This window comes from Solanum dulcamara, chromosome 4 (assembly GCF_947179165.1).
Source record: "Solanum dulcamara chromosome 4, daSolDulc1.2, whole genome shotgun sequence".
In the NCBI taxonomy this organism is placed as follows: domain Eukaryota; kingdom Viridiplantae; phylum Streptophyta; class Magnoliopsida; order Solanales; family Solanaceae; genus Solanum; species Solanum dulcamara.
In genome coordinates, this window is record NC_077240.1 from 12,007,779 (window position 1) to 12,067,318 (window position 59,540).

Sequence of the window (59,540 nt, forward strand, 5' to 3'; positions counted from 1 at the left end):
CATGACTTATATAAGTTGTTTTCAACCTTATAAGGGTTTCTAAACCCATTCCTTAGACTTTTTACGCATTCAAGCAGAAGAAATTAGGGCTAAGAAAAGGAAAAAGAGCTACGCTCTCTTTCAAGATTCTTCAATAAAGTAAGTTTTTCTTCATAGATTTCAAGTCTTCCAACCCTAATTGCTTTATCTATTCATGAATCTCTAATAGAAATCTTAAATCTTCACCATAGGGTTTCCAAGAAAACAAATCCAAAAATTTCAAGAAAGGGTCTCTTGATTATTCTCCCTCGAGTTCAATTGTTCTTCGATTTTCAGGTATGTAAGTCTAATCATAATGTGGATTGAGTTCGTACACATGCCCTACATCTTTATTAATTCGAGTTGAGTTGAGTTTCGAGGTTCCATGAATTGAGTTCTTGAGTTATTTATGATTCATATCGTGTTCTTATATATATTACAATATTTCTTAATAAGTTTCTTGAATTGAGTCTTGTTGAAAGTATGGATTCATGTTTGCATTCACATGAACCCTAGTTGAGATTTTATTTTTATTTTATACATTGATGGAGTTTTTAAAGAATGTTTTGTGAACGTTTTTGCATTAATTATTTTCTGCACTATTTTGAGTTTAAAGAATGACTATTTTCATTTATGATTGAGAAAGAGTTTGAGCATAAGTTGAGTTTGAGAAGTCTCTTAATATTATTATTTTGAGTATGAGTTTGAAAAATTCCTTAATTATTATCTTGAGCATGAGTATTTTAAGTGTAAACGAGTTGAGCATTATTACATCAAAACATCTATTTTGAGATTGAGTTGAGAAGTTAAATTATATAATTCTTTTAAATGCATTCACTGAATTGAGATTATTCCTATTTTAAAGAGAAGAGATGAGTTGAGTTTTGAGCTAAGTCAAAAAAAAGGAGACTAAATGATCTATTTTGAGCATCAATATGGGGTGAGCCCATAAACTACGTAGCCAGTGTAGTACTAAGCCTTTTTAAGTCCCAAAACGATGGACTTTGAGTAATTTTGAATTTATTGAGTTTGCGTCCTTTACCCTGAAAAAGTAATGGGTGGTTGTGGCAACGACAGCAGTTCGTTGTATCGTCACTAGCTCATAAATGGTGGTTGTCGGTGAGAGAACCTCCCAAGAAGTAAATTATTATATTTTATACACTGAGTTGCATTGTTATCCTTTAAAATATTATTTCTTATTATATTTCATTATTATTTGAATTGAGTTATTTCTAGAGTTGAGTTATTGAGTTGAGTATTCTGAGAAAGTCTATTTACATACTCGTACATTTCATGTACTGACGTCATTCGACCTGTATCGTTTTGTGATGTAGATACAGGTGATAAAGATCCTTTACCATCGCATCATTGAAGAACAGTTCTACCCATCTTTTAGTGAGACCTCTTTACATTCAAAGGCATTCTCGGGTCTTTATCCTTTCAGCTATTTACTATTAGTTTGAGGTAGCCTTGGGCCTATCCCGGTATTTATTTCAGAGTTAGTTCTAAAGGCTTTATAGACTAGTAGATAGTATCCAGTTTACTTCCTCGAGTATGTTTTTAAACATTGAGTTAAGTCCTATATATTTTACGCATTCGATTTTCATAACGTCAAAGAGTGGTAAGTGCATGCTTTATTATGTCCATCTGAGCTTCTTTATGAGTTTAAGTTTTCCGCTGAGTGAGTCAGTCAGACCAAGTGGTTCGCTTGAAACTAGAAATGATTTTCGAGTGCCGGTCACGTCAGGATGTAGGCTCGGGTGTGATAGTTCTATAGTTAGACGATATATATTGTATAGGATGAAATGTTGGCCAGTCAAGAACTCTCATGTTTAAAACATCAAAATTGCAAAAATGAGAATATTGATATAAATGTGTGGGGTTATTAGGAGAGATGAAATTTAAAATAAATATTCAGGTCAAGGCGGAAGTGACATCAATAGAAGACAAACGTGAAAAGTGAGGGTGAGGTGGTTTGGACACGTGAAAAAGAGATGCATAAACGTCCTCATGAGAATATGTGAGATGCTGACTATGGATGATTTTTTGAGAGGTGCATGCAGGTCGAAAAAGCATTAGGAAAAATGATTAGACACAATATGATGCAGCTTTAACTTACGAAGAACACGACCTTAGATATGATATTATGGATGACACAAATTAGGATAAAAGATTAGTAGGTAGTTAAATGTTGTCTCACTTATCCTTCTATAATAGTAATCGTAGAATTACTCTTATAGTTTCTTGTTCTTTAATTTCTACTACTATGTGTTGTTTCTTGCATTTCGGTCAGTATTATTTTGTTGTAACATTAGGTATTTTTTTCCGTAATGCTTTGTCGTGCTATTTTTAGTATTTTGTCGTGGCTTATTCACTTTTCTTTTTTCTCATAATTGGTTTGTTATGTTTTCCTTGAACCGAGAGTCTATCGGAAACGACGTCTCTACCTCCAGAGATAGAGATAAAATATTTATACACATTATCCTTTCCAAACTCTATTTATGAAATTACATTAGATATATTATTATATATTGTCTCGTATTATGCCTTAAAACACCTCACTCAAGTGGAATTATAGTTCAATCTCTTTATACATGTTATTTTTCGCTTTTGTGTGAAAGAAATCTCTTTCTACAAGTCGCTATTTCAATTCCCTCAAAACACTCAATAATATATAGGCCGAATAAATCATAACCCCGCCTAGACTTGTTGACTTTTATTTGGTGTACATCTAAACTTTGTGTTGGCTTAATTATTCCCCTCAACTTGGTAGTTTGATAGTCGCGGCCACCCCTGAATGCTGACAACTCATGAATGTGTAATACACGCGCTACCACATGATTTTTTTTGTCTATGTGTTTTTTTTTAGAATAAAGTATATATTTTTACCTTTTTAAGTTCATTAATTATTTAATCATCTTTTTCAAGACCAATTTTGTATTAAGAAAATTGAAACAATGATATTTTGACTATATTTTTTTTATTTGGCTAAAGATCATATTTTAATCAAGATCAGAAAAAAAATACACAGTTCGAAAAAATAATTGTTGAATCTAAAGAAGAATAAAATTTCAACAAAATATTTTATTTATTTGGCCCAAAAAAGGAACAAGGCACAATTGAAATAAATAAACTTTGCACGAAGAAAATACACAATTGTTTTTGGTAGAAAATATGTTTCAATTTCTTTATTTTGGCTAAACCTTCTCTTAATATGGATAAAATAAATAAAGTTCCAACGGAATTTTGTAAATTTGCGTCTTGAAAAATAAAAGAAATATAGATCAACAAATAAGCATTACATCTGAAAAAGAATTAAAATACATTCAGAATAAAATATGCAATGTATATTAAGAAAACGTATAGAGAAATACGATTGAAACAAGTAAATCATTATACTGATTATATAACATTTAATAGTTGAAAATACGCACTTGGAAGCTGGCTTTTTCAACTTTTCTTTCCTCTCACACGACTAAAAGAGAGTGCATTCACGTTCTTTATCACATCAACATTCGGGGGGAGGGGGGGGGGGCGACTATCAAATTATCAAGTTAAGGGGGGTAATTAAGCCAACACAAAATTTAGGTGTACACTAAATAAAAGTCGACAAATTTAGGGGGGGTTGATATATTCTGCCATAATATATATACGGAAAAGGGCCCAAATTACCTTTCAACTATTTGAAATAGAGCATATATACCCTTAAACTATTTTTGACTCAAAAATATCCTTCACTTTATACTATTGTCTCAAAAAATACCCTTTACGTCACACTATTGACTCACTTCTACCCCTCCGTTTGACGGAATGAAATGTGACATCCCATGTTTATTAATTTACGCCACATAGGATCTCTAAATAAGCACCCCACCATACCCCATTAATTAAAAGACCCAAACCCATCCATTAAAAGACCTAAGCCCATCCGGCTGCCAAACTAAAGTTTTCATCTAGTAGACATAGCTAACAAAGGGTGATAGGTTTAATTTTCCTAAATGATAATTAAGCAAATGTGCAACCTGATCAAGCAGGTATTTCTAGGAAGAAGATGGGTGTGGTCAGGCCTGGAGTGAGTTGTCGAGCAACATAATCGCACGTTCAACGTGATTAGTAGATGCTTGAAAAGTTTCTGAAGTGTTCTTTCTAAAGTCAGACCAACAAGGAGGGGTGTCTGACTGCCGCAAATTATTACAGGAGTTGCTTAAAAACTGCTTCAAATTAATTGTGGCAGCCATAGCAATGAGAGTCTAGAAAATCGTAACTATGGGAGTTAAGGATGAGTTTGGTTCTTTTAATGGATGAGTTTGAGTCTTTTAATTGATCGGGTGTGGTGGGGTGCTTATGTGGAGATCCTATGTGGCGTAAATTAATACACCTGAGATGCCACATTTTATTCCGTTAAATAGAGGGGTAGAAGTGAGCTAACAGTATGACGTGAAGAGTATTTTTGAGCTAATAATATGACGTGAAGGGTATTTTTGAGCCAGAATATAGTTTAAGGGTATATGTGCTCTATTTTGAATAGTTGAAGATAGTTTTGACCCATTTCCGATATATATAAAATGAGATAAGAAACTATAAAGTGAAAAATATATGAAAAAATAATGTAAATTTAAAAATGTCAACTAACTAAATTCTTTCGAAAAAAACACAATTGAATTATTAAAATTTCCAATCTCTTTTCAAAAGCTAAATTAGGCTTTTCTCCCAATGGGATTGTCATTTCATCTAATTATGATATAAGACTACTTTTTGGTACTAAATAATTCCACTTTGTTGGAGAAAATTTCGCCTTTTGATTCCAAAACTCTCCTCTTCCTCTCTCCCCTGTCCCCACAGTCGAGTGTTTTGACTTGCAGAAGAGCAAATCATCCCCCACGTAAATGAATCACGCCACCCACCCCCTATCTCTCTCTCTATATTTATATTTTTTATATATATTTGTATATACTGAAAGATTGGTTGTCCGATTGATTCTTTTATGATTATACTCTTTTCTTGTCTTACAGCAAAGAAACGTTGAAGACTACAGACACCACATAACTCTCTCTCTCTTTTCCTCTTTTTGGCTCAGATTCGATCAACCCAGCAAGTAATTTCCAGTTACTCCTTTTTTTGTTGCTTTTCTTGCACTTTCACTAGCACAAAGACTGTCATTTTCATGTTTGTGGACGTATATTGCAGTTCTGTCAATTTGGGTATTAGGGTTTTTAACGTTTTGTAGATGTATCTTTGCTGCTACAGTGTGGGTCTTGGTGGGTTCTATTTTGGGTCAAGTAAAAAGATTGATTATGGTTTCATTGTGAAACTGGGTGACAAGTGCGAGCAAGTAAAAGGGTTGTTTCTTTTTTTTTTTTTTTTTTGGAGTTTTTGCTGATTGTTGATGCGTGTAAGTTTCCGAGAACAAGGGGTTGCTGTTCTGTGTTTTTTAAGATAGTTTGTTGACTATGCTTGAATCTGTAATAATTCTGTCCAATTGACCAGCCCAGGGGGGGAAAAATACCAAACTTTGCCCTATTGGAGTAATTGTTTCTTTGGATTCTTCTTGTTTACGGGGCAGGCAAGGTTGGGGGGCTGTGTCATGGGTACTTGAGATTTGATGCTAAGTAGGGAGCTCAATTATTGCCAATTTAATGATTTATTGTTTTTTTTCCTTTTCTCTAGCCAATATTAATGATTTATTACTCTTTTTTGTTGCTTGTCCAATTTAATTATGTACTATCATATTGCTATTGTAGGTGGCTAGAGTTGTAGATTCTGAGTTGATTTGTGGAAATTGGTTGGTTAATCAATGAGAATGTTGAGTTATGAAGTGTAGACCTGAAAGATGGGGTGTGTTCTGGGTCGAGAGGTCTCATCAGGTTTAGTACACAACGGCAGGGAGGAGAAAAGGGAGGGTGTGAATTATGAGAAGAAGAGTCAGAGCATTAGTGCTGAATCCACTGAAACTTTAGAGGTCAAGGGGGCTGGAAATGTAACTGTTGACAGTGAAGTTGTTGAATCCAATGAAGGTGATGTAACTAAGAAGGATGACAAGGCGGAGCATGATGAAAAACCTAGGAAAGAAAAGAGAAGGTCAAAGCCCGATCCAAGATTAAGTAATCCACCTAAGCATAAACATGGGGAGCAGGTCGCTGCTGGATGGCCTTCCTGGCTCTCTGCTCATGTTGGAGAAGCAATTGATGGTTGGCTCCCACGACGTGCGGACACTTTTGAGAAAATTGATAAGGTAACTTTTAAGATTTCTTTTTGTTTTCCTTGAAACATTTCAAGGTCTCCTGAATTAGACTTCTGCCTTTTATGGTTAACAATCTGTCTATGTTCTTCTTAATAGATTGGCCAAGGGACATACAGTAATGTCTACAAAGCGAGAGACACTGTTACTGGTAAAATTGTTGCTCTAAAGAAAGTGCGTTTTGACAATCTAGAACCTGAGAGTGTGAGATTCATGGCTAGAGAAATTATCATTTTGCGACGACTAGATCATCCTAATGTCATCAAATTGGAAGGTTTGGTTACCTCACGAATGTCTTGTAGTTTATACCTGGTCTTTGAGTACATGGAGCATGATTTGGCTGGACTTGCTGCAAGTCCAGAGATCAAGTTTACGGAAGCACAGGTTAGGGTGCTGAGTGGTAGTAGTTCTGCTTTGGGGAATGAGGGATGTGAGTTGGATAATATTCATCTCAGCTGTAGAATTAGTGTTTGCTGATTATTTTTCTTTTATTGCAGGTTAAATGCTACATGCATCAGCTATTGTCTGGCCTTGAGCATTGTCACAATCGTCATGTGCTTCATCGTGATATTAAGGGGTCAAATCTTCTTCTTGACAATTCTGGCATTCTCAGAATTGCTGATTTTGGACTGGCTACTATATTCGATCCTCGTCATAAGCATCAAATGACTAGTCGAGTGGTTACTCTCTGGTATAGACCACCAGAGCTGCTTCTAGGTGCTACTGATTATGGTGTAGGTATTGATTTATGGAGTGCAGGTTGCATCTTAGCTGAGTTATTGGCTGGAAAACCTGTTATGCCTGGTCGGACTGAGGTAATCCCCTTAATTTATTATAAATTGCTGTAGTTTGCAAGGGTTTCTTAAGCAACTTATTGCTATTTACAAGGCCCATTGTATCAACATGCAAAATTCAGCAGAGTCTCCTAGGATAATCTATTTGCTCATGGAAAGTGAACTCTCTATAATTGTCAGTTTAAAGAACGAACTCTATATAATTGGTTACTATCTTTGGAACGATGGTCTCAATGATAAGAGTATCTAAGTTCCGTCCCATGAATGATTAGGTCGAGTGCATTTTCAGCAGGGTCGGTGGGATAATCTATTTGCTCATGGAAAGTGAACTCTCTATAATTATCAGTTTCGAAAACAAACTCTTACTATCTTTGGAACCATGGTCTCAATGATAAGAGTATCTAAGTTCCGTCCCATGAATGATTAGGCCGAGTGCATATTCAGCAGAGTCGGTGGGATAATCTATTTGCTCATGGAAAGTGAACTCTCTATAATTATCAGTTTCGAAAACGAACTCTCTATAATTGGTTACTATCTTTGGAACGATGGTCTCAATGATAAGAGTATCTAAGTTCCGTCCCATGAATGATTAGGCCGAGTGCATAATATTTCTACTAGTATTGCTAATTTTGGAAGTTGAATAAAAGTAATTAATTCTGTGAGGAACCATGGTTTTTACTTGCTCTTATTGGATGACAACCTAATAACATTTATAAGGATGATATTTGCATACATAGCACATCTTTAAAATGGTAAAAAAACTGTGGACAGTTCGTGTTTAGCTTTAATTTGATACTGTTTCTTGTCGGTAGCTTTAGACTGTCTCTTGTATTTTAAAAAAAAATCAGGAATACTATATCTGGTGGATCATTTAGTTAGCATTTAGTTTGATACTTCAAAGCCACGAACTTTAGAATTTCTGTGACAACTAATTGATTAGTATAGAATTAGTATACTTCAAGTATACTAATTGACTTTAAGCTTGTATGGAATGTGTTGATACACAGGACTGTTTTTATTTCCTTGCATGAGTTATTAACGATAATTTTTTCTGTCACTAAGGTAGAACAATTGCATAAGATATATAAACTTTGTGGCTCGCCATCAGAGGAGTACTGGAAGAAGTCCAAGTTGCCGAATGCAACACTTTTCAAGCCTCGAGATCCCTACAGACGATGCATTAGGGAGAATTTTAAAGATTTTCCTCAGTCTTCACTTCCCCTGATTGATACATTACTTGCAATTGATCCTGCAGAACGCAAAACGGCAACTGATGCACTACTAAGTGAAGTGAGTAGTTTCTGTTTCCAAATTGTCTTATTCTAATTAGTTGTCTTGTTCTCCTTTCACTGCCACCTATCTTTTGAAGACAGAACTTTTAGTTTATTTTTTTAATTATAATATCTTGGGGTCATTAACCCCGTTTGCTGGGAGAGATTAGTATGTTTAAGAGCCTTATCATGTGATAGATACCAAAATAGAGGTACTTGCTATGATTTCTCGATTTGTGGAAGAAATTTCCATAAGTTTTACCTCGTATAGCTGTACCCAAGTTATGCTTTCTGTGAGATATAAACTAGTTTAGATGGGTTTGGGTTCTATCACTGTGCTTTTTACGTTAGGAGGCTTTGTAGCTTGAATTTATTGGTGTAAACGACAAATTGTCAATAGCCTCACATTTGTTATTACAAAATTCCTGCTATATAATTTTGGTTTGGTAATAAGACTACTCTCAGTTCTGTAGTCGTTCGGTACTTTTAGTACAGCCCTTGGCAGATTTATTTGCTACTTGTGATGTTTTAAGTTTGGGTTATCTGGTGAAAACTTTTAGCAAGTGATCAGTAGTTTGGAACTCTTTAGTGATTAATCTGCTGTTGGCTTATTTTTATCACTTATTTTTGAGTTCAGGTTCGGTGGTGAAAGTAAATAAGGGTAATAAATGTCTGCAGTGAGTAATTAACACTTCGCTTATGCAGTCTATTGGCTGGCTATTCAAAGAGAAGAACAATCGTCAATACTCCCTTTATCAAAAAATGTTTTCACTCTTTACCTGCAAAGATCCTTAGCTTAGTGAACCACTGACATTTTAAAATGTATTCTAACCTTGAGATATGAGGTAAATTTTAATTTATACTACTGCTCATTTAGTTTTTGAATATCTAGATTTAGTGTTAAAAGATAATTATTGTCGTCAAGTGTGTAGCCTGTTTAGTCAAAGCTTCTTTGAAGCTAAAAGCACTTGAATCATAATACACACTAGTCTGTTTTGGAGATTTGAGGTGTTTTGGAATAGTTAGTAAAAATCACTCTCAGGCTGGAGCTTAGTTGAGGTTTAAAATTACCATCAGGTTGGAGCTTCGTTAGGGGTCAAGGGAAAAAATGGAACTTAGTTTTAATAAGATGGGTAATATTACACCAAACGTCTTAACATAAATCAAATTGCTCAATTTCAAGTTGTATAGTGGAAAATTTGACCCTTTACCAAAAATTAGATTATATTTTTGATCAAATAAATGTATTTCATTTATAAACATGGGCCAAAACTTGGTTGTATACAAAGGTTATACCAAAAGGTAAAGAATCTACAAAAAGAAATGATTCTCTACAAATTCTATCTGATCTTCTATACAATTGGGAACTCTATGGGTGAACCAAAAGAAAATAAGAGATCGGAGGCTACTTTTCAACTGAGAAAAGCTCGACTCTACCCCTTCAAAAGCTCTCCTATTTTTCTCTCCACACCATCCACATTAATGCTAGTGGAACCACATTCCGTGCTCTACGTCTTCTTCTTCTTCCGCTCTTTCAACTGAACATCTATTCTTTCACAGTTCTTGGCATAACCCAAGAAGTACCAAATCACCTAAACATATCCCACCATAACCTCATGGATAGACCACAATGAAGAAGATGATCTACATCCTCTCCCCCCTCCTTACACATATAACACTAACTGACACAAGCAACCTTATGCTTTCTAAGATTTTTCGCCATCAAGATTACCCTTCTAGTAGCTAGACAAGTGAAAAAGTGCACCTTCCTCGGCACCTTAGGTATCCAAATGGCGTTACAAGGGAAAGCTACCTCTTCCCTAGTCAACATTTTCTCATAAAAAGACGTAACGGAGAATTGATAAGCTGGAGTTGCTAGAAAGTTGATAGCACCATCAAGAGAATCTAGAAGATGATACCTGCAACCATGTTTTGGAGTATCTGGAACGAAAGGAATAGAAGCTGCTTTGATGGAATATCAACTACCTACCAATCTTTAAAAACTAATTGCCTCATGTTTTTGTATAGTTGGGTTTATTTATCCCCTCTAGATTCCCCTGATTCATTTCTGAACTTTTTTAGCTCCCTGTCTCTTAACTAACAATGTAAAAGAGAGCTGACCTTTTGCTACTTTGCTTTTGTAACTATTGTGTATCTACTTGATGCCTGCAATAGAACTAATTACTTCATAAAAAAGGCTTAACAGAGAACCCCACCGTAAAGCAATAGGAGTATCAACCTCTATATCTTGCTTATGGAGTAGAGCCAACAATCTTTGTAACTCAGTCACCTCCCAATCGTTGAAGTCCCTCTTAAATCTCAAGTCCGAAAAAGTCACACCACCTTGTGACCCTCTAATTTGTTGTACTGTCAATTCCCTTTGGCAAGATATTCTATGTAAGCTAGAGAAGTCATCTTTCAATAAAATATTCTCGCACCACTTACGTCCCCAAAATTTAACCTTGCTCCCATCTCCTACCTTGAATGAGATATTTGCTCCGATATCATCCCGTCTCTTCATGATATTCCTTCACAAACTACACCCAAAAGGCACAGTCACATCTCTAGTTCTCAACTCCCTTTTTAATGCCCCATATTTATCAACTATCACCCCTCTCCAAACAACATTTACCCCCACTCCAAATCTCAACCAGTTACTAGGCAATGCAACACCTATAAGTCTTTAATACCAAGCCCTCCCCATTTTTTTTTTGGAGATGTGATAGTCTCCTACCTAACCAAGTGAAACTTCCTTGCCCCATCCATGGTGTCCTGAAGAAAATTTCTTTGGACTTTTCCAACTTTTCCATGACCAAAGCTGGAGATGAAACAAAGACAAGTAGGTAGGAATACTCGATAAAGTGCTCTTGATAAGCACTTCCTTTCTGCCTTGGGACAAATATTTCCTCTGTCACCCTGCTAATCTATTCTCAACCCTCCCAATAACGGGATTCCACACCCGACGATCCTTGTTCGAAGCACCTAGCAGTAATTCAAGATAAGTAGTTGGGAGAGCCCCAACCCTGCTATTCAAAACCTGTGTAAGCGATCCAATGTTGACCACTTCCTCGACAAGTATAGTTTCACACTTACATTGATTTTAAGGCCTGACACCATCCGTAACCAAGTGAACACTTGACCTTGATAATCCAATTGGGACGCATCTGCATCATAAAAAAACAAGGTATCATATGCAAACAAGTGAGAAACTGAGACTGTCCCAACACCTGCACCCGCTGCAATAAAACCTTTTAAGAATTCTCCCATAACAACTCTATCTATCATCTTATCTATCGCTTCCATTACTAAAATGAACAACATCAGAGATAGAGAGTCCCCTTATGTAAGTCCCTTCAAACTCCCAAAGAAGCGACACATATTGCCATTCACCAACTGTGAATATCTCACTGAAGAGATGCAAAATGTTACCTATCTTTTCCATTTAACCCCCAAACCCATCTGTAACATGATGGAGTCAAGGAAGCTCCAATTCACATGATCATAGGCCTTCTCCTCGAAGCTCCAATATCTAGCTTGCACAACACACTTGACACTCCTTGCTTTCTCCCCTAATCCACATTATTTTTCACCAAAGCTGCGTCCAAAATCTGTCTACCCTCCACAAACGCATTTTGCAAATTAGAAACAATCTCATCCATCACATTCTAAGTTAAAAGAAAGCACCTTAGAGATGATCTTCTAGATGCTTCCTACTAGACTAATGAGTCTGTAGTCTTTCATGCTCGAGGCTCCCTCCCGCTTAGGAATGATGACCACAAATGACACATTCAAACTCTTTTCAACTTCACCTCTTTCCTGAAACTCAACAATAGTATCCCACACATCCATTCTAACCGTGTTCCAGCAATGTTGGAAAAAAGTCAAAGAAAAACCATCGAGACGTGGAGCTTTATCACCCGTACAACTCTCGACCACCCTTTTCATGTTCTCCTCTTCGAATGCCCTCTCTAGCCACTCACCCTTCTCCCCACCGATATGAGTGAGCCCTAAAATTCTCCACATTAGGCCTCCACTCCGCTTCCTCTTTGAACAAACTCGTGTAATAATAGATAAGTATAATAGATATCCCAAAAAATGAATAGAAATAACGGACATTGCTTTGTTTTATACCTAAATTGTTAAAAATCTTAAATGTATATTTTTATTTTATGATTACATTATAATTAAGTAAAAAATAATCTTAATGGATGTTTTTCGTGACTAATACTCCCTCCGTTTCAATTTGTTTGACCTATTTTGACTTGGCACGGAGTTTTAGAAAATAAAGAGAACTTTTAAATCTTGTGGTTTTAAATTAAAGATATGTCAGATGTACCAAAATGCCCTTTAATTTTATGATCTTAAACATACCATTTGGAAAGTTAAAATTAAAAAGTTGTTATAAAGGGGAAAGGGTCATTTTTTTTTGAAACGAACTAAAAAGGAAAGTAGGTCAAACAAATTGAATTAAAGGGAGTATTTAAAATCATTTCTCTGTTTAAATAATACTAATTGTAAAATGAACCTTGATACTTTTTTTTTCCTGGGATTTGACACTAACGCTTTTTTCCCTTTTTTGGGAAGATTGGTCAAAGTCAAAACACAATTTCTTTATTGAATATTGAAGATAGCACTTCTCAAATGAATTGGCTAACACAGATTGTTACTCTCCGAAATTACTTCTGTGTAAAGCTATTTTGACAAAAAAGTGCTTCTCAAAATTATCCATCAATGGAAGCTTGGGCCAAATGAGCTCTTAGCTCCAAATTGACCCCTAATATGCAAAAAGAGCCAAACAAATTTGGATGAAGGAGTGCAATTGAACTGTGTTTGATAATCCTTAATGTTCACAGATGAAGCAAAAGTTATTAATTGTTTCAGTTTCCTTGACATAGAGGAGCGGGAAAAGTAAGGCATCAAATAGTTTTGCTTGAAGGAAGAAAGGAAATAATAGTTATGAGCTATTTAACTACTTTTCCCACTGTCATGCATTTTTGGTGCAGCACTGCCTCATCTTTTTTCTGGTCTTCTTGTATAGCATGTGTTATTGTGATATGCTGTGTCTTTTCTTAACCTGAACATATCATTTTAAGTAACGTGTTTCCTTGTATTCTTATTTGCCTTCTTCTATGGTTAATAAAGTTCAATTTATGCAGTTTTTCAATACAGAGCCATATGCTTGTGATCCCTCTAGTCTTCCAAAGTATCCTCCGACCAAAGAAATGGATGCCAAACGGCGGGATGATGAAGCTAGACGGTCAGCACTTTTTACTGTTGTGTAGTGTGAACCAGGATTCTGGTTGAGTTCCTCAGTTTTTTACTGTTTTATATTCCTTCTATCACGTTTGATTTCCTACTAACTTCTTCTGACAAACAGTTTACCTTGAACAAACCGGTAGCAGCATTTTTACTTGATTAATGATAATTCTTGAAAGAATTTGGTGGCGTTTGTTTGAAATTTGCAATAACTGAACTTCTGTTTTTCGAACTCAGCTTTGAGTTTTTGCAACTCTTTGTGTCTTCCATAAAGAAAAAAGGACTTCTCTTTTTGAAGATTGTGGACCTCAGTTCTTCAAATCTTCAAAAACTCAAACTAGTCTTTAGATCTTTGTGTTTTTGAAGAGTTTGAAAATCTTTAAAAATAGAAGAAATACTTATTTGCAGAAACTTTACAATAAACATCTTTTTTAATAAACAAACCCTTCTTCCAAAAACTCAAAAGCTGAGTTTGCAATATCTCAATCAAACAACACCTTAGAAATGCGAAAATTTGATATTCAACAATTTTTTAGTTCTCGAAAAGAAAATATTTAGAAGTGAAATATTATAATGACTTTACTGTGGGGACCTATCATGATTTAGAAATTCAAGTATGCAAATTTACTAATAAAATTTTTGCAGTTGTTTTTCTTTAATGTAGAATCTACAAGTGTTCTCGGGTCTTTATACTGGTCTTGGATCCTCTTTTAGACTATATTTTACATTAATATGCACATAACACTGGTCCTTCATGAGGTTCTTTTTTGTTACAAGAAATTCCTTTGCCCTTATCTCTGCTCACCTATGAGAAAAAAAGAAGAAACAAATAGAAGAACAGAAAACTCAAGTACAAGGATTTCATGTTGTTGAGATACCATTGGATAGTAAGGGAAATAAAAGCTTTCGTTGGGTGTTTGCCCCTCTGTATCTAACACTCCATTAATATGCACATAACACTGGTTCTTCATGAGGCGTTTTTTTTTTACAAGAAATTCCTTTGCCCTTATCTCTGCTCACCTTGGAGGAAAAAAAAAGAAGAAACAAATAGAAGAACAGAAAATTCAAGTACAAGGATTTCAAGTTGTTGAGGCACCATTGGATAGTAAGGGAAATAAAAGCTTCCGTTGGGTGTTTGCCCCTCTGTATCTAACATTCCATTCAAGTTCTGTTTTATGTCATTTAAGTTATGCTCAAGTGTCCATGAACTAACATCCAAACGAATATGAGGGAACGGAAAGAGAAAAACTTTGGGGTTAATTACCCAATCAAAAAGATGAAAGTCATGAAACAATTGAAAAAAGAGAGATATGATTGGTGACAAAATGTCATGATTATATGTGTTATATTTAATGCAACATAAAATGCAATGGATGATTTGTATTCATACATGTATTGTGACATAAAATGTCATAGATGATTTGGAATCAGCAATTTCAACAAGTTATAATACTCCCTTTTTGATAAGTAAGAGCCTTAGCTAAATAGCAAAACCATCACTAAGATAATGTTAGTTATGTGCAAAAGAGGTATATAAAAGTAGTTCTTAACTGTGCCTATAGTGAAGTTAGAAAGCCTGTTAAGATATCCACTTCGTGTACATTTTTGAGATAAAATCACATGGCTACTAGATACTGGCACTTGTATTTTAAATTATGCGTAATCTCAGCTTTTCCTTCAAAACACCTTTGATATCTCTCTCTCCACAAAGATCCACAAAATACAGGCAACAATTGCAATCCAAATCTCTCCTTGTTAGTCTTCTTTACAGCCCAGTACTGTAAGAGTTCTCTAACAGTCTTGGTCATAGATTCATCTAAAACATATATATAGCACTACAGTGTGAAGCAATCAGGAGGGTAAATAAAAGATAATCAGTGTCCTCATTCTCCTTTTTGCTTAAATAAAAATAATTATGTAACAGTTTCCAATGGGGGGAAGGTGAGTGCAACTTTAAAATTAGAGGGAATGCCATCCGTATTAGCAAACTAGAAGAGAGAATAGTGTTAGTGATCCTAGTAATTTAAGTAGGTATGGAGGTTTTTTGCGCTCTTTACTTTCTCTTAAAACAATATGCTATTTACAGTTTAGAAATATAAAGCCAGATATGCGTGTCTTGTGAAAAAAAGATATTTTTAGAGTACTTGACTTGCTTGTCAACTTGTCAATACTTTTCATTGTTAATTATAGTACTATGTTTGAATGCAATTGATCTTTTGAAATCTCATTCTTCTCTCATTGGTTTTAACGGTTATTCAACAATGTATTAGATCATTTTTTCCATTCCTAATTGGAAATAAGAATATAAAATATTCACTCCTCCGGGTTCTGTCTGATGCTTGTGAAATGGTGACAATCTGTTCATTCCATCTCATCATGCAGGCTAAGAGCTGCTAATAAAGCTCCGGGAGATGGTCCTAAGAGAGTACGCCATCGGGAACGGACCCGTGCAGGCCCCGCTCCAGATGCCAATGCAGAAAATCAAGCTAATATTGACGTATGCCCTTGTGACAAGTCTCCTGCTTTGTTATGGTTCTGTTATAGTTGAAGCTGCTTATTTTTATTTGTCCTTTTCTGATTTACTATGCCGCTCATTATTTCATTTCTTTAGTGTTACCAAGAAAATTCATTTTAAACAAAGTTTTTCATCAACTGCCAATAGAACAGAATCTAGCATGTAAAAGGTGGGGAGATATGAGTTGCCAGTCTAAAGTAGATCAAGAGCAGTCAGTCACATCAGTTCTCTCTGTTATGTTTCCTGGGAGACTTGTTAGAAGTCTTTGTTCCTTTTGTGCTTTGTACTTTTGCAAGTTTCAGGCTTGGCACTTTTTCAATTGCAGATACGCTTTTTTTTTTCTTTTTTCGTTTGGTATTATTTTTGGGGCCAAGATTCGGTGGTGAATAGTCCTTCACACCCCTTTATATTCTCTATTTAATGATGACTACTGCATTACTTTTATCAGTTGCTCTGTTTGATCTTTTCAACTGGTATTTTGCCAATCTGTTTACTTTGCAGCGCCGCCGCCTAATCACACATGCGAATGCAAAGAGCAAGAGTGAGAAGTTCCCTCCACCACACCAGGACGGAGGACTTGGCGTTCCCTTGGGTGCTTCACATCATATTGACCCATCCCTTGTCCCTCCTGATGTGCCATTCAGTTCGACCTCATTCACATATTCAAAAGAACCTGTCCAGAATTGGTCAGGCCCTTTAGTAGAGCCTGCCTCAGCTGGTGGAAGGCGGAAGAAGCATACTTCAGGTGATGCCAAAAAGCAATTGACAAAGAAAAGATGAGAAGCAACAGTGTTTTGGGTAGCAGCAGAGCGAGAGCTTCAGATGAGTGTTTCTATGGCCTATTCTGGAAATAAAATGAAAGTGGGGGGCTGGCCATGGCAACACTTTGAAGCATTTTGTGATTATGCATCTTCCAGAGAAGGGTTTATAGTATGCCCAGAGCGAAGCATTGTTTTCCTTTTCCTTTTCCAAATATAGAAGGATCCTTCTGGTTTTTGACTTCTCAATTTGTTGTGGTGGCGAGAAGCTCCCCAGTTACATGTATATTAGTACTACCAGAGTTAATTCTTTGTGATGGTATGTTTGACTTCTGCAGTTGTAGAAAATTTTACATCTATATTTGACCGATGTAATTGCATCTCTCCTTTACCCTACTCATCGACATTCTGTAAAATTCTGCTTGTTCACTGTTGGCTTAAAAATGGAAACTCTTATTATACAGTTCTCAGCGTGAAATGGGGGATCGATTTTATTATCCATTACAAGTATTTCTTAATATGCCCGTTTGTGCATGACATAGGGAAAATATAACACAGTGAACCTTGTAAGGTTATTTCGTCATAGAAATCATTTTCTCAGAAGTTCTGGCAATGTTGGTTAGTAGGGAGGTGAAAAGAGGAAGTTTTTTTCTCAAATGTGCAATTTTGGCTGGAAAATTTCACTTTGTGAGATTCCAAAAATGTACAAATTGTATATATGAAATGTGATTTATGTGTGTTCTCAGTATAACGGATGATCTACATGTCGAGTTCAACTTGGATCACTTTTGAGAGGCATTTCTTTAATGCAATTTACAGTAAATTGCATTTTGGAATATTATTTGTAAATAGCATTTCTGAAATGCAACTTCAAAGTCACATTTCTGAAATTTACTTTATAAAGGAAGAATAGGATAAGTGATCATTTATATATTCGAGTTCAACTTGATGTTTTTGTTGCATTACCTATGCAAGTTAAATCAGACAATCCAAATGTGAAACAGATTTCCAGAAGTCCTCATAAAAATTATTGCTAATTGTTCAAATCCACAGTTAGCTTATCCAGCTCCATATCATATATATAAGGGTCATAAGTTCACATACTCTGAACTTTTAGGGGCAAAGTAGAATTTCCAGTACTTCCAAGACCCTTCACAAAATTATCTGGCAGTTAAGTCCCACAGGGCTGAAAACTTGAAGATTTTGAGTAAACTATAGATAAACCCATCTGAAAAAATGGACACCCAATTTCTGGATAGACATAAACCCCAAGAAAACAGAGAGGAATAAACACTTGACTATGCTTGGCGCCTTTCTTCTTTCATGGCTGCCGTTTTTTACAGCCCCAACAACGCTATCCCTCTATCCATTCTCCCTCCTCGACCCTTTAACCTTCATTCACTTTTCAGCTCCACTTCAAGCGTAATAACTACCAAGAAGACCAAATGTAAGCAAAAACCCTCTTTGTTGCTTCATAACCCTTCAAAATCTCATTTTGTTCAACCCCTTTTGACCCCTCAGCAATTCAAGGACTCTAATGTGTCAGTAGATTCTGACACTAATTGTATTGATTATGCCAATTTGCTTCGTATTTCTGTTAGGTGTGGTGATGTTGAGCTCACCAAGATAATTCATCCTTCACTTCTCAAATTTGAAGAAGAGGATGTTTATTTGAAAAATGCTTTAATTGCAGCTTATATCAAATTGGGTCACTTGAATCTTGCTGAGAGAGTTTTTGATTCGCTTGGGAGCCCTGATGTTGTGTCATACACTGCAATTATATCGGCTTATGCCAAGTCGAATCGTCAAAGAGAAGCCATTGAGCTGCTTCTTGAAATGAGGGATTTAGGGATTGAACCAAATGAATTTACATATGTTGCTATTTTGACTGCTTGTATTCGTTCATTGAATCTTGCGTTGGGTTATCAAGTACATGGTCTTGTTATCAGATTGGGTTATTCGAGTTATACTTATGTTGTCAATGCACTTATGGGGTTGTATAGTAAGTGTGGTTTATGGGAGTTTGTCGTTCTTTTGTTTAATGCTATGCCACAAAGGGACATTGTTTCGTGGAACACTGTGATTGCTTGTATGGTTGAAGAGTCCATGTATGATAGAGCATTTGAAATGTATCGTGAGTTGCGGAGAAATGAATGCTTGATAGCTGATCATTTTACTCTTTCGACGCTTTTGGCTGCATCTTCTCGCTGTTTGGCGGTGAGAGAAGGCCAAGAACTTCACAAGCATGCTCTTAAGAGTGGATTACATGGTAATTTGAGTGTTAATAATGCACTTATAGGATTTTACACCAAGTGTGGAACCTTGAAGAATGTAGTGGATGTGTTTGAGAGGATGCCTGTGAAGGATGTCTTTAGTTGGACTGAAATGATTGTGGCATATATGGAATTTGGACACATTGATTTGGCGATGGAGATTTTTAACAGCATGCCTGAGAGAAATTCTGTTTCTTACAATGCTCTTTTGGCTGGATTTAGTCAAAATCATGAAGGGTTTAAGGCACTGGCGTTGTTTTGTAGCATGTTGGAGGGAGGAATGGAGTTGACTGATTTTACATTGACCAGTGTTCTTAATGCTTGTGGGTTGATGATGGAGAGGAAGATAAGCGAACAGATTCATGCGTTTATCCTCAAGCTTGATGTAAAATCAAATGATCGTATTGAGACGTCATTGGTTGATATGTGCACGCGATGTGGGAGAATGGACGATGCTGAAAAGATATTTCATCATCTGCCACTTGACCATGATAATTCAATTGCATTGACATCAATGGTATGTGCATATGCTAGAAATGGACAACCAGAAGAAGCTATTTCTCTTTTCTTGGTTAGACATTCAGAAGAATCACTACTTGTTGATGAAGTTGCATTGGCCACTATTCTTGGTGTTTGTGGAACATTAGGGATTCTGAAGTTAGGGGAACAAATCTATTGCTATGCCTGGAAACATGGTTTAGTGTCTGATACCGGTGTTGGGAATGCCATGATCAGCATGTACTCTAAGTGTGGTGAAATGCAAAGTGCAATTAAGACCTTTGAGGCTATGGCTACACACGATTTAGTATCATGGAATGGTTTGTTGACTTGCTATGTCCTTCATAGGCAGGGTGATGGGGCATTGGATACGTGGGAGAAGATGGAGAGGTTAGGAGTAGACCCTGATTCTATTACTTGTGTCCTTGTGATATCAGCTTATAGACACACTTCCAGAAATTTAGTTGATTGTTGCCAAAAGTTCTTTTCCTCAATGCAATCCTCATATAATCTAAACCCCACCTCGGAGCATTATGCAGGTTTTGTAGGTGTCTTAGGTTATTGGGGTCTGCTCGAAGAAGCAGAAAAGATAATTAGTGCAATGCCATTTGAACCAAAGGCTTCTGTTTGGCATACTTTGCTTGATGGTTGTAGGTTACACGTGAATGCTATCATTGGTAAAAGGGCCATGAAGAATATACTTTCCATTGTCCCACAGGATCCTTCTACTTTCATACTAAAGTCAAATCTTTACTCAGCATCTGGAAGATGGCAGTGTTCGGAACTTGTTAGGGCGGAGATGAGGGAGAAGGGTATCCGGAAAATACCAGGACGAAGTTGGATCATAATTGGCGACAAGGTTCATTCCTTCTTTGCTAGAGACAAATTGCATTCACAGTCCAAAGACATATACAGTGGCTTACAAATACTTATTCTGGAGTGTCTGAAGGCTGGATATGTACCTGATACAAGTCTTGTGCTTCATGAAGTGGAGGAGCATCAGAAGAAAGACTTCTTGTTCTACCACAGTGCAAAACTCTCTGTAACCTTTGGGCTTCTGATGACGAGACCTGGAAGACCTGTTCGCGTTATGAAGAATGTGCTTCTCTGTGGTGACTGCCATACATTCTTCAAATATGTTTCTGTTGTCACCAAGAGAGATATACACATAAGAGATGCTTCAGGTTTTCATCATTTTGTAAATGGTAAATGCTCGTGCAGGGATAATTGGTTCTGAGAAAAGAGATATTTTGATAATTTTTAGCTGTAGCTTTTATTGTTAATTTCAAGTTTTTGTTACTAATATTTTAAAATCTGTTGTTAGATATACAACAATAAGAATGTATTTACACCACGTAAAGAACTTTTAATCAATCAGTTTGACAAAAATACTTTTCTCTGTCTATAAAGTTTGAGAAAAGCACAAGACTTTGCATCTTCCTCTCTGATTTTCATTATATTCTTGCTTTTGAATGCTAAATCATTTTTTTTTTTGGCAAGTAAGATAATTCATTGATTATATTACCATGAGGCGCTGAAAATTTATGTACAAGTACAGCAACAAGAAATCTATTTGCTCCATTTTTTTTTAATAAGGGGTATATCTGTTCTAAATCAAAGTAGCACTAACTATAACCCTCTGCCTAATCTGAGGGCCTGTAGCAATGTAATGAACAACTAAGTATAAATAAAATTTCATCAGTTCCAAAAAAAATAAATGTATTTGCCCATATTGACAATACTTCACAACTTATAGCTCTAAAAGTGGACTTTTATTTTCATAATTGTTACAAATATTTCATCAAATAAAAGATCACTTGCCACAAATGCTTTCATCAAGCTCTCAGAAACTCCTTTACAACAAGGGTCAATTCCTTTAACTTCATGCCATCAAAATACTCACAGCCATGAAACCCTCCTTCACTAAAACAATCCACAACTTGCACCCCTTTTTCCTTCAACATCTTCGAAACCTCAATTTGTCGATCGATCAAAGGATTACCATCACAGTCAATCATCAAAATCTTCCAACCTTGTGTTTTCACTTGATCAAACAAATCTTCATTTGATAGAATCTCCACCATTGGATTACAATATGGATGATCGTGATCACTACCAATAGGCAACCCTAGCTCCCACATTATGTCACTCACATTAAGGGGCAACATCTTATCGCGAGCTAATCTTAATTCCAATTTTGTCCTTTCATTCCCGCCAAAAAGACTATGATATAAAATCAACCCTTTGATTTCTAAAGGCTTAAGGTATTCACTAACTCCAGCTACACGTAGTCCTACGTGGTACGCTATGTTGCCACCAGAACTAGTGCCCAATAGAAAACACTTTGAAAAATCGGCATATGTTTTCAACAACTCATTAGGGGTATTTTTGATCCAATGCAACGATTCCATGCAATCATCGTACGCTGCTGGGAGTCGATTTTCAGGGGCGTATCGATAATCGACCGATACAATTATTGCAGGAATTTTGGCTGCGAGTGTTGCACAAAACTTTTGTAAGATTGGTGTGTCTACCGTAATTGCCATTACAAATCCTCCACCATGAAAATATACTACAAGAGGAAGTTTATTTTCCGAGTTTAGTACCTCACGAGGGATGATAATACGAGCCATTGTGCCTTTAGTGGGGTTAATAACAAGATCTTTCATGTATACGATAGAGGAATCATTATCAATAATAGTGGTGGAAAATGGACGAGTTGGAATTTGCGAACGTGTGATAGAGCCATCAGTGTTAGGAATAATGCCCAAGTATCCATAAGGATCGACATTTGGATCAACTGGAGCAATTTGATCAGACATGACAATAATTAAATCGGACAAGTTTAGAAACAGACTAGTAATGGGGAAAAGTATGGGTGATGTTTGCCTTGAGGTTTTTATAGTATAATCTTATATAGACTACTTTAACATTTTGTGTTTTATTTTCTACATTTTCTCTTATTTTTCCCTTAAAAAAAAATCAAGAATCATTTAACCCTATGTGTTAAGAATTTGCTTTTGAACTACTGTTAACTTATTTTTACTGCTTTTAGTATTAAATGTTGGTGAAATTATAAGATTACAAATTACAATTGAAAAATAAAATGAAGAAATTAACTTCACTTCTTGGCTGAGGCGCGGATATCTCGCTCTCTTTAAGGAGATTCAAGCCCTCTGCAGTAAATCGTTTCACTGGTCCAGCAGTAGTCCTCTTGACTTGTCCCCTCCAGGATACAACAGCCTTATCACAAAAATGTAACTCAACAAACTCTGGACAAGAGTTGAGTTTAAAGCTCTACACAAAGAACACATCCCTTCAACTAATAAGAACTCTCTTTTTTATATAAACTTAACTCTCTCAATTTTTTCTTCTCTTATTCTTATTTCAAAACAAAGAAGACCTCTCTATTTATAGGAGAGAAAATCATACAAAGATGAAAAAATAATAGAATGCCATCATTATCATCATTTAGTGTACCATTATGATTTAGTGCACCACTTATTAGTGATAATTAGATTAAAAATACATAATAATATGATTTAGTGCACCACTTATTAGTGATAATTAGATTAAAAATACATAATGGAATGATTTAGTCTTGCACTAAATAAAGATGATAATGAAAGACATTTTTATGCACTAAAGAAAGAATAATAAAGATGACATTAAATGTCATCAATGGACAATTGCTAAAATTGCAATTTAATAAAATGTTAAAATGTTCACACACTAACATTAAATAAGACTTAGAGCCTGTTTGAATTGGTTTATAAGCTGTTTTCAGCTTTTTTGAGTGTTTGACTGGTCAACTAAAAGCTATTTTGTGCATAAAATAAACCCAAAAAATAATTAAGCATGTTTGACTTAATTTATCTAAAACAGCTTATAAGCTGCTTTCAAGCTTATAAGCTGTTTCAAATAAGTTAAGCCAAATATGCACTTAATCAATTAGTTGTTAGCCATCTATTATTATTATTTAGGAGCTAATTAGTGATTAAGGAATCTGCAAATCGTGTGCTTATAGTTTTCTTTTTATTTTAGATCTTAAATGTAATCTTCAGACAATCAATAAAAGTGTTCTTTTGCCGATATTTTTTCCACTTCTCTGCTTTCTAATATCTTGTACCTTCGAAATTTACCAACAATATAAAATATAATTTCAAATTGATCAAACTCCACCCTATTGCACAATTAATGGAGATTTCAACTTGAAAAGAAAAGGACAGTTTCCTAATTTTGACCAGAAAGTATACATATTTAACAAGTAATGACATGTCAAAGAAAATGACACAATTCAAAAACAATATTTTCAGATCCTTTGCATTCTAGCCAAGCATATGTGTATAAAAGAAATATAACTTGACCCAATAATAGAATGCCGTTGTTTGAATGTTAAATGACACTGACTTAGTATATGCAAGAAAATATTAAGGTGCGTGAAAGTGATAGAGCGATACTTATTTGAATTATTATTGTATGACGGGGTTTGGACTGTTTTTCTTCTACATTTGCTTCTTTCAAATTATAAATTTCAAATATCAATTTCTATATCTATGATATTTTGTAAATTACATGTTTACCTTGGCTTCCCTGCTTGGAAAATTAGAATATTTATTTAGTAAATACTTCTTCATCATGTGCAGAGAAGATGCTTATATGAGATTCAAGGTGTATTGGGAAATTAAGCTTTTTCCCAATGAGTTTTTCCTAATAAGGTTTTAATGAGGCACAAAATCTATAGGTGTTCAAGATATATATGTATATTATTTATTGTAAAGTTTTTAATGGACCACATTTCACATGAACATCCAAGAAAGATTGTTAAAAAGCAAATAAAATGGATGTCTCTATCTGCTTTCCTCTTTTCCCCTACCCCCATTGTCCTTAATCCCCTTAGTCAATTTTGGTGTCTCATCCTTGGCTATATATATCCACCTCTTTTCCCCTACCTCCATTGTCATTAATCCCCTTAGTCAATTTTGGTGTTTCATCCTTACCTATGTATATCCAACGAGTGTGTGCGATTAAATACACAACTCTAAAAACTCAGTATTCTCAATTTTCTCAACTCTCTCTTCGTCTGTTTTTTCCTCTAGTTTTTTGCTTATTTTTCTTATAATATTATTACTTTCATAATTTTTTTCATGTTTATTTGGTCAAATCTTTTGAAAAATCTTTTTAGAAAAATAAAATTTTAGAAAAATGAGAATTTCTTTTGAGAAAACAAGTTTCATGCATCTCACACGGATTGTCTTCTCCACCCCCTAATAGACTCCACCCCACTCCGACCCCTAGTCCCACCCCGTCCCTACCAGCCCATTTTCATAAATAATTATTTTTGTAATAATATTTTTATATATTTATCAAACATCATGTAAAAAAAAAATGTTATTTCTAGGAAAATAATTTTTATGGTAAATATTTTTTTTCGTACCAAACACACTATTAATATTAAATACTTTCTAATTTTAAATTTCTTCAAGTTTTTTTCTTTTTCCAAGAATCACCCTGACATTTCCTTCTCTATATATTTTTTTTTCGTTTTGAAATATCTGTGTTTACTTTGAGAACGATTACACAGACAAATACATTGAACTAACATCAAGAAGTGTAAAAAGGAAAAAAATTCTGTTCAACTATTGAAAGGACACAAAAGATAAAAAAGCAGTGCACATGTACAGTCCTTTTTTTTAAAACAAATTTAAGAGTCATTAATTATATATTAATTATATACGTAGAAAGACTAGCCTAAGCAATCTTTCATAAGAGGAAATAACAACTTGTCCATCATAATTAATTTGGTAAATCTTCCACCAAGAAAATAAGTTGAGTGCTCATCCTGCCATAGCACTATATTATGGGTCAATGGGAGACTACAGTTCATTAAATTTTAGTGAACATAAAAAAATGCCTTTTTTAAAGATATCTCGATAAAATAATTAGGATATGTTTAAACTAGTGCCATCACTATATTAGTTATAACAAAGTTGGATATATCATTGGACGAGGGGAAGAACTATAGCAAATAAAGTAAAAATCATTTTATTTTGATTGTTTATAAGCTATTGAATTTCTCCGACATATGATTGATAAACTAGTGAAGGGACTTCGAAAATTTATGCATGTTCCAATTTATTGAACTTTAATATATAATAAGAGCAATACTTTGCTACTAATTATTTGAAACTCTAAAAATCAATATCTAAATAATTCTTTCTCTTTTCTCCACGTATAGCTCTTATTGTCATAATTATTACAAATATTTCATGAAAAGATCACTTGCCACAAGTTCTCCATTTAAGCTCTTACAAACTCCTTTACAACAAGGGTCATGTCCTTTAACTTCATGTCATCAAAAAACTCACAGCCATGAAACCCTCCTTCACTAAAACTATCCACTACTTGCACCCCTTTTTCCTTCAACACCTTCGAAACCTCAATTTGTCGATCGATCAAAGGATCACCGTCGCAGTTAATTATCAGAATTTTCCAACCTAGTATTTTTACTTGATCAAAGAAATTTTCATTTGATTGAATCTCCACCATCGGATTACTATACGGATGATCACGATCACTACCTATAGGCAATCCTAACTCCCACAGAATGTCGCTCAAATTAAGGGACAATATCTTATCGCGGGCTAATCTTAATTCCGATTTTGTCCTTTCATTCCCACCAAAAAAAGCATGATGCAGTATCAACCCTTTGATTTCTAAAGGCTTAAGGGATTCACTAACTTCAGACACACGTAATCCTACATTGTAGGCTATGTTGCCACCAGCACTAGTACCTAAGAGAAAACATTTGGACAAATCAGCATATCTTTTCAACAGCTCGTCGGGGGTATTTTTGATCCAATACAACGATTCCACACAATCATCGTACGCTGCTGGGAGTCGATTTTCGGGGGCGTATCGATAATCGACCGATACAATTATGGCTGGAATTTCGACAGCGAGTGTTGCATAAAACTTTTGTAAGATTGGTTTGTCTACAGTAACTTCCATTACGAATCCTCCACCATGAAAATATACTACAAGAGGGAGTTTATTTTCAGAGTTTAGTACTTCACGAGGGATGATAATACGAGCTATCGTGCCTTTAGTGGGGTTAATAACAAAATCTTTCATGTATACTACAGAGGAATCATTATCAAGAATAGTGGTGGAAAATGGAGGAGTTGGAATTTGCAAACGTGTGATAGAGCCATCAGTGTTAGGAATAATGCCCAAGTATCCATAAGGATCGACATTTGGATCAACTGGAGCAATTTGATCAGACATGGCAATTAAAATATTGGACAAGTTAGCTAAAAACCGACTATAGTAATAATGGAGGAAATCAAGTGCATATTGGTGAAGGTTTTATAGCCTTTTAAAATCAACATTTCTTCCCGACATAGAAGCTTCCACAAATATTTAGCGAACATCGTAAAGCCACGTAGCATGCGTAAATTTGTGGACAAAGGGAATTGTTGGCAAAAATAAAATCGAATCGAAAATTGCACCAATCCATAAATTAAAGAAAAAAATCCGACTAGTTGTTTGATATGACTTGATTTGATATTGGGAAAAAAATCCGGACTATATTTGGATTGGTTTAGTTTTAACTTAATTAGAAAAGTCAATCCGAGACCAAATCAACCCGATATTATATATATTATTTTTAAAATTTATTTCATATATAAAACTATTTACTTTGATATAATTTATAAATGGTTCTTATATTTTTTCATAATTTTTAAAGATAAGTGTCAAAAACATATCTGAACTATTTTCTTTTTTTGAGTTTCATACCTAAACTATTGGAAGTGTGAGTTTCATACCTAAACTATTACTTATTAGTTTGAGAAACACACCTTTCTCTCTTTTATTTCACTCTGTGTGTACACTCTCTCTTTCATTTTAAAAATATTGTGACATCACACTCCACACGGACAAAAATAAAAATTAATTAAATTATCAAAATTAATTAACATTAAAGATTAAATTATTACTATTTTCCGTCCAAAAAAATTTATAAAATTAAAAATATAAAATATTTTTCTTACCTCACTCCACCACTTTCTCTCACTATACCTCCCCCCACCCCCCACCCCAAATTTTTTTTATTAAATTTCTTTTATAATTTTTTTAAAATTTCTTTTACTTCATCTCCCCCCTCTCCCCTCAAATACTAATTTAGATATTATTTTTTAAATAAAAGAAAAAATCTACCCCGACCTACCTAACCCTACGCTTTCAATTTTTTTTCTCATTTTGTGTTAGATATATGCATATGATTTTTGAAAAGTATTTTTTACTTGCCACAAGACTTTTCTTAAAATAAAATTTTTATTTCTGTTATATTCGGTACGCAAGTTGATAAAAATATTTCTAATACATGTACATATCTAACACAAAAAGAGAAAGTCTATATAAAAAAAATTAAGAGTGGAGGGTTAGATGGGGTGGTATAATTTTATTTTTTTTAAAATTAAAAATAATAATATTTTTTAGGAAGGAGCAGGAGGGGGTGAACTATGAATTTCTTAAAAATATTTTATAAAAGAAATTTAAAAATATTTTAAAAAATAATAGGACGTGGAATATTAGTTAAGTGGTGGTGGAGTGCGTAAGCAAAATATTTTGAATTTTATTTTTTTTAAAAAATATTTTTTAAAAAAAATCTCTTTTGGGGGATAGAAATACTGTAGTTTTTAACTTTTAACTAATATTAATATTTTATTTAATTGTTATCAAGGTATAATATTTTATCCATGTGGCAAGGTTTTTTCAAACAATAGAGAGAGTAGAGAAAGTATATTACACAGAGGTGTGTTTCTTAAACTAATAAGTGATAATTTAGGCATGAAACTAATAAGTGTCAAAAATACACCTAAATTATCCCGCTTTTAATAGTTTATGCATGAAATTAAAAAAAAAGGAATAATTTAAGTGTCAACATTTGTGTGCCTATAAGATACGTACAAAAGTCATAAAAAAATAGGTTTTTAGATGTCTTATAATAGAGAAATTTCAGCCTTAAGGGGCCTTACATGTCTTCTTCTACTCTGAAAAAATAGCTTGTAGTTTTCTTTCTTTAAATAGTGAAGTTGCTATTCCCCATAATTGACCATTCTAGAAAGAAATTAAAAAAAGGCAAATTCTAATCCTATTAGTTGCACAAATGGTGATTTTAGCTTTCAAAGAAAAGGACAATTTCCTATGTAACTAAAACTAAATATGAGAACTTGTACAGATTAAAAGGACACTAATCCTTCTCCAAGCAACCAGACAATCCCGAATATGAAAAAATTCTTAACGAAAAATGCTTTTTTAAATAGGCTCTAGCCTTTAAGTAGTGTGAATTTGAATCTGGGTTCAATGCATGTACCGGACATTTTATGAAAAAACAAAAGGAAAACTTTCCAAATTCAAAGAAGCAAACCAAAATTTTGTTCCCTTCTCCAGCTAATCCAAATTTCATTTTTTCAACTTTTTTCTTTCCAATTTATGATAATTATATTGGAATTTTATTCTCGTTTACTTTTCATTTGCCTGGTTTTTATTTCTATGGAAGCATCCAAAGTAGTTAATCTCTGGTTTTCTCTTATTAACAACTACTACGTACAATTGTCTATTCATGTGAATATTGATTTCTCGATACTAAGTTTAAACGAATAAAACAATTTTTAGTACAATCCGAAAATGTTATTATAATAACTTTAATAAGACATTTAGGCTTCGTTTGTTTTCATTAAAATATACAATCATGGAATGGTTTGTTGACTTGCTATGTCCTTCATAGGCAGGGTGATGGGGCATTGGATACGTGGGAGAAGATGGAGAGGTTAGGAGTAGACCCTGATTCTATTACTTGTGTCCTTGTGATATCAGCTTATAGACACACTTCCAGAAATTTAGTTGATTGTTGCCAAAAGTTCTTTTCCTCAATGCAATCCTCATATAATCTAAACCCCACCTCGGAGCATTATGCAGGTTTTGTAGGTGTCTTAGGTTATTGGGGTCTGCTCGAAGAAGCAGAAAAGATAATTAGTGCAATGCCATTTGAACCAAAGGCTTCTGTTTGGCATACTTTGCTTGATGGTTGTAGGTTACACGTGAATGCTATCATTGGTAAAAGGGCCATGAAGAATATACTTTCCATTGTCCCACAGGATCCTTCTACTTTCATACTAAAGTCAAATCTTTACTCAGCATCTGGAAGATGGCAGTGTTCGGAACTTGTTAGGGCGGAGATGAGGGAGAAGGGTATCCGGAAAATACCAGGACGAAGTTGGATCATAATTGGCGACAAGGTTCATTCCTTCTTTGCTAGAGACAAATTGCATTCACAGTCCAAAGACATATACAGTGGCTTACAAATACTTATTCTGGAGTGTCTGAAGGCTGGATATGTACCTTATACAAGTCTTGTGCTTCATGAAGTGGAGGAGCATCAGAAGAAAGACTTCTTGTTCTACCACAGTGCAAAACTCTCTGTAACCTTTGGGCTTCTGATGACGAGACCTGGAAGACCTGTTCGCGTTATGAAGAATGTGCTTCTCTGTGGTGACTGCCATACATTCTTCAAATATGTTTCTGTTGTCACCAAGAGAGATATACACATAAGAGATGCTTCAGGTTTTCATCATTTTGTAAATGGTAAATGCTCGTGCAGGGATAATTGGTTCTGAGAAAAGAGATATTTTGATAATTTTTAGCTGTAGCTTTTATTGTTAATTTCAAGTTTTTGTTACTAATATTTTAAAATCTGTTGTTAGATATACAACAATAAGAATGTATTTACACCACGTAAAGAACTTTTAATCAATCAGTTTGACAAAAATACTTTTCTCTGTCTATAAAGTTTGAGAAAAGCACAAGACTTTGCATCTTCCTCTCTGATTTTCATTATATTCTTGCTTTTGAATGCTAAATCATTTTTTTTTTTGGCAAGTAAGATAATTCATTGATTATATTACCATGAGGCGCTGAAAATTTATGTACAAGTACAGCAACAAGAAATCTATTTGCTCCATTTTTTTTTAATAAGGGGTATATCTGTTCTAAATCAAAGTAGCACTAACTATAACCCTCTGCCTAATCTGAGGGCCTGTAGCAATGTAATGAACAACTAAGTATAAATAAAATTTCATCAGTTCCAAAAAAAATAAATGTATTTGCCCATATTGACAATACTTCACAACTTATAGCTCTAAAAGTGGACTTTTATTTTCATAATTGTTACAAATATTTCATCAAATAAAAGATCACTTGCCACAAATGCTTTCATCAAGCTCTCAGAAACTCCTTTACAACAAGGGTCAATTCCTTTAACTTCATGCCATCAAAATACTCACAGCCATGAAACCCTCCTTCACTAAAACAATCCACAACTTGCACCCCTTTTTCCTTCAACATCTTCGAAACCTCAATTTGTCGATCGATCAAAGGATTACCATCACAGTCAATCATCAAAATCTTCCAACCTTGTGTTTTCACTTGATCAAACAAATCTTCATTTGATAGAATCTCCACCATTGGATTACAATATGGATGATCGTGATCACTACCAATAGGCAACCCTAGCTCCCACATTATGTCACTCACATTAAGGGGCAACATCTTATCGCGAGCTAATCTTAATTCCAATTTTGTCCTTTCATTCCCGCCAAAAAGACTATGATATAAAATCAACCCTTTGATTTCTAAAGGCTTAAGGTATTCACTAACTCCAGCTACACGTAGTCCTACGTGGTACGCTATGTTGCCACCAGAACTAGTGCCCAATAGAAAACACTTTGAAAAATCGGCATATGTTTTCAACAACTCATTAGGGGTATTTTTGATCCAATGCAACGATTCCATGCAATCATCGTACGCTGCTGGGAGTCGATTTTCAGGGGCGTATCGATAATCGACCGATACAATTATTGCAGGAATTTTGGCTGCGAGTGTTGCACAAAACTTTTGTAAGATTGGTGTGTCTACCGTAATTGCCATTACAAATCCTCCACCATGAAAATATACTACAAGAGGAAGTTTATTTTCCGAGTTTAGTACCTCACGAGGGATGATAATACGAGCCATTGTGCCTTTAGTGGGGTTAATAACAAGATCTTTCATGTATACGATAGAGGAATCATTATCAATAATAGTGGTGGAAAATGGACGAGTTGGAATTTGCGAACGTGTGATAGAGCCATCAGTGTTAGGAATAATGCCCAAGTATCCATAAGGATCGACATTTGGATCAACTGGAGCAATTTGATCAGACATGACAATAATTAAATCGGACAAGTTTAGAAACAGACTAGTAATGGGGAAAAGTATGGGTGATGTTTGCCTTGAGGTTTTTATAGTATAATCTTATATAGACTACTTTAACATTTTGTGTTTTATTTTCTACATTTTCTCTTATTTTTCCCTTAAAAAAAATCAAGAATCATTTAACCCTATGTGTTAAGAATTTGCTTTTGAACTACTGTTAACTTATTTTTACTGCTTTTAGTATTAAATAAGACTTAGAGTCTGTTTGAATTGGTTTATAAGCTGTTTTCAGCTTTTTTGAGTGTTTGACTGATTAACTAAAAACCATTTTGTGCATAAAATAAACCCAAAAAATAATTAAGCATGTTTGACTTAATTTATCTAAAACACCTTATAAGCTGCTTATAAGCTGTTTCAAATAAGTTAAGCCAAATATGCACTTAATCAATTAGTTGTTAGCCATCTATTATTATTATTTAGGAGCTAATTAGTGATTAAGGAATCTGCAAATCGTGTGCTTATAGTTTCCTTTTTATTTTAGATCTTAAATGTAATCTTCAGACAATCAATAAAAGTGTTCTTTTGCCGATATTTTTCACTTCTCTGCTTTCTAATATCTTGTACCTTCGAAATTTACCAACAATATAAAATATAATTTCAAATTGATCAAACTCCACCCTATTGCACAATTAATGGAGATTTCAACTTGAAAAGAAAAGGACAGTTTCCTAATTTTGACCAGAAAGTATACATATTTAACAAGTAATGACATGTCAAAGAAAATGACACAATTCAAAAACAATATTTTCAGATCCTTTGCATTCTAGCCAAGCATATGTGTGTATAAAAGAAATATAACTTGACCCAATAATAGAATGCCGTTGTTTGAATGTTAAATGACACTGACTTAGTATATACAAGAAAATATTAAGGTGCGTGAAAGTGATAGAGCGATACTTATTTGAATTATTATTGTATGACGGGGTTTGGACTGTTTTTCTTCTACATTTGCTTCTTTCAAATTATAAATTTCAAATATCAATTTCTATATCTATGATATTTTGTAAATTACATGTTTACCTTGGCTTCCCTGCTTGGAAAATTAGAATATTTATTTAGTAAATACTTCTTCATCATGTGCAGAGAAGATGCTTATATGAGATTCAAGGTGTATTGGGAAATTAAGCTTTTTCCCAATGAGTTTTTCCTAATAAGGTTTTAATGAGGCACAAAATCTATAGGTGTTCAGGATATATATGTATATTATTTATTGTAAAGTTTTTAATGGACCACATTTCACATGAACATCTAAAGAAGAGTGTTAAAAAACAAATAAAATGGATGTCTCTATCTGCTTTCCTCTTTTCCCCTACCCCCCATTGTCCTTAATACCCTTAGTCAATTTTGGTGTCTCATCCTTGGCTATATATATCCACCTCTTTTCCCCTACCTCCATTGTCATTAATCCCCTTAGTCAATTTTGGTGTCTCATCCTTAGCTATGTATATCCAACGAGTGTGTGCGATTAAGTACACAACTCTAAAAACTCAGTATTCTCAATTTTCTCAACTCTCTTTTGTCTGTTTTTTCCTCTAGTTTTTTGCTTATTTTTCTTATAATATTATTACTCTCATAATATTTTTCATTTATTTGGTCAAATCTTTTGAAAAATCTTTTTAGAAAAATAAAATTTTAGAAAAATGAGAATTTCTTTTGAGAAAACAAGTTTCATGCATCTCACACGGATTGTCTTCTCCACCCCCTAATAGACTCCACCCCACTCCGACCCCTAGTCCCACCCCGTTCAGACCAGCCCATTTTCATAAATAATTATTTTTGTAATAATATTTTTATATATTTATCAAACATCATGTAAAAAAAAAATGTTATTTCTAGAAAAATAATTTTTATGGTAAATATTTTTCTTCGTACCAAACACACTATTAATATTAAATACTTTCTAATTTTAAATTTCTTCAAGTTTTTTTCTTTTTCCAAGAATCACCCTGACATTTCCTTCTCTCTATATATTTTTTCGTTTTGAAATATCTGTGTTTACTTTGAGAACGATTACACAGACAAATACATTGAACTAATATCAAGAAGTGTAAAAAGGAAAAAAATTCTGTTCAACTATTGAAAGGACACAAAAGATAAAAAAGCAGTGCACATGTACAGTCCTTTTTTTTAAAACAAATTTAAGAGTCATTAATTATATATTAATTATATACGTAGAAAGACTAGCCTAAGCAATCTTTCATAAGAGGAAATAACAACTTGTCCATCATAATTAATTTGGTAAATCTTCCACCAAGAAAATAAGTTGAGTGCTCATCCTGCCATAGCACTATATTATGGGTCAATGGGAGACTACAGTTCATTAAATTTTAGTGAACATAAAAAAAAGCCTTTTTTAAAGATATCTCGATAAAATAATTAGAATATGCTTAAACTAGTGCCATCACTATATTAGTTATAACAAAGTTGGATATATCATTGGACGAGGGGAAGAACTATAGCAAATAAAGTAAAAATCATTTTATTTTGATTGTTTATAAGCTATTGAATTTCTCCGACATGTGATTGATAAACTAGTGAAGGGACTTCGAAAATTTATGCATGTTCCAATTTATTGAACTTTAATATATAATAAGAGCAATACTTTGCTACTAATTATTTGAAACTCTAAAAATCAATATCTAAATAATTCTTTTTCTTTTCTCCACGTATAGCTCTTATTGTCATAATTATTACAAATATTTCATGAAAAGATCACTTGCCACAAGTTCTCCATTTAAGCTCTTACAAACTCCTTTACAACAAGGGTCATGTCCTTTAACTTCATGTCATCAAAAAACTCACAGCCATGAAACCCTCCTTCACTAAAACTATCCACTACTTGCACCCCTTTTTCCTTCAACATCTTCGAAACCTCAATCTGTCGATCGATCAAAGGATCACCGTCGCAGTTAATTATGAGAATTTTCCAACCTAGTATTTTCACTTGATCAAACAAATTTCCATTTGATCGAATCTCCACCATCGGATTACTATACGGATGATCACGATCACTACCTATAGGCAATCCTAACTCCCACAGAATGTCGCTCAAATTAAGGGACAATATCTTATCGCGGGCTAATCTTAATTCCGATTTTGTCCTTTCATTCCCACCAAAAAAAGCATGATGCAGTATCAACCCTTTGATTTCTAAAGGCTTAAGGCATTCACTAACTTCAGACACACGTAATCCTACATTGTAGGCTATGTTGCCACCAGCACTAGAACCTAAGAGAAAACATTTGGACAAATCAGCATATCTTTTCAACAGCTCGTCGGGGGTATTTTTGATCCAATACAACAATTCCACACAATCATCGTACGCTGCTGGGAGTCGATTTTCGGGGGCGTATCGATAATCGACCGATACAATTATGGCTGGAATTTCGACAGCGAGTGTTGCATAAAACTTTTGTAAGATTGGTTTGTCTACAGTAACTTCCATTACGAATCCTCCACCATGAAAATATACTACAAGAGGGAGTTTATTTTCAGAGTTTAGTACTTCACGAGGGATGATAATACGAGCTATCGTGCCTTTAGTGGGGTTAATAACAAAATCTTTCATGTATACTACAGAGGAATCATTATCAAGAATAGTGGTGGAAAATGGAGGAGTTGGAATTTGCAAACGTGTGATAGAGCCATCAGTGTTAGGAATAATGCCCAAGTATCCATAAGGATCGACATTTGGATCAACTGGAGCAATTTGATCAGACATGGCAATTAAAATATTGGACAAGTTAGCTAAAAACCGACTATAGTAATAATGGAGGAAATCAAGTGCATATTGGTGAAGGTTTTATAGCCTTTTAAAATCAACATTTCTTCCCGACATAGAAGCTTCCACAAATATTTAGCGAACATCGTAAAGCCACGTAGCATGCGTAAATTTGTGGACAAAGGGAATTGTTGGCAAAAATAAAATCGAATCGAAAATTGCACCAATCCATAAATTAAAGAAAAAAATCCGACTTGATTTGATATTGGGAAAAAAAACCGGACTATATTTGGATTGGTTTAGTTTTAACTTAATTAGAAAAGTCAATTCGAGATCAAATCAATCCGATATTATATATATAATTTTTAAAATTTATTTCATATATAAAACTATTTACTTTGATATAATTTATAAATGGTTCTTATATTTTTTCATAATTTTTAAAGATAAGTGTCAAAAACATATCTGAACTATTTTCTTTTTTTGAGTTTCATACCTAAACTATTGGAAGTGTGAGTTTCATACCTAAACTATTACTTATTAGTTTGAGAAACACACCTTTCTCTCTTTTATTTCACTCTGTGTGTACACTCTCTCTTTCATTTAAAAATATTGTGACATCACACTCCACACGGACAAAAATAAAAATTAATTAAATTATCAAAATTAATTAACATTAAAGATTAAATTATTACTATTTTCCGTCCAAAAAAATTTATAAAATTAAAAATATAAAATATTTTTCTTACCTCACTCCACCACTTTCTCTCACTATACCTCCCCCCACCCCCCACCCCAAATTTTTTTTATTAAATTTCTTTTATAATTTTTTTAAAATTTCTTTTACTTCATCTCCCCCCTCTCCCCTCAAATACTAATTTAGATATTATTTTTTAAATAAAAGAAAAAATCTACCCCGCCCTACCTAACCCTACGCTTTCAATTTTTTTTCTCATTTTGTGTTAGATATATGCATATGATTTTTGAAAAGTATTTTTTACTTGCCACAAGACTTTTCTTAAAATAAAATTTTTATTTCTGTTATATTCGATACGCAAGTTGATAAAAATATTTCTAATACATGTACATATCTAACACAAAAAGAGAAAGTCTATATAAAAAAAATTAAGAGTGGAGGGTTAGATGGGGTGGTATAATTTTATTTTTTTAAAAATTAAAAATAATAATATTTTTTAGGAAGGAGCAGGGAGGGGGTGAACTATGAATTTTTTAAAAATATTTTATAAAAGAAATTTAAAAATATTTCAAAAAATAATAGGACGTGGATTATTAGTTAAGTGGTGGTGGAGTGCGTAAGCAAAATATTTTGAATTTTATTTTTTAAAAAAATTATTTTTTTAAAAAAATCTCTTTTGGGGGATAGAAATACTGTAATTTTTAACTTTTAACTAATATTAATATTTTATTTAATTGTTATCAAGGTAGAATATTTTATCCATGTGGCAAGGTTTTTTCAAACAATAGAGAGAGTAGAGAAAGAATATTAGTGATAATTTAGGCATGAAACTAATAAGTGTCAAAAATACACCTAAATTATCCCGCTTTTAATAGTTTATGCATGAAATTAAAAAAAAAGGAATAATTTAAGTGTCAACATTTGTGTGCCTATAAGATACGTACAAAAGTCATAAAAAAATAGGTTTTTAGATGTCTTATAATAAAGAAATTTCAGCCTTAAGGGGCCTTACATGTCTTCTTCTACTCTGAAAAAATAGCTTGTAGTTTTCTTTCTTTAAATAGTGAAGTTGCTATTCCCCATAATTGACCATTCTAGAAAGAAATTTAAAAAAGGCAAATTCTAATCCTATTAGTTGCACAAATGGTGATTTTAGCTTTCAAAGAAAAGGACAATTTCCTATGTAACTAAAACTAAATATGAGAACTTGTACAGATTAAAAGGACACTAATCCTTCTCCAAGCAACCAAACAATCCCGAGTATGAAAAAATTCTTAACGAAAAATGCTTTTTTAAATAGGCTCTAGTCTTTAAGTGGTGTGAATTTGAATCGGGGTTCAATGCATGTACCGGACATTTTATGAAAAAACAAAAGGAAAACTTTCCAAATTCAAATAAGCAAACCAAAATTTTGTTCCCTTCTCCAGCTAATCCAAATTTCATTTTTTCAACTTTTTTCTTTCCAATTTATGATAATTATATTGGAATTTTATTCTCGTTTACTTTTCATTTGCCTGGTTTTTATTTCTATGGAAGCATCCAAAGTAGTTAATCTCTGGTTTTCTCTTATTAACAACTACTACGTACAATTGTCTATTCATGTGAATATTGATTTCTCGATACTAAGTTTAAACGAATAAAACAATTTTTAGTACAATCCGAAAATGTTATTATAATAACTTTAATAAGACATTTAGGCTTCGTTTATTTTCATTAAAATTAAAATGTCTGAATTTGAATATTAAAATATACAATAAAATTTAGATGTCTGAAACTAAATAGTAAGATACTCTATTAAAGTCTGAATGCAAAATAATTAGGATTGTTTCTTTTTTCCAACATTTGAAATTCTGAGTATATAAAATTTGTGTTTAATTAAAGAAAGTAAAACAAACAAATTGAAACGGAGAGAGTAATAAGTTTGGCCAAACTATGGTATCCGTATTTCTCAAATTATGGTTCATGTCAACATTAACTTTGTCTAGTGAATGAGAAATTTATCCAATTTTATCCACTTCACAAAGCTAAATTTATCCAAATTTATCTCAAGTGTTCTCTTGAGTGTTTGTATTTCTCTACTATGGTTCATGTCAACATTAATTTTTTCTAGTGAATAAAATTTTATCCAACTACATCCAATTCACAAAACTAAGTGAAAAAACAAATAACTCAGTATACTAAACCATGTAAAAATTGACATGATAAACACAACTCTTTTCTCATTCATATGCAATCACAAGTACATAAGCAAACTGTATTATTACATTAGCAACAACATAATTAAGTGCTTTTATTCAAATACAAACACTCAAGAAAACATCACCACACATACAAAGAAGAGAGAAAAGATATATATGATATGTTTGATTATCATTGCAGCAGAAACCATCTTCCACAAAGCAAGCTAAATGTGAAATTTCTGAACATCTTTGGCACTTCTCTATGGAACAAATGCACCTTTATACTTTTTCACAGCTTCCATGCTATCAATTGTTCTTGGGTACGTCGTTTGTGCCTGTGACACTGGTTTTAAGTTGGCATACCTTTTCCTGGCCTCACTGCTGTCAAGAATTTCTTTTGGTGGGGCGATTGCACCATAGCGCGGTTCCTGTGTATTTTCATATGGAGATGGAAAGGACTCACTACGCTGGATTTGTTCAGGGTAATGGTCTTCTATTTGTGGACTGTAGCGTTCCTTTTGTGGAGAAGAAGGGGAAAATGAAGGCTTCCAACCTTGAGTTTCATGATCAGGGTAGCTTTGTTTTATTTCAGGCGTTGAGTATGATGTTGGAGGGTGTGGTTGTTGCTTAGCAGGAGGGGAAAACAGAGACCTCCAGCCTTTTGTCTTCTTTGGGCGACTTTCGTTGTTTTCAGATGTCGGATTTGCAGTTGAAAAATGTGATTGTTGTGTAGAAACAGGGGAAAACATAGGGTTCGTGTCGTGTGCTGTCTCAAGATAGCTTTCTTTCTTTTGAGATGTCGGATTTGAAGTTGGTGAATGTGGTTTCTGTGTATGAACAGGGTAAAACAGAGGCTTTGGGCCATGAGTTGTTTCAGGGTAGCTTTCTTTCCTTTGAGGAATCGGGTTTGAAGTTGGTGAATGTGCTTGTTGTGAATAAACAGGGGAAAACAGAGGCTTTGGGCCATGAGTTGTTTCAGGGTAACTTTCTTTCCTCTGAGGTGTCAGGTTTGAAGTTGGTGAATGTGGTTGTTGTGTATGAACATGGGAAGACAAAGGCTTTGGGCCATGAGTTGTTTCAGGGTAGCTTTCTTTCCTTTGAGGTATCGGGTTTGAAGTTGGTGAATGTGCTTGTTGTGAATAAACCGGGGAGAACAGAGGCTTTGGGCTGCGCGCTGCCTCAGGATAGCTATCTTTCCTATGAGGTATCGGGTTTAAAGTTGATGAATGTGGTTGCTGTGTATGAACAGGGGAAAACAGAGGCTTTGCGCCGTGCGCTGCCATAGGATAGCTTTCTTTCCTCTGAGGTGTCAGGTTTGAAGTTGGTGAATGTGGTTGTTGTGTATGAACAGGGGAAAACAGAGGCTTTGCGCCATGTTCTGACTCAGGATAGCTTTCTTTCCTTTGAAGTGTCGGGTTTGAAGTTGGTGAATGTGGTTGTTTTGTATAAACAGGGGAAAACAGAGGCTTCATTCCTTTTGTTGGTTCAGGGTAACTTTCTTTCCTTTCGGTTATCGGATTTGATGTTGGATAATAGGATGATTGGGTAGAATCAGGTAAAGCCAGAGGCTTTCTACTTTGAGTTCTCTCAGGGTAACTTTCTTTTATATGTGGAGTTGAGTAAGATGCTGGAAAATGTGAATGTGGTGCATAAGTAGGAGAAGCCAGAGGTTTATTACCTACGCCAAGGAGTTTCATGGCAGTGCCTATATCATTTGTGGCCTGGCTAAGTTGAGGACTAGTTGTCTTGTAACCTTCATTGAATTTTGGCTTGCCATAATCTTCTTTGTTGTTGCTATATGGGCTTTTTACATAATCTTCATGAGTTGATCTTGATCTTGGTGGTGAATCCCATGTGTTGTTGACCCTATAGTCCTTGACATGGCCATCCTTGGGAGAATCCATGGAGTGGGCATAATAACCATCATTCTTGTACTTGTATGGACTTGAACCCCTATTATCTTGAAGAGGGTTGCCGCTAAAATCGTGATGCTCTCTATACTTCGGAGAGTCATGATCTTCACTTCTCCAACTAGGCCTTTTAGTGATCAACTTTGGAGGGCTCAAAAGAGTGGAGTGAGTTGGTCGACTAGCTTCATTATGAACTTTATCGAAGAAGTCATTGACCTTCCTAGGACTATCATCATCCCAATCTTCGTGCGCATTGTACTCATCTAGAAGACCATTCAAGGGAATATCATAACTACGACGAACTTCAACAATTCTTTGAGCTCTCACCACGTAGCCCCCGACACCATGTTCAACGATCACAGGGCGACAAACATGATCAGGGTAGTCACTTGCTGTAGTAACTGGCTTCCCCCAATCATCTTGGTATGTTGGCACCTCCTTGTAGGTGTTAAAACCTCCACCCTTGCCATAACTAGCCATAACTATTATTTAGAATATAGCTGCTTCTTTATTTTTTCCCCTTTGCTTAGTCTAAAGCAAGTTAAAATCTCTCCTTATATAGAAATGTAGAGTCTTATTGCATGTGTATCCATCTTTTTTTCTTTATTCTGTTTCTACTGTTTTTATCTTTCGATTCTCTTAGCTTTGTCCAAAATGTGAAAGAACCAAATTCTCCATATACTTTCCCTGGCTATGAAGTTTTCATTTCCCATTGGTGTATCTTCATGAGTGGGCTAATAGGGCCAAGCAGGACAAGGGAAACAAAAGATTTTTGTGAGAATAGTTTAGGGTATAAGAGATAAATGTGAATATTTCACTCTCCAAGTAAAGGATAAGATAAGCTTCCAAGAATTAGAACCAGCTACTAGATAAGGATACTTGCAATTGGAATAGATTCTCTTGATTTTACTTGAAGTGAACTTCAATGAACCTCACTTTTAATGGTTTCTTTCTTCAACTTCGTGTCCAGTCAAACATACGTTATATAAATTTGAACGGGAGAACATGTATTTTAAAAAAGATGCAGCATATCTGGATGAGCTAGACAATGAACCATAATGTGATAATCAAGTCCGGAATCCGAATATTATGCTTTTTATGGACGGTATACATCCTCTTGCTGCATTTGATGCACATGTCAACTGGAACAAGTAACTGCAGTTGAGCTTTCAGACTGGAGCCTAGGGTACAAGGCATGTCCTATGTGGTATAAGGCATGGGCTTTCATATTTTCACAAGAGGCAGTACTACATATACTAAAAATTAGTTGTGCTTGATCAAGTATTATATGAGACTGATGCAAGTTGTGATAAAGATTTGATATTTACCTTTTTTATTGGTGGAAAGCTTGCTCATATTGGAACATACCTAGTAACAATTTATTTTTTTTAAAAAAAATTACAATATAGAATTGAACATGAATACATATACAACATTTGATAAATGAATAAATCGAACTTCTAACTGGTCACCTAATAGTCAAATGTAGGGACATCATCAAAAGTTGCTGAAAATGCTTTATATGCGGTTCGATCAATGACGCTTCGGTAAGGATCCTCCTCTCTTTTCTTAAGCAAATAATTCATGTTATTTTGAACTTCAGATTTTACCTGCAAGTATAATTCTCTTGCTTTCTCTCTGTCTTTGACCAGGTCTTGCCTTCCCTTTGTATGAATAGGTTTCCCAAACAAGAAGTAAAAACGACCAGGTATCTTCGGTAAAAGGCCTGGGATATACAACATTTGGTTGGCAATCTCCCCGTCCATGTCCGACCTATAGAAACATTTATGGAATGGTTAAAGGATATAACAATAAATGGTTCAGAATGAAAGAAGCAGGTGAATGTGGAGCAGATACTAGGAAATGAGACAAAATCAATATATTAGGAGATGACCTGACTGTTAAGCCCCTACTGGCTGCCTCTTCGTTCTCACTCTTTATCTGATTACCCAAAATAGGAATACTTTTTAGGTCGTCATAGTCGAGAACTAACTGCAATCAAAACATAAAAGATCAGGTAATATATGTTGAGATATAGCACAAAACTAGTTCCAAGTCCACGTATGAAATACGTCTCTGGCTCCCCTCTTCTGTTCTATTTTTACTATGAGGCTAGCCTCATAATTTGAAAAATGAAGAGCAATGCAGCTTATAAGGCATGCATAAGGCAAAACTTCTGTATATAGAACAGATTCAATTTGTTGCCATTTGAATGTCCACATTTCTGATTTTGGACTATTTGAAGAGAACTACAACTTTCTTAGGGGAATGCTAAGCTTGGCAAGCAAGGGCTAGGGGAAATTGACCTTAGGACCTTAAGCTCAAAGCTGGACCCTAAACCATTGGATTAAGCTCTTGGAATTAGAATATCCACCTCCCAAGAAGGATATCTTTTACTATTAATTTTCGGTTCACTTTGGATATTATGTATTTTAAAGACTTTAACTCGTTGAACCTAGTTAAGAAATATATTGAAGTAAACGAAAAATTGCCCGCTCACTGGCTAGATCAGACTGTCATCTTTGCATCCTCACAAAAAGAAGAAGAATAAAGGGTCAACGGTGTTGAACAGATACAAGCTTCACTGAAAGAAAGCTAAAGAGTCTTTTACCTTTCTCACAAAAAGAAAAGAATGCTTAAAGTCAAAGAGTGTTCAATTTGTTCATCTCATCAGATGAAAGTATCGACCAGTTATAACAGGAACAAAATGCAAAAAGTAAAAGATACTCCCTCTGTTTCAATTTGGTTGTCTTATTTTTATTTATAGAATGTTTCGGAAGAATGCCTTTTTCCTTTTCTGGAAACTCTTTCAATTTAACTTTCCACATGTCATGTTTAAGACCACAAGATTAAAGGACATTTTGGTACATTCAACATATCTTCAGTTTAAAACCACAAGATTCATAAGCCTTCTTTACTTTCTTAAACTATGTGCCAAGTCAAAACCAAACAAACAAATTGAAACGGAAGGAGTAACTAGTTTTCTGATTTCCGATGGTTGAGATAGAGATTGTCATTGGCTCGTTGCACAAAGGGGAGATAGAAGTACAAGAATCCCCATTTGGACAGGAAATGGTGAGAAAAGGGAAGAAGCATCTCCTCAGAATATTAAATTTCAGTTGAACCGGTTCCTATATACAGATCAAAGGGGATAAGCGAAGAGTGCATGTTCTTCTCCTTTTATTTTCTACAAGTAAAATTTCTCCTACAAAATTAATTCCTCTGAAAATGTAAAATACCCGAGAGACGAGAATACTCTTTGCAGCTTCCAAATATGAAAGGAAACAAGCTAACAGATACAAGATCAAAGCTTTTAGGGGAAGTAGTATGAAGGAACCAAAAGAGCATCATTATTTCTTCTAATGTTGCAAAGGAAAACATATGTAGGACAGCATTAACAAACCTGTGCTATATCATCTTCCCCTACAACCCCAAATGGTACAATTGTCGCACCAAATTTTGCAGCCATTCTGATGAATTCTGGTTGGTCAGGCCAAATAACCTTGTACTCTTCTCCCTACGACAAATAGAAAACCATCAACATAAGGAAATAACATAAGTAAGAAAAATCCTAACTTGAAAATGAGGTTAGTTATTTTCTTTCATTCTAATGAGGTACACTAGAAGACAGCCAGTTACCAGTTTTTTCTCTTCAAAATAGCTTTGTCAATAGCAGTTGAAAAGCAGCACAGGAAAACTAATAAGAAGAGACAATTAGAAGCAAATATGTCCAGAAAAAGGTGATATTCTCACTTTGTTATTGGGAGTACCTGATCAGTTCTGTCGAAATTCAAGAATATAGGGTGCTTGCTGTTATGTTAGAAGTGAAGTATTGACAGTTAAAACAACAGAGTACAGAGTTATATTTCAGGATTAAATTCTCAAGTACGATATTATCCCACATTGGACAAATATTATGTGTATTGTGGTTGACACTTAAAAGTGTGCATTCATCATATCTCCAATTAATCAATACATCTTTCTCTTTTCTTATTTTCTACGTGGTAGCAGAGTCGACAAAAGTCTTGGAAATTCAAGCTTCATTGACACCCCTTATTCAAAAAGTTTCACGTGCTCGGTCCATGAAAAGGGTATGACCAGCATGCCAACATGGTAAAGACATAATTAAATATATATAAGTGTCTCCTCTCTAATAATTTAAACTTTTAAATGAGGACGTTCACGCAATTCAACACTTCCATTGAATTAGGTTGAAAATCTCTACAATTACTTTGCCTTCAATAGTAAATTCTCTATTTTTCTTTGATAACAACTCCTATACGAAAAGAAAGAATAAATAAAATTCAAAAATTAACATCTCAATCCAATAAATTGGAGAAAACCTTTGGGTCTACAAGACTTGAGAAGGGCATGGATTCTCTAAGGCATCTAAAAACCATTTACATCTGATATGGCAAATCAGCCTGGGACTATTTAGGCTTCTCTCTAGCAAAATCATTTGTTTTATTTTATGGCAACTTGTAATTTGTAAGAATTTGATATGATGACTCATCAACTATTGTATCACTTCCTTGGAAGAGGTGGGAGGATATACAAAAAGAACATCGTAAAATCTTAGAAAGCCGCTTGAAGGAGGAAGGAGGTCTGTACTAGGCAATATGCTTAACTTTCTTTTATGGAGATATGCAAAGGAAAAATGCCAGCAACTGTTAAAAGTATGATGTTCAACTGGACCTTCAGAAGGAGAAAAACAAAATGCATAACATGGGATGTAGACTCCTTTCCCCTCGTGTGGGAATCAGTAGAGAGAAATAAGCTCTCGAGCCTACGAAGGGGCAGAATACACTTTTATACAAATGCGAGTTATGACCTAAATGTACAGTGGATACTTTTCGAGATATTCCTCCAAATCACTGATATGGCTTTCGAAATTGTGAGCATAACATGTAGGTTCCAGATCTAACTGGGACTATAGACTCTTTAGCTATTGTTCTTGAAAAATGACAGTCTTCTGCTCCATATAAATTTTCCTTGCACCTATGAATTCCAGTAACTGCAATGACTGGGTTCCTTTCATAGACAGTCATATTTTGCAATAGCCTCTATGCTTTTTATAAACCAAAAGATTTTCCTACAGTATCAATGCAACTATTAACTTAAGAAAAGAATTGACAGGCATTCATCACCAAATGTCATCCAAAGTGGGATTTATTCTATTTTTCCCCAGTAGAGGGAAAACATAAACTTTTTTTATTTTTCAATGGATCTTTAATTTTAACAGCAAGAAGGCATGCTTTGTTATCTTTGCATTGCAAGATGTCATCATCAAATTCACAAGTAAAATGAACTCTAGTTGTCCAACTATTCGTTAAATTCCTCTATTACATAAGAAAATGTATCTACAAGCAGAAAATTCCAGTATTAATACCAGTAATTCACATCCTAGCAAAAAGGTAAGGAACTGGGATTGACAATGATTTTAAAGTGGATAGCAATTTTATTAGACTTCTAGGTGAAGGCATGAATAGGAGTAGCACAAAGATTCCAATTTGAGAATTACAGAAGATGGAATTAACCAAGGAGAAGATTATGACACACCTTACGATGTAAGGCCTCACGGGCACCACCAGGATACAATAGAACATGTGACTTTGTTGCAAGCAACTTAAAAAAGTTGCTGGCAGTGACAGGCGTAGCTCCATATAATCTCAGCATATCAAAGAATGAGGTTGCATTAGTTTGACTCTCGACCAGCTGAGTAAACAACGTTGGATGTGCTATTCCACGAAGTAAAATTTTCCTCTGCCTTAAATATTCTTGAACAAGAGGGACAATTTCTAAACCCATAAGCATGTGATAACCGACCAACAATACAGGGCCCTCACATGGGACCCCCGCTAGACCTCTTACAATTTTCCCATTTTCCATCGTGGACAGCATAACTGGTCCAGTAAAATTGAGAAACCATCTGCAATAACGTTTTTTGCATAATTTTAGCCTCAAGGTGCAAGATATTAACAGGCATGCATTATAAACTAAAAAGGGAGCTGAAAATACGTGAATTTGATTAACGTATTAAAGGAAAAAAGAAAGATCAATGCAAAGGTTATAGCTTCATGACCCAAGACTTTCCTAGACAAACTAGTGCATTCCCCTGCTTGTAATCACCCATATCTCTAATCACTTCCAAATTTACTTGTAATGCAGCTGTTTACTTGAATTTTGTGGTCTAACTAGGAGGGATTATAATTAGTCTTTCAATTAGTTTAACATTAAGCTATATTTCAAGTTGACCCACATTTGTGTAAATTACATTTTCTCGGCAAGGTATGTATTTCACCATAGACCACAGAGGGGAAAAACAGAACGTGGAATCTAAAGGGAAAGAAAAGAACGAGAAAAAGAATAACTAAAGGGCAAAATAGAAAAAGGTAATAGGATAAGCTTATGCTTGATGCCTACTGCAGCCAAGTATTTGCCTGATTCGCCTTATGCTCAAATTACCTATTGTCCTTGATTGCATTCTTGAACTCTGACATACTAGGAGGCAGAAAATCCATGACATAATGATGTCTTTTTGAACGTCGATATTTGCCAGTAGCTTTGATGATGGATAGCAGATTAATACCATCTTCCTGCATAGTTAAAATGACAATCAATCCAGGTGCTATAAAGATCCCACAACAGAATCCATCCACATAGCATAAGGTCATATCACAGAAATAAAATCACCAGTCACCAGACTCGCCACGAAACCCAAGAATCCAAAAAAAAAAAACAATTTTCTGCCGTTCGATTAGATTTTCCATTGCTTTCAGATAACTTTACAATGCTTAAACAGAGAAGGGGCGAAAAATAGATTTCATCTACATTTAGCAAAAAAATAGGATTTTCCACTCACTCATGCATTGAGGATGTACATTAATTGAAACGGAGAAGGAATAATTGCCAACTTATCTTAACCCTCACCAGGCATGAATATCTGAAACCGTTGTAGCTTTAAATTTTAGAGAGCGTATAGGAAAAGTATGTTAAGATATATAAGTTAAACAACAATAAAAGAACAACAAAGAAAGAAACAGAAGAAGGCCCTCTATATGATAATCAATAGCTGTGCACCATTGGCCTTCAGGATTTCTTGGTTTTCAAAAAATAAAAGTTAAAAGTAAGAATTCAGCGTTGTCTCAATATCCATTTCCAGGATTACTGCCTACCAGAGAAACAAAAAAACAACCGAGAATTAGATCAAATTTCAAGTTTAAAAGTAACAATATTGAGGCTCCTACAGCAACCATCCAATTAAACTTACTACATATATTATATATACCAAGGACAATAACTAAACAAAGAAAGCAGATAGTTATTTTAGAGAAACCAAGAAGCATAATAAGATCTCCTCCCCTACCAATAAAATAGTATGCCCATTGTCTTTGAAGTATCGTACTTTGCAGTTTCTTAATGAATTTGCAAGCCTCTTAGCTTCATCCCCACTTGGAAGCATGTTATCCTTGCCACTATACATTGCAATTCAATTCCATCACTTCTTCAGACAAGGTTATCCAATAGGCAGAACAAATTCAAGCTCATTCACACATGGAATACAGAGAGAATATGCTACAGAAGATTTTAGCATCATTCTCAATTTTCCTTCACAAGGCAGAATTGTGCTCGTAAGGATATATATCAATTTAGGTTTCATGATATCCTTTTTATCTTCCAGAACATCAACTAAGAAAGGTTAAACACATCATGGAACCTAAATTGATATTTATGATGGAAAGATTGTAGCTTATTAACTATTATGACCCCTAAAGCTTAACAAATTACTGATGAATGCCTAAGTAGAGAGTGTATTTCACCTTTAGTTTTGCATGAGTTATTGACCCATATACAACCACATCAAATTGACTATTACAATTTCATAAAGTGACTGATAGAATTACCCATAATAGACTATACTCATAAACTTCACCTTCACTGTAGTACAAGACATTTGAAGTAAATGTTTTGGTTCAAATACTACTTCATATGCTCCGTACTGTATGAGATAATCAATGATAAAAAGAAAAAGAAAATAAAACCAAAGAAGAAAAGGTGAAGAAACATAAAGTAATTATTCAGTTATTTGGTCTAAAAGGATCTCTGAGGCATAATCACAACGCCTACTGTACAAATCTTCAGAATTGAGCAAAAAGCTTTTAGCCTACATCTTGCACTAAAAATTCACTCACAATAATATAAAGAGTACAGAGATCAGACCTAGCAATCACAAGTACTTCAGCATTAACAGCATGGAGACGCGAATTTGAATAAGATGAAGCAGATCTAAGAAGCTTCAACTTCCAGAGAAGAGTTTCCTTCGGTATAATATCAGCTAAACCCTGAAGAAACGGAGGGGATACATTTACTGTAACATGAATCCCTGTGCAATTTCATGAAATTTCAGATCATCTAACTATCACAGCATAAAGCAAGATCCAATCACACTAAAGACTCAGTACCCATTTAAGACTTGTTTCCACTAGATGTAGTTTCAACCCCCCAACTTAAAAATACAATGAAGCTTACTATTTTTGGTTGATTAAGCGAAAAGTAATTCCCATACTCCTCCATGCCCGAGAAGAATTTAGTGGTTATCATCAACACTCCAATATATCTTTAAACAGTGTTACTAAAAGCCATCACTGTATTGATTAAGGTGATGGGTGCTACAAAGAGAATGGTTATTGCTTCGCGAGTGAAGCAATATGCCTCAAAGAATCATGCATATGAAAAAATGAGGCACAATGTGATCAAACAAGGGTTCCTTCAATCTGATATTAAAAGAAAAGACAAAAGAAAAAGCAAAGAATGAGATGAATTATGGAGTGGGACTGTGGAAAGGTATTAGGATGTTATGGGACACATTTGATCAGAAGGCTTACTTTGAATTGGGCAATGGTTTACTCCTAAAATTTTGGACAGACAAATGGCTTGGCAATAACACTCTTCAGGAGGATTTACCAGAGTTGTTCAGAATTGCTCAAGATCCCAATTCAGTTATTGCTGCTAATAGAGAAGGGACCAATTGGGATCTGATATTTAGAAGGAATATGCACAATTGGGAAATAAATAACTTGGTAGACCTTTTTGCTGGACCACAACATTGTCACATTGATCCCAAGGCAGTCGATAAGCTAAAATGGGGACACCAAAAAGGAGTTTATACAGTCAAGTAAGGGTATCAACGGTTGTGCTCTAGAAACCCCATGATAGATAACTGGCCCTGGAAACTCATTTGGAAGACCAAGCTACCTCCTAAGGTTGCTTGCTTTACTTGGACAGCTCTATATGACGCATGTCTCACCCTAGACAACATAAAGAAAAGGAAAATCCAGCTCCCAAACAGATGCTATATGTGCAAAAAAGAGGTTGAAACCCCCAGACACCTTCTTCTTCATTGTGAGGTGGCCTCAGAATTATGGAGCATGTTTTTCTGTCTCTCTGGTCTCAGTTGGACCACACCCTTCACAGTTAAGGATGCTTATGAGAGTTGGAGCCTATGGAAAGTTGACAAAGCCATTAAGAAGATCTGGATCATGATACCTTCTTGTATTTTTTGGTGTATTTGGTTAGAGAGGAACATGAGATGTTATGATGGAGAGTCAACTGCGTTAGGCATTTTGAAGGCTAGGTGTATTGCAAATTTGTTTAGTTGGTCCAACTTGTATCCTGCTGTTAATGCAGAACAACTTCAGGACTTTATTGACTCACTAGTTCTGGCTTAGATAGTTTGTATAGTTAGCCGGAGATTTTTTGTAAGCTCAAATGACATATCTTGTAATTCTTGCATCTTCTTGATGTTGTTATTAATACCACTTACTTTATCAAAAAAAAAGAATGTGATGAAAAAGTATTGCTTTAATTCATCGAGTATTAGTACTCCTCTCCACGTACACTTCAACATTTTTACTTATCCTGATTATTGCCTTTTTCTTGATTTTGTTATTTTTACTTATCCTGATTATTGTCTTTTTCTTGATTATGTTAGGCCTCTTATTTGACTGCTTCTATTTATCTATCTACTTCTTTTTCTTCTTAAAAGAATGGCATTTCTTCTTCTTCTAGCATGCAAGCTGTGTTCTGCTACTTCTAATTTTGGGCTTCTCTTTTCTATTCTCTTAGTATTGTTTCTAGAGTAATTAAACATTAAAAAAAATCTGAAAAATAATTCTTTTTACAACTGAAAATCGAAAATCATTTATCCAATTAAAGTTATCTTCCTGTGGCCTTGTTCAAACTACTTTTAGTGATGTTTTAATTTGATTTTTTTTAATCTAACATTGTCATGACTCTGTATTGGATGCTGAAACTAGAATTATAGTTGCTAGGTTTTTGTATTTTTGATGAATTGTGCACGTCATTTTAAAGAATCGTGTGGTGCACTTCTTTTGAACATTTGGCTTTTGAAAACACTAATCTTTGAATATGTTTATATTATCTAACACAAAACAATAAACAACCTACTCATACACTTTTAAGTTTACAAAAGAAAATAGAGAAAAAAAGACATAGTTTTGGCTTCAGATCTTCCATTACCTACAGTAAATAATACAAACTCTAATGAATACCTGATTGTATGGTCTTCAACCTAATCACTTACATTTAACAATTTAAAGGTACTCATATGCCATAGGAAAATTTCCTGTCCTTTCCACCTGCCTTGGCCAAGGCTACGTGTTTTAGAACAAAGGCTTCAAACCCCTTCATTACCCCCTCTAACTTCTCTCCTTTTTCCATCTTCATTTCACCTTTACCCACGAGATCTCAAAGTTGAGTCACATGATTACCTTGACTGTTTTTGTTTTTTTCCTGATGAAGTGAGATTTCATATGGCATCCAGAAGATGCAAAGATACAAAAAAAAGGGGGGGGGGGGTATCTGTCAGCTCAGGAAATTAAAAAAAAAGGCTTATAGGACTAAGGATCTGACAGAATCCCGGTAGTGATCTAAGTTATTTACAGGGGAAAAGTTAGCCCAACTAAAAATGATCGAAATAACTGGAATGTAGTTTAATATACAGAAAATTGTGATCTGACATTTAAATTAATACAGAGTGAGATTGTTTGAACTTTACTTGGTTCTCTTCAAACTGATTTTAAAAGTCAAACAGATGATGAATTTTCAACTGCATAATAATAGAAGGTAGCAATAAATGGGCTTATGATTGGGTTCTTTTATATAGTGGATCTAAATATTTAAGTCTCAACGCAAATCATATACTACTTTCATCTAATTCTAACCCAACAATGAGTTGAGAAATACCTAATGAGTACATACAAATTATGAGCAAATTTTTTCCAGGTAATTAGCTGAAATATTTAGTGAATGTTACGTGCCATTCACTGTCTTGGACATATACATTGAGAACCTTCGAGGGTGAGTTACAGTCAAGTCATGAGAAGTTCTGTCACTCATACAAGGAATTTTGTTTTTATTTGATAGCCAAGCTCTGTCTGAACTATCCTTTTGGTTATTATCCTAGAGAATGTTTGAAGAAGAACTGAAACTAGCATTTGCTATATGATGATGCTAAAACCACAGGGTATACGGAAGTCTTTCTGTCACAGAAGAGAAGCCTATATCCAGGAAGAATCGAAGTAATGCAAGCAGAACTTTCTTTGATAAGGTAAATAATTTAATAGAAATTGGGAAAAAACTCCCATATACAAGCAAAACTTACATATAGGTGGACCAGCAAATCAGTGAGGTTGTCAGAGAGACGTTGAATAATTTGTCCAGGAGGAAGCATCGAATCAATGTTAACCATTGCCATCTTCATTGGATCACCTAATGCAGAAATGACACATTATTTGCTGACAATATGAAGAACTTGCAGTTGCAACTGCATACTGTTCATGAATTTGAAAGGGAAAAGGACAGAACAAAAGGGTTATAAGACATATCCTCTTCGACACTATTTTCGAACAGGAGAAAATCAACAAGAACTAAGATTCAATAAGCAATTCAATTTTGGATTGATTTATGGCTACAAATTCATCATTTCTCCTAAAGTTCCCAAACTACTCTGAGGAGTAATCAAGATATTTATGTTTGGTACAAGATTCTAATAGAAAGAAATCTCTACACTTTGAACACTTGAAATATCATTCAGCTAAAGAGGAAAATGACAACCATCAAGTAACACGGTGAGGGCTATAATTACAAGAAGAGCAAAAACAGGACATTATTAAGGTCAGAAATCAAAGAAACAGCTCAACAAATGCACCAAGACTAAACTTGGTAGACTAGAGATGGCTATATTTCAGAAAGAGATGAACTATACCCATAATAAAGCTCAGAAGATAAGGAACTGTAACATGAAATTCATCAGGCAAAGACTTTAGAAGAGGAAGCAAAGGTTGAAGTTGTGTCCTGCCAAATGAAGTTGCTGAGAAATGTAGAAACTAAAAATTAGATAATGGATCATTGATACAGTGGCATGCCCGAAAGAGTTATAATAAGAAAAGGCTCTCTTTCTGATAGCTTACCTGGATTAGCTAATATCACAACAAGGTCAATCTTAGGGTTATGAGCAGCAACAGCAAGAGCCAAGCACCCTCCAAATGAATCTCCAACTAAATAAATTGGCTTATTTGGAGATGAAGTATGCTTCATCCTCACAGTTCTCCCGACAAGTTTCACCAGTTCTACAAATTTAAGAAAAAAGACTATGACCAAAACTTTGTTCTTTTCCAGCTGTGATAAATCTCACATGCAGATGCTCCATAACCAAAACACATTCAGATAAAATCAACATATGTCAAAATAAATATTCTGACATTATAGCTGAATTCTAAACTTCGGAACAGTAAAACCCGAACTCCCAAGTCCCTGAAGCCACAAAAAACATCATTCTAATTTCCTCAACCTCACTCTACAAAGCAGTAAAAAGTAGACCTTTAACCACTTCTTCATATTTTTAAAGCTTTGACTGGCAGTTAATCATACAAAGACAACTATAGAGGCCAATTCCTTTCCGTACCACCCACACTAAGAAGTCCCAAAAGACAGCAGATTGAAAGAAGAAAAGAAGTAGAAAACAAGAAAACATAAACTCCAATTTCTTCTGTCTGCAATCTTTATTCCCTAAGCATGTGGTCAAATGGTTTGCTTATTAATTTGATCAGTTAAAAAAGAGAGATATGAGAGGTAATTGGAGAGATATGCATAATGTCAAATACTGCCCTCTATATTGATTTCCTTCCATTACCTCAATGTGTCTTCTTCAAGTAGTTTCCCTAATTCATTCTATCAAGCTTGCAAATCCAAACACCTACGGATCTTTTTAACAGTGACCTCTTTCGCTCTGTGATTGTAAGGTAAAGTTTCTAAATTGATACTTATAGTAAATATAAATATAAATTCACAATAGATGGCTTCTCCATTGGACCAACCAATATATGCACAAAGCACTACATAAAGGGAAAAAATACTATACCATCAAATGGTGTTCGATCATACACAGGAATATGCAAGCACCAAACCTGAAAAACTCTGCAACAAGCAATTCTTCACTCAAGAATTTGAACTAAAGTGTTAACGAAAAGGCCAATGAACTGTTTAACCACAGAGTAATGAGCCCTATTATTTGAAATTAAGCATCATAGAGTAAAAAAGGTTAACAAACTTTTCTACAACAAGTATTTATAGTCAGGGTAAGCACAGTAAGCAACAACAACTACTACGCCTTGATCCCAAACAAGTTGCAGTCAGCTATATAATCCTCACTTCTCCAGTAAAGTTCAACTCATGTCATCATCATACAAAATAAAACTAAAAGTGAAGAATAAGTTAAATATAAATAAATAATAGTTATAATAATATTAGAAGTTTCTAACAATACTAAATTCTATTCCCTAGTAGTAGATCTAACCTATATGAATTTTTTACCTCCATTGTGCCCTATCTTTGATAGAAATGACAAGCAGAAGATATAATTACATTCCATGTTTGGATAAGAACAAACATTGAAGTCCTAAACATAAACTATCAAAAGTGTTCCAACTTCATACTTTTTTACACGATACAGTAGCATGGTAAAGACGATTTGATATAATACAATAAATAGTCATCAACTGTACGATTTGACTTGCCACAGTACATAGTCATCAACTGTTATAATGAGAAATTCATAAAGCAAATAAATAAAAGTATATGATGCCATTACGAAAGCCACTACCTCTTTACGAAGCATGGGCATCAGCAATAATTTTTCAACTAAAAATATCATAGAACTTTAACATCAAGCTCTGAGATTATTTAATTATTTGGAGCTTACTACCTCAAAGTCATGGAATGGCATCGAAGAACAATCCACAGACACGATATCAAACTCAAATGATAGTTTTGAATATGTAAAGATTGCAGTGTAAGATACAGACCACTAAATTCAAATTAATAATTGTTCTTATCTGCTTTAACACAATAAAGAGAAATGTATTTTGCAACATTTAAGGAGCAAAAAGGTAAGTGGAAAACAAACAAGTTAGGCCTAGACCAATTGGGATCGATCTTGTAAAACACTTGATCTTAGCTAAAACGACAAGAAAGGTATTGGCATTGGTCTCATATTTATTACTTGCGCATGATTTTCAGAGGCCAGCTTAAGTTACAGTATCTCATACTAGTGGAATCATGAAGGTAGCTGATTGCTGCCTCAGCATCGACAGGAATTATACCAGAACCAGAGAAGTATTATTACACGTTATAGAAGAGTGTGTGGAACTTACTTCCCAAGAGCCTTCTCATGCAAAACAAGACCCATGCCAGTGCCATCCATTCCTATACATTGGAATTGCTTTCTAGTTAGTCATCCAAAAATGCTAAGAAAAACCCTCCACAAATTTAACAATAAAAACTCTATCCTAGGACCAGCATGCATGACCTTACGTACAGCTACATCGGATTGGTTCAAAGGCTTTCATCAAATTTTAGGACTACCATACTGATATTAATTCCCCTATCTGTACCACTAAACTAATATAAAAGCTCTGTTCCAGTGTTATGTTTCTTTTGATTTTGAAGATTACCCGGCAGAAAAAGAAGGAGAGGAGAGTCTTGCAAAGGAGGACCAGCTGATATAGGAGTAAACCACCGCGGAGGACCTCCATCGGGCTTAACAATCTCCAATCCTATCTCAAGATAATCCTTAACAGTTTGAGTTCCATATCCATCATCCCAAAGGGGATCCAACTTGTTTTGAATATCCTCCTTGCTCTTCTCCTTAATAGCTGAAGCCAGATAATCATTTTTCACATCAACTATTGGGCTACTTTTCTCCTTTTCCTCAATAGAGGACACACCATTAACTATAATAGAATCTGAAGGAAAAAATGTGGAGTCCCTGCTAGCTAAACACGTGAACCGAGCTATACACTGAGGTTTATAGTCTAGGCTAGGAGCAAAACGGGGGGCTGCCCAGAAATTATGCAGAAGAGAAGCCATGGTATGCAACAAATGGCCACAAACTGCAAAGTTCAAACTTTTGAAGAAATACTGTATGTTTATGAAAACAGAACAAGAAAGCTAGTAGCTAAATATCCCATATTTTTAAGACACTTGTTACACCACTGCCATCAAAGGGAAAGACAAAAACAATAGCCAATGAGAGTGAAAGAAACCAGAAATGAATTCCTAATTTTCCAAAAAACAAAGAGTCTTCAAATTGCAAGATTCCTTTAAATCACATTAAAGAAGCTTAAAGCCACAAACTTTAGTTAGATGCGTGGCTAAAATGAGTTCACATACATGTGGAGTTACTTAAACTATTGAAAAACCTAACATCCAAATACAATAATTTACAAACTTCTTGAAGATATATCAAGATAACGAAGCAGATGCGCTGTTCAAAAACAAATAATAATAATAAAAAAAAGACTAAAAATGAAAGGGTGTTTGTACACTTTACCAAATCAATAAAAACCCATGTGTGGCTTTATATGGGAGATGCACTCCTCCATTATTATTAGTTAGAAAACTTAAATGGAGTAAAAAGCAGTAGAACATTTTCAGTGAATGGATTCCAAATTGTTTGATTATTGACTGTTTGGTTGGCACATTCTACAATATGCTAGTAGTACAAGTTCCCTTCCTTTTTTTCGTTTCTCTCAAGCCTCAACCTCTTTCATTCTCTTCCTTTTTCCCTTAGATCATGTTGTCTATACTATTTATTATTATAATTATCTTTATTTTCGTTATTTTTTTCTCTATATTATTTTTTACATTTTGTACAATCTCTCTATTTTTTAAAATATTGATAATATTTGTGTATAATTTATCTCCTCAAATCCTATTTTATTGAATTAAATTGAATATATTATGTTAAAAAGTTTAGCAAATTATTTCAATGTTAGAAGCAATTTGGAATCTAAACCCTTTTCTTAGAAAGCATTTTGATATATTTTATATCTTTTTAGTTTAATATCATAGAATTTTAAAGTCTCTTTATTTTTTTAAACTTTGTATCCACTCAAAATCAAATAAATAAATTAAAATAAAGAAATATATAATTTTGGCATATTACATGTCAAATTATCAATCTTTTCACAAAAATTACGTTAATAAAAATTTACTCACACTCGATATTTGTATTAATCTATTAAATGCATACTTATCAATTATCATTATTGATCAATAGTGAACAAAAGAGAATCACTACATTAGTGACGTGTTTGATAAAGTTAAAGGGCATCACAATCAAAAGTGATATTTGGTTAGTGACATTGATTTATTTATATAATATAAAAACGAAGTTGGTTTAATCCCCACCTAAACTTAACAGAAAGCAGAATACGACTTCTTTGAATAAATTAATTCAACATCACTTGATCATATTCGTGTTCATGAAAAAACCCTAGCCATGGACGCCTAACCATGGCCGCCAAGGCTCCCGGCCAGCCGTCAACGGCGGCTGTCCTACCCATACAAAATCTACTACCTCTATCCTCATCATCGACTAACTCTCTACAAAACCCCCATCTGACCCATGAGTTTAAACAAGCTTCTACTGTTTCTTCTACAGCAAGCTACGCCCAGATCCTTGAGAATGGAGCTCTCAAATCCAAATATCATCCCCTTCCAATGAAGGAAGTGTCGTATTTTAAAGGGATTCCGGTGGTGCGTTGGACAAATGCGGAAGTAAAAAGAATGGAGCAGATTGAAAATCTACAACATGCTATTGTTGGTAAGTTTGCTTATGGGTGGCCAGAGTTGCAAGAATTAAGAAGCATCATCCCTCAACAGTGTGGAGTGAAAGGAAAGTGTGATATCGGTCTATTGAGGGACAGACATTTGTTGATAAGATTTTCTCTAATGGAAGATTTCATCAATATTTCTTCAAAGTTTTCCTTTTGGCTGAAATCGAAAGATGGTCATGCGTACCAAATGAGGCCATTAATTTACAACTCTACCTTCAAGGTTGAGGAAGAAACTTCAATAGCCATGGCTTGGATTTCCTTCCCAAATCTACTACCAACGTATTTTGTGAAAGAATCCTTATTTACCCTGGCTTCAGCAGTTGGGAAGCCCTTAGGATTGGACATGGCCACCATAAATAAAACAAGACCTAACTGCGCAAGGGTAAAGGTTCAAGTAGATTTGCTATCAGATCTACCTAATTTTGTGTTGATGGAAATTGAAGATGAGAAGACTAAGGAGATAAGGAAAGAAAAGGTGCGTATACAATATGATCACCTGCCCAAGTATTGCACACAATGTAGGTTACAAGGCCATGCAAATGAAGACTGTCGAGTAATGCACCCTGAATTGGAGGCAAATAGAAACGAGGATGCAAAGAAAGAGGAGAAGGAACAAGAGAAGGGAGATTTATCAAAGAGGGATACAACATATGTTGTAGGAAAAATAAGAAGGCATCAGGGAAGGAGATATCCAGTACAAACATATATCCCTAAAGTACTATCAAGTGGGAAGATTGTTACTTATCCACACATAAGAAATCACAATAAGGCCCCTTTTGATACCGGGAAAAACCACAATCTTGCAGCTTCTACTCATAATCATTTTGATGTATTAGGAAAGCTCACAGAAGGAGAAAGTGACAAAGACAAGGGAATAGATGATAAAGACAAGGAGCTAACAAAGGAAACTAAGACACAAGTGCTTGAAAGAGAGAAAGATGTGATTGAAGAATGTCCATCTGCTGTTGATGAATCACAACCTAACAAGACCCTAATTATTCAAGGTGCAAGTGCCAGTGAAGCTGAGAAGGACACTATCACCAACTATGACCAAGACTCAGGATCTAGTAGCTTGACAACAGACAAAAGGGAAATGGAGCTTGAAATGCAGAAGAAGGATGACAGCTTGACAACAGATAAAGATGATAATCCTGAAAAAGTGATGCAAGACACAACTGCAAATGCTGAATATGTGATTAATAAGGGAATCAATGTAGCTGAGGAGTACACTCTTTCAAACTATGAACATGATCCACGATGTAGCAGCTCCACAACACACAAAAAGGATTTGGAGACTGAAATCCAGAAAGAGTCAGATATCTCAACAACAGATCACCTAGTCCAAACATCACATCCTCCACCTCTAGATCATGTCCAGGAATCCAACTCTAAAAATACAATGAACGAGGGAGTATTGAGCATCTCTATTAATGACAAAGGGATTGGTTCATTTCCTCCTCAGAGGGAAGAGATCAAGAAGTTGTCAGAGACACAAATAGAAATGGATAGAGCACAGCCACAAATACATCAGAGAAAACAATCTTCTTTAAAGGAACTGCATGATGTGATCACTCATAACATTGATGAGAGAGCTGAGGAGCAAAATGATGAGGGTAAGAACAAATTCAATGAATGTGAAGAGGAGGCCTCTATGGAACAGGTTTTTAATAATGTGGTCAAAGAAGCAGACATCTCACCAAGATCAAAGCAGCAAATCTATAAAAAAGGAAAGAAACAAGTAAATACAGATACTCTTCCTGTAAGAGTGGTACCAAGGAGAGGTTGTAAGCCTATTTTTAAATGATGATGAAGACACTCTTCTGGAATATCAGATCTGTGAACACACAAAAAGCTTTTCACAGAGTACAAATGATGCACAAACATCACAAATTCTC

General features: G+C 34.6%; 8 protein-coding genes across 12 annotated transcripts; 2 read left to right on the forward strand and 6 right to left on the reverse strand.

The window, feature by feature from the left end:
- The first annotated feature begins 4,771 nt into the window (after nucleotides 1-4,771).
- LOC129886270 (probable serine/threonine-protein kinase At1g54610) lies at nucleotides 4,772-17,311 on the forward strand. Of its 2 annotated transcripts, XM_055960874.1 has the most exons (9): nucleotides 4,772-4,900; nucleotides 5,031-5,113; nucleotides 5,760-6,250; nucleotides 6,356-6,640; nucleotides 6,754-7,071; nucleotides 8,113-8,340; nucleotides 13,478-13,578; nucleotides 15,960-16,074; nucleotides 16,594-17,311. In XM_055960874.1, the coding sequence occupies exons 3-9, from the start codon at nucleotides 5,849-5,851 to the stop codon at nucleotides 16,870-16,872; spliced, it is 1,728 nt and encodes a 575-aa protein (XP_055816849.1). In that variant the 5' UTR covers nucleotides 4,772-4,900; nucleotides 5,031-5,113; nucleotides 5,760-5,848; the 3' UTR covers nucleotides 16,873-17,311. The 2 variants fall into 2 exon arrangements, with proteins under 2 accessions (XP_055816849.1, XP_055816850.1); XM_055960875.1 differs by lacking the exon at nucleotides 4,772-4,900 and having other exon boundaries at nucleotides 4,929-5,113.
- Nucleotides 17,312-18,044: 733 nt separating this feature from the next.
- LOC129886268 (pentatricopeptide repeat-containing protein At5g03800) lies at nucleotides 18,045-20,995 on the forward strand. The gene has a single exon (XM_055960873.1). It carries the CDS (start codon nucleotides 18,174-18,176, stop codon nucleotides 20,856-20,858), a length of 2,685 nt encoding a protein of 894 aa, XP_055816848.1. The 5' UTR covers nucleotides 18,045-18,173; the 3' UTR covers nucleotides 20,859-20,995.
- Nucleotides 20,996-21,363: 368 nt separating this feature from the next.
- On the reverse strand, nucleotides 21,364-22,521 carry LOC129884687 (carboxylesterase 1-like). The gene has a single exon (XM_055958971.1). It carries the CDS (start codon nucleotides 22,441-22,443, stop codon nucleotides 21,457-21,459), a length of 987 nt encoding a protein of 328 aa, XP_055814946.1. The 5' UTR covers nucleotides 22,444-22,521; the 3' UTR covers nucleotides 21,364-21,456.
- A 3,201-nt stretch (nucleotides 22,522-25,722) lies between these two features.
- On the reverse strand, nucleotides 25,723-26,974 carry LOC129886271 (carboxylesterase 1-like). The gene has a single exon (XM_055960876.1). The coding sequence runs from the start codon at nucleotides 26,906-26,908 to the stop codon at nucleotides 25,922-25,924; it is 987 nt and encodes a 328-aa protein (XP_055816851.1). The 5' UTR covers nucleotides 26,909-26,974; the 3' UTR covers nucleotides 25,723-25,921.
- A 3,834-nt stretch (nucleotides 26,975-30,808) lies between these two features.
- Nucleotides 30,809-31,955, reverse strand: LOC129884688 (carboxylesterase 1-like). The gene has a single exon (XM_055958972.1). It carries the CDS (start codon nucleotides 31,886-31,888, stop codon nucleotides 30,902-30,904), a length of 987 nt encoding a protein of 328 aa, XP_055814947.1. The 5' UTR covers nucleotides 31,889-31,955; the 3' UTR covers nucleotides 30,809-30,901.
- A 2,536-nt stretch (nucleotides 31,956-34,491) lies between these two features.
- Nucleotides 34,492-35,723, reverse strand: LOC129886272 (carboxylesterase 1-like). The gene has a single exon (XM_055960878.1). It carries the CDS (start codon nucleotides 35,658-35,660, stop codon nucleotides 34,674-34,676), a length of 987 nt encoding a protein of 328 aa, XP_055816853.1. The 5' UTR covers nucleotides 35,661-35,723; the 3' UTR covers nucleotides 34,492-34,673.
- A 3,074-nt stretch (nucleotides 35,724-38,797) lies between these two features.
- Nucleotides 38,798-40,927, reverse strand: LOC129884001 (uncharacterized). The gene has a single exon (XM_055958388.1). The coding sequence runs from the start codon at nucleotides 40,925-40,927 to the stop codon at nucleotides 38,798-38,800; it is 2,130 nt and encodes a 709-aa protein (XP_055814363.1).
- Nucleotides 40,928-41,759: 832 nt separating this feature from the next.
- On the reverse strand, nucleotides 41,760-56,571 carry LOC129886273 (phytyl ester synthase 1, chloroplastic). 4 transcript variants are annotated; one of them, XM_055960882.1, is made up of 13 exons: nucleotides 56,358-56,571; nucleotides 55,180-55,231; nucleotides 53,889-53,944; nucleotides 52,939-53,097; nucleotides 52,734-52,838; nucleotides 52,131-52,237; nucleotides 48,668-48,789; nucleotides 47,814-47,922; nucleotides 46,913-47,043; nucleotides 46,007-46,376; nucleotides 43,851-43,964; nucleotides 42,342-42,439; nucleotides 41,760-42,220 (listed from the first exon to the last, which is right to left on the reverse strand). In XM_055960882.1, exons 2-13 carry the CDS (start codon nucleotides 55,227-55,229, stop codon nucleotides 41,920-41,922), a joined length of 1,722 nt encoding a protein of 573 aa, XP_055816857.1. In that variant the 5' UTR covers nucleotides 55,230-55,231; nucleotides 56,358-56,571; the 3' UTR covers nucleotides 41,760-41,919. The 4 variants fall into 4 exon arrangements, with proteins under 4 accessions (XP_055816857.1, XP_055816854.1, XP_055816856.1 ...); XM_055960879.1 differs by lacking the exon at nucleotides 56,358-56,571 and adding an exon at nucleotides 55,480-56,315; XM_055960881.1 differs by lacking the exons at nucleotides 53,889-53,944; nucleotides 56,358-56,571 and adding an exon at nucleotides 55,480-56,315.
- Nucleotides 56,572-59,540: the final 2,969 nt, after the last annotated feature.

Coding starts and splice junctions, on each gene's coding strand:
- LOC129886270 (XM_055960874.1), top strand. CDS start 5,849: ATGGGGTGTGTTCTGGGTCGAGAGGTCTCATCAGGTTTAGTACACAAC. Junction 8,341..13,477: donor CTGATGCACTACTAAGTGAA/GTGAGTAGTTTC, acceptor CAATTTATGCAG/TTTTTCAATACAGAGCCATA. Junction 16,075..16,593: donor AAAATCAAGCTAATATTGAC/GTATGCCCTTGT, acceptor TTTACTTTGCAG/CGCCGCCGCCTAATCACACA.
- LOC129886268 (XM_055960873.1), top strand. CDS start 18,174: ATGGCTGCCGTTTTTTACAGCCCCAACAACGCTATCCCTCTATCCATT.
- LOC129884687 (XM_055958971.1), bottom strand. CDS start 22,443: ATGTCTGATCAAATTGCTCCAGTTGATCCAAATGTCGATCCTTATGGA.
- LOC129886271 (XM_055960876.1), bottom strand. CDS start 26,908: ATGTCTGATCAAATTGCTCCAGTTGATCCAAATGTCGATCCTTATGGA.
- LOC129884688 (XM_055958972.1), bottom strand. CDS start 31,888: ATGTCTGATCAAATTGCTCCAGTTGATCCAAATGTCGATCCTTATGGA.
- LOC129886272 (XM_055960878.1), bottom strand. CDS start 35,660: ATGTCTGATCAAATTGCTCCAGTTGATCCAAATGTCGATCCTTATGGA.
- LOC129884001 (XM_055958388.1), bottom strand. CDS start 40,927: ATGGCTAGTTATGGCAAGGGTGGAGGTTTTAACACCTACAAGGAGGTG.
- LOC129886273 (XM_055960879.1), bottom strand. CDS start 55,894: ATGGCTTCTCTTCTGCATAATTTCTGGGCAGCCCCCCGTTTTGCTCCT. Junction 47,044..47,813: donor ATGGGCATACTATTTTATTG/GTAGGGGAGGAG, acceptor TTAACTATGCAG/GAAGATGGTATTAATCTGCT. Junction 46,377..46,912: donor AATGCAATCAAGGACAATAG/GTAATTTGAGCA, acceptor ACGTTATTGCAG/ATGGTTTCTCAATTTTACTG.